General features: G+C 36.5%; 1 protein-coding gene across 1 annotated transcript; it reads right to left on the bottom strand.

Moving 5' to 3' along the window:
* Nucleotides 1-36,781: 36,781 nt before the first annotated feature.
* On the bottom strand, nt 36,782-53,836 carry LOC127680044 (selection and upkeep of intraepithelial T-cells protein 1). Its single transcript, XM_052175613.1, has 7 exons — nt 53,761-53,836; nt 45,759-46,106; nt 43,579-43,860; nt 40,447-40,557; nt 37,901-38,008; nt 37,298-37,420; nt 36,782-36,807 (listed from the first exon to the last, which is right to left on the bottom strand). The coding sequence occupies exons 1-7, from the start codon at nt 53,834-53,836 to the stop codon at nt 36,782-36,784; spliced, it is 1,074 nt and encodes a 357-aa protein (XP_052031573.1).
* Nucleotides 53,837-57,471: the final 3,635 nt, after the last annotated feature.

The following is a 57,471-nucleotide window of genomic DNA, read 5'->3' as shown; positions in this document are numbered from 1 at the left end:
CAGTAAGGAACATCCCTCCATGGCTTCTGCATCAGCCCCTGCTTCCTGACCTGCTTGAGTTCCAGTCCTGACTTCCTTTTCTGATAAACAGCAATGCAGAAGTGTAAGCTGAATAAACCCTTTCCTCCCCAAATTGCTTCTTGGTCATGATGTTTGTGCAGGAATAGAAAGCCTGACTAAGACAAATTGGTAAAAAGACAAATTGGTAAAAGATATCACGGAATCCATTCAGGAAAAAACATGTTCTATAAAATAGTGCTTGGGAAAAGAAAAGATTCAACATATACCTCAAAAATTGAAGTATTTCCATTGAGAGTGGATATAAGCACTAATCTGTGGGTAACAGGTAACTCAATGGTGTCAGATAGTGAAACTTTGAAGAGATTTAGGTGAGAAATCTAGCATTAATATAGATGAGATAAACAATAGATTTAAGCAATATAAGATATAAATACAAGGGAAAGGTCCAAAAAAATCTAAAAGAAAGTTAAAAAAAAGAAGAAAAGTGTAATAAGGAATACTAACATCATGAAATTTGCAGGAAAACAACAAAAGTCTTGAGTGGTGTGACCCAGACCCAGAAGATAAATATGATAGGCATTTGCTTATATGTGAACATTAGCCATCAAATAAATGATAACCAACTTATAATACTTAGATCTGGAGAGGTAAAGTATAGAATAAAGGACATGTTACAAGGTCTCCTTGGGAAGTAAAGAATAGAGCAGATTTTTATGGGTGAACTATGGGCAGGCATGGATGGTAAGAGGAAGATCAGGTGGTGAGAGGGAGAGTAGATGAAGTTGAGGGTTAGAATCCTGGAAGAGAGATCTAAAATTGAGGTGGAGGCATATATTTTTCAAAGCCTACTTTTAATAAAGGTTCAACCTCCCCTCTAGCCCATCACCCACCAGAGGTAGTGGGAAAAATTGTTATTAGGATACAGAGAATGTGGACATGTTTAGAAATAATTCTTTGCAGTGATTTCAATCTTCATTGTTCTCAGTCCAGTCCACTCAGTGGACACCACATAAGAATCAGCAAATACAGTCCAGTTTACTTGGCAGACTCCACACATGAATCAGCAAGGGCAGTTCAACCCAGAAGAAACTGTGATGCTCACCAATTGGCCCCAAGCCCAGTAGGTGGCAAGAAGCCACAGGAATCTCACAAGAAGTTCTTTAATGAGTTTCTCTCTATGAAGTCACCATAAGTGAAATTCAACAATGCAATGAAAGGTGAACCAATACATGTGTGTCATCAGCAAAGAGTAGACAGGCAGAGCAAGGTGAATCAAAGCTTGAGCTCCCACAGTCTATGGGGTCATATTTATATTCCTTTTAAACATTGTTTCATGTGTTTGCTATAGCAAAACATCCTTTGACCTGTGTCTGCTTCAGCAAAACTTTCTTGCATGCGTCTGCTGTAGCAAAATGCTTTCACCTGTCTGCCCCCCCCCCAAAAAAAACATCATTGTAACCTGAGTCTCCAAAGAAACCAGAAATTTTCACTTTCTTGGAGGGCATGTGAGGGGAGATATGGAAACCTAGTGCAGTGGAAACTTTCCAAAATATATGAAGGAAGTCCTAACAAGGTTTCCTTACATTCCTAGTGGGGTGTAAGTGTTAACAGCTTTGAGGGGAAAGTCTGTGAGAAGGGGTTACCCCAATGTAAGTGTTGTAGCTCTGCTATGGGGGAAATGTTTCCCCATTAATATTACATATCTTTTTGGAAATGGGAAGGTTTCCCCAATGGTAGTGCTATAGCATTGGAGGCAAAGGTATTCTGGCAGTTGGGATCCAAGAAATACCACAAAATTACACCTCAAAACAAACCTCATACACAGGATTAATTAGGAGGGAAAAAATCAGGAGAGTGGCTTCCTCTGTTCAGGTGAGACAAAGGAGCGAACTAACCAGAAGACAATAGGAGTTTTTGAGGAGCAGAGCTTTCACCAGTTGAGATTTCCAGGGTGGGAATTGGTGGGCTTTCAAGTCTAGATTTTAGCCACTTTTTTCTGGAGTGTTCTGTAGGTAAAGCCTGGTGGATAGAATTCCTCAGGACAGGGGGCTGTCCACTTGTGTGTCTCAAAGTACATACATGAGGATATGTAGTCCAAACTGGCGATCTCTTGTCATGATAAAAGGCTTTCAGTTGTGAAACTGTTTTACATTTAGTTGAATTGTTGGCCAAGGGGATCCCATGGAAATCTCCAAATAACTGAAGTTGTGAATAAGGCAACAGATTAATCTCTGCAAATTGATAGCAGAGCCCCATTGCTGAGGACACCTGCATAACAGATGAATATGGAAAAGTCAAGCTGATACCTGCATGGAGTTTGCAACTCTGTATTCTAGTGTCTCTGGTGAGAGAAAACATATTACAGGTTACCAGAAGGGAAAAATTAAACACCAACACAGCCATAAAACCTTCCTTCAAGAAATTCTAGAGCACTTATGACAAAGAAGTTATGGGAATAGCTAAGAAATGCCTGATTTGACCTAATTTCCATTCCAAAAGATGGAACCCAAAGCCCACACCGCTTGTGTGACCAAGAAGATAGACCAGAGACCTAGGGTAAATTCAAACACTACTGGTCTAAAAACAAATTGTTCTAATCTAAAAGAACTGCAGAGATAAAATAAAGAAACTGAGGGAAAGAAAGTCCAGTGACCAGCCCAACTTTGGATCTATCTCAAGGGGAGACTCCAATGCCTAACACTATTACTGATGCTATGGTGTCTTTACAGACAGAAGCCTAGCATAGCTGTTCTCTAAGAAGCCCAACAAGCAGCTGACTGAGACAGACACAGATATTTATACTCAATCATTGGCCTGAAGTCAGGAAACCTTGTGGTTGAATTAGGGAAAGGCTGGAAGAGGTTATGGAGGATGGTGACCCCATAGGAAGACCAGTAGTCTCAACAAACCTGGGTCCCTAAGATCTCTCAGACACTAAACCACTAAATCAGGCAACATACATGAGCTGATCTGAGGCACCCAACACATACACAGCAGAGGACTGCCTAGTCTGGCTTTTGAGGCCCCAAAGAGTATGGAGGCCTGGCTGGGGAAGGGGCATCCTCTTGGAGACAGGGGCAGGAGAAATGGAATGAGGAACTGTGGGATGGTAAACAGGGAGGGGGCAACAACCGTATTGTAAGACAATAAAGGTAATTAAAAATGAATTAATAAAGTTACTCTTAATTACATTCTGCTTTTCAGGTACCATTATAGCAATTTCCTCCTAAGGTACATGGCAACAGATGCAGAAAACCACAGCTAGTCTTTGTGTAGAGAGAGAATCCTTGGACCACACCAGCTCTGAATTGGATATCTCCATCATCTCCCTCCTCTTAGAGCTCAGAGAGCATGCAGAAGCAGCATAATGAGTCTAAGAGCCAGAGAGGATGGAGGATACCAGGAGAACAAGGTCCTGTGAATCAACTAAGCAAGGCACAGACTAAAGAAGCAATCACGGAGCCTACAAGGGTCAGCAGCAGTTCCTTGCCATATATATTATAGCTATTAATTTAGCATTTTTATGAGACTCCTGTGTATGAGAATGAGTGGGTTTCTGATTTTTGTGACTGCTCTTAGGACCCTTTTCTTTCTGTTTGTATGCCTTGTCTAGCCTTGATGTGAAAATTTTAATTTTCTTATATTTTATTTCATCATGTTTATACTTATCTCTTTTTTAATTTATTGATATATTTATTTACATTTCAAATGATTTCCCCTTTTCTGGACCCCCACTCCCCAAAAGTCCCATCAGTCCCCTTCCCTCCCCCTGTTTTCCCACCCAACCCTTCCCACTTCCCTGTTCTGATTTTGCTCTATACTGCTTCACTGAGTCTTTTCAGAACAAGGGGCCACTCCTCCGTTCTTCTTGTACCTCATTTGATGTGTGGATTATGTTTTGGGTATTCCAGTTTTCTAGGTTACTATCCACTTATTAGTGAGTGCATACCATGATTCACCTTTTGAGGGTTACCTCACTTAGTATGATGTTCTCTAGCTCCATCCATTTGCCTAAGAATTTCATAAATTCATTGTTTCTAATGGCTGAATAGTACTCCATTGTGTACATACACAACATTTTTTGCATCCACTCTTCTGTTGAGGGATACCTGGGTTCTTTCCAGCATCTGGCAACTATAAATAGGGCTGCTATGAACATAGTAGAGCATGTATCCTTATTACATGGCAGGGAATCCTCTGGATATATGCCCAGGAGTGGTATAGCAGGATCTTCTGGAAGTGAGGTGCCCAGTTTTCAGAGGAACCGCCAGATATACTTATCTCTTAGAATCCTGCTCATTTCTAATGAGAAAGAGAAAGGAAATGGGACTGAAAGGGATGGGAGGTGAGGAGGAGCTTAGAGGAATAGACTACAGAGAAGAAGCTGAATGAGGGCAAGTGGTATGAAAAATTAATCTGTTTCAATAATAAAAAGGGAAAAAGGAAAAGGGAGAGAGAGAGTATAAATGGCACTGTACAGTTTTTCAAGTTAACCATTTTTCTCATTATAATATTTTCCATCTTTAAGTAAGAGAGAAAGATCTTACTGCACTCTTTTTTCTTTTTTTTTCTTTTTCTTTTTTTTCTTTTCTATATTCTTTGTTTACATTCCAAATGCTTTCCCCTTTCCCAGTTCCCCACTCCCCATAAGTCCCATGTGCCCTCTTCCCTCCAACCATTCCCCAATCACACCTTCCCATTTTTCTCTACCCTGTTACTCCCCTACAATGCTGGATCAAGCCTTTCCAGGACCAGGGACCTCTCGTTCCTTCTTCTTGGTAATAATTTGATATGTTAATAGTGTCTTGATTATTCAGAGCTTCTAGGCTAATTAATATGAGCTTTTCAGTGACTGCATTCCATGTGTATTCTTTTGTGATTGGGTTATCTCACTTAGAATGGTATTTTCCAGTTCTAACCATTTGCCTAAAAATTTCATGAATTCGTTGTTTTTAATAGACGAATATTATTCCATTGTGTAAATATACCACATTTTCTGTATTTATTCCTCCATTGAGGGACATCTGGGTTCTTTCCAGCTTCTGGCTATTATAAATAAGGCTGCTATGAACATAGTGGAGCATGTGTCCTTATTGCATGCCAGGGAATCCTATGGGTATATGCCCAGGACTGGTATAACAGTGTCCTCCGGAACCTGCCCAGTTTTCTGAGGAACCGCCAGACTGATTTCCAGAGTGGTTGTACCAGCTTGCAATCCACTTTCTCCACATCCTCGCCAACACCTTAAGATTAAGTTTTAATCTTAGCCATTCTAACTGGTGTGAGGTGAAATCTCAGGGTTGTTTTGACTTACATGAATCATTTACCTAATGATTCATGATGCTGAACATTTCTTAAGGTGCTTCTCAGCCATTCGAAATTCTTCAGGTGAAAATTCTGTTTAGCTCTTACCCCAATTTTAAATAGGATTATTTGACTGTCTGGAGTCTACCCTCTTGAGTTATTTGTATATATTAGATATTAGTGTTCTGTCAGATGTAGGATTGGTGAAGATCTTTTCTCAATTTGTTGGGTGACATTTTGTCCTTTTGACAGTGTCCTTTGCCTTACAGGAACTTTGTAATTTTATGAGGTCCCATTTATCAATTCTTGATCTTAGAGCATAAGCTATTGGTGTTCTGTTCAGGAACTTTTTCCCTGTGCCCATGTGCTCAAGGGCCTTCCACAGTTTCTTTCTATTAGTTTCAGCATGTCTTGTTTTATTGGGAGCTCCCTGATCCACTTGGAGTTGAGCTTAGTACGAGGATATAAGAATGGATCGGTTTGTATTCTTCTGCATACTGACCTCCAGTTGAACCAGCACCATTTGTTGAAAAGTCGTTTCACTGGATGGTTTTGCCTCCTTTGTCGAAGATCAAGTGACCATAGGTGTGTGGGTTCATTTATGGGTCCTCAATTCTATTCCATCGATGTACCTGCCCATCACTGTTCCAAAACCATGCAGTTTTTAACACTATTGCTCTGTAGTATTGCTTGGGGTCCAGGATATTGATTCCCCCAGAAGTTCTTTTACTGTTGAGAATAGCTTTAGCTAACCTTGTTTTTTTTGTTAATGCAGATGATTTTGACAATTGCTCTTCTAACTCTATAATGAACAGAGTTGGGATTTTGATGGGGATTGCATTGAATCTGTATATTGCTTTTGGCAAGGTAGCCATTTTAACTATATTAATCCTGCCAATCCACAAGCATGGAAGATTTATCCATTTTCTGAAGTCTTCTTCAATCTCCTTCTTCAGAGACTGAAGTACTTGTCATACAGATCTTTCACTTGTTTGGTTAGAGTCATACCAAGATATTGTTTGTGGCTATTGTGAAGGGTGTCATTTTCCTAATTTCTTTCTAAGTCCACTTATCCCTTGAGTTTAGGAAAGCCTCTGATTTGCTTGAGTTGATTTTATAACCAGCCACTATGCTGAAGTTGTTTATCAGCTGTCAGAGTTCTCTGGTGGAGGTTTTTGGGTCACTTAAGTATACTATCATATCATCCGTGAATAGTGATAGTTTGACTTCTTCCTTTCCAATTTTTATCCCTTTGACCTCCTTATGTTGTCTAATTGCTCTAGCTAGAACTTCAAGTACTATATTGAAAAGATATGAAGATAGGGGGCAGCCTTGTCTAGTCCCTAATTTTAGTGGGATTTCTTCAAGCTTCTCTCCATTTAGTTTGATGTTGGCTATTGATTTGCTGTATATTGCTTTTACTATGTTTAGGTATGGGACATGAATTCTTGTTCTTTCCAAGACTTTTAGCATGAAAGGATGCTGAATTTTGTCAAAAGCTTTTTCACATCTAATGAAATGAGCATGTGGTTTTTTTTCTTTGAGTTTATGTAGTGTGTTGCATTGATGGATTTCCATATATTGAACCATCCCTGCGTCCTTGGGATGAAGCCTACTTGATCATGGTGAATGATCATTTTGATGTGTTCTTGGATTCCGTTGGCAAAAACTTTATTGAATATTTTTGCATTGATATTCATTAGGGAAATTGGTCTGAAGTTCTCTTTATTTGTTGGATATTTATGTGGTTTTGATCTCAGCGTAATTGTGGCTTCATAAAACAAGGTGGCTAGTGTTCCTTCTGTTTCTATTTTGTGGAATAGATTCAAGAGTATTGATGTTAGGTCTTCTTTGAAGGTTTGATAGAATTCTGTACTAAAACCATCTGGTCTCGTGCTTTTTTTCATTGGAAGACTTTCAATGACCACTTCTATTTCTTTAGGGGTTATGGGACTGCTTAGATAATCTATTTGATCCTGATTTAATTTTGGTATTTAGTATCTGTCTAGCAAATTGTCCGTTTCCTTCAGATTCTCCAGTCGTGTTGAGTATAGGTTTTTGTAGGAGGATCTGATGATTTTTTAATTTCCTCAGTTTCTGTTGTTATATCTCCCTTTTCATTTTTAATTTTGTTAATTTGGATACTGTCTCTGTGCCCTTTGATTAGTCTGGCTAGGGGATTATCTATCTTGTTGATTTTCTCAATGAACCAGCTCCTGGTTTTTTTTTTTTTTGTTGTTGTTGTTGTTGTTTTGTTTTGTTTTGTGTTGTGTTGTTTTTTAGTTTTTTTTTCTTTTTTTGGTTTTTTGGGGTTTTTTTTTTTTGATTCTTTGTATGGTTCTATTTGTTTCCACTTGATTGATTTCAGCCCTGAGTTTGATGATTTCCTGCCTTCTACTCCACTTGGGTGAATTAGCTTCTTTGTGTTCCAGGGCTTTAAGCTGTGCTATTAAGCAGCTAGTATATACTCTCTCCAGTTTCTTTTTGGAGGCACTCAAGACTATGAGATTTCCTCTTGGCAATGCTTTCATTTTGTCCCATAAATTTGGGTATGCTGTGCCCTCATTTTCATTAAATTCTAAAATATCTTTGATTTCTTTCCTTATTTCTTCCTTGACCAAGGTATCATTGAGTACAGTATTGTTCAACTTCCTTGAGTATGTGGGCTTTCTGTTGTTTTAGTTGCTATTGAAGACCACTCTTACTCCATAGTGATCTGATAGGAGTCATGAGATTAGTTCTATTTTCTTATATCTGTTGATGTCTGTCTTGTGACCAATTATATTGGAGAAGGTTGCATGAATTGCAGAGAAATATATATATATATATATACACATATGTGTGTGTGTGTGTGTGTTAAATCCAATTGGTCCAAAGTTTCAATTAGTTTCACTGTGTCCCTGTTTAGTTTCTGTTTTCTTGATTGCTCCATTGAGGAGAATGGAGTGCTGAACTCACCCACAATTATTGTGTTAGGTGCAATATGTGCTTTGAGCTTTAGTAAAATTTCTTTTATGAATGAGGGTGCCCTTGCATTTGGGGCATAGAATTGAGAGTTCTTCTCAGTGGATTTTTCCTTTGACCAGTAAGAAGTGTCCTTCTGTGTCCCTTTTGATGACTTTAGGTTGAAAGTCAATTTTATCTGATATTATCATGGCTACTCCAACATTTTTCTGAGACCATTTGCTTGTAAAATTGTTTTCCAGCCTTTTACTCTGAGGTAGTGTTTGTCTTTGACACTGAGCTATGTTTTCTGTATGCAGCAAAATGTAGAGTTCTGCTTATGAATCCAGTCTGTTATCTATGTCTTTTTATTGGGGAATTGAGTCTATTGATGTTAAGAGATATTAAGGAATAGTTATTATTACTTCCTGTTATTTTTGATGTTATTTTTATGTTTGAGTAGCTATTTTCTTTTGGGTTTGATGAAAGAAGCTTACTGTCTTGCTTTTTCCAGGGTCTAGCTTCCCTCCTTGTATTGGCATTTTCCACCTACTATCCTTTGCAGGGCTGGCTTTGTGGAAAGATATTGTGTAAATTTGGTTTTATCATGGAATATCTTTGTTTCTCCATTATAGTGATTGAGAGTTTTGCCGGGTATAGTAGTCTTGGCTGGCATTTGTGTTCTCTTAGAGTCTGCATGAGATCTGCCCAGGATCTTATCGTTTTCATGGTGTCTGGTGAGAAGTCTGTGTAATTCTGATAGGTCTTCCTTTATATGTTACTTGGCCTTTTCCTCTAACTGCCTTTAATATTCTTTCTTTGTTTAGTACATTTGGGGTTTTGATTATTATGTGATGGGAGGTATTTCTGTTCTGGTCTAGTCTGTTTGGAGTTCTGTAGGCTTCTTGTATATTCATGGGCATCTCTTCTTTAGGTTAGGGAAGTTTTCTTCCATAATTTTGTTGAAGACATTTGCTGGCCCATTAAGTTGTAAATCTGCACTTTCATCTATACCTATAATCCTTAGGTTTGGTCTTCTCATTATGTCCCGGATTTCCTGGATATTTTGGGTTACAAGATTTTTGAAATTTGTATTTTCTTTGACTGTTGAGTCAATGGTTTCTATGGTATCTTCAGCATCTGAGATTCTTTCTTCTATCTCTTGTATTCTGTTGTTGATATTTGCATCTATGACCCCTGATTTCTTCCCAAGGTTTTCTAGCTCCAAAGTTGTGTCCCTTTGTGATTTCTTAGTTGTTTCTACTTTTGTTTTTAGATCCTGGATGGCTTTGCTCAGTTCCTCCACTTGTTTGTTTGTGTTTTCCTGTAATTCCTTAAGAGATTTTTGTGTTTCCTCTTTTATGATTTCTGCCTGTTGACCCAGGTTCTCCTGCATTTCTTTAAGTGATTTTTGCATTTCCTCTTTATTGGCTTCTATCTGTTGGAACCATACTCTCCTGAATTTTTGCTTTTCCCTTTTAAGGGCTTCTAACTTTTGATCCATTTTCTCCTTTATTTCTTTAAGAGATTTATTTATGTCCTTCTTGTGTTCCTCTAACAGCATCATGACCAGTGATTTTAAATCCATATCTTGTTTTTCTGTTGTGTTGGGGTATCCAGGACTTGCTGTTGTCAAAGAAATGGGTTCGGATGTTGCCATGTTACCATGATTTATGTTAGTAATGTTCCTACATTTGCCTTTTTCCATCTGGTTATCTATGGCACTAGTTGGTCCTGTTTTCACTGTCTGGTGCTTGAACCTCCTGTAAGCCTGTAAGGCTATTTCTGCTCCTCTGGATGACTGGGTTTCCCCTCACACAGGTTGCTGATGAGCTGTCCTACTCTTGGGTTTCCTTGGAGACCTGGTGGTGTACCTGGCCCCAAGCAATGGTATACTCAGGGTTGTCTCTGTGTAGCTGGAGCTGCCTGTCATATCTGACTGGGATCAAAGATGGCATTGGGGAGCCCCTCCAAGAGCTGATTACTCTGGAGCTGCCTTTCCTGTCCATCTGGGAGCAAAGATTGCATTCTTTGTTTCTAATCCAGTGAATTATTTACCTTGCAGGGTGTGGCAATGAAGGAATCAGCACGCAGTTGTCAGGCAGTCATACTCATTTGTACATTTGTCCCAGGAATTTCCATTTAGAGGCCTTTTAATTGGAGACTACAACCGAGACCTTTTGCAATTATATCTGATATAGTTAGAATTTATAGAAAACATCTTGTACAAAAGTACTCTACTGCACTCTGACTCAGAATGTTTCCATTCTTAGATCTTCTTGCATAACTTCATGCATAACTCTCTTATTCATGAGATAAGAGAGACCCTTTGTTGTGAGATTTTTCTCACCTAAGCTCATGTGACCGGACTTTTACTCAAGTTTCATTCCACAGAGGTAAAATGAACCAACAGAGTGTCAACACAATACTTCTAAGCCTAACTTGACTTCAGATACTCATAAGGACTTGACAGGTACTATTGCTTTGCTTTTCCTTAATTTAACAGTTCAACACCAGGCAACATTTGGAAGAAAACACAGAGAAAGCTAAGTGTCAATAGACCATTCTTGAGGTATGAAATAAGTGAGCTTAAATAAAAACTGATTTTTCCATATTGATGAAAGAGCTCACAATGATTTTCTATTGTATTTTGGAATAGAAAAAATCAGTAATACATAGTATCCATTGGGCTGAGTAGATCTATACTTTTTAACAGATATCACAAGGGTTGTAGGTATTTTGTAGATCCAAGAATTTTGTATTAAACTATTCTGTTTTGGCTTACTAGTTTTATATCCCCTTTAATTTTCAGTAGAAATGTATATTTTCACAATAAAGTCATGACTTTTATGTTTGGGCATTACTTAGGGAATATTTCAAAGATATGTGGCTTCAGTGGATGAAGGTTCAAGTCTGTTCTTGATCTAGCTACAGTGGTCACTTACATTACATGTATCTTAAACATTGTGTGTGTGTGTGTGTGTGTGTGTGTGTGTGTGTTAAAAATACAAAAATTTCTATATGAAAAATCAAACTATATTACATATTCATAATTTTATCTGTATGCATGTGAACATGTGTTTGGATGCCCATGTGCCATGTCACAGGTATGGGGTTAAGAAGACAAATTTGGGATCCTGTTTTTTCCTTCTATTTTATAGATTTCAGGAACTCAACTCTGACTTGTTAAGTTTGGCAATAAACATCTTTACCTTATGAGTCTTTTGAATTCTCTCAGAGTAGTTTAAGAAATACTTTATTTTTCATGATTATATTTGTATTTGTCTGTGTCTGCTTGTGTGGATGTAACCTGTGTGAGTGCTCAATATAAACAGAACAGGGATCACCTGAAGTTGCAGACATCGGTAGCTGTTAGCCAGCAGAGAGGTAGAGCTAGAATTCAGACTCAGGTTCTCTGGAAGAGTAGCAAGTGTTCCTAACAACTAAACCACAACTACAAACATCAAATAATTTTTAAATGACATTGGGTCACTCTTGTATCCTTTAATATTTATGTTATAAATGTTAAAATGATTATTTAAATTTAATATGGAAAATAGTATTTTATCTCATAATTACTGTAGACTCTAATGATAATAACCCTGTGGTATATTTCACTAATGAATGTTCTCTATTTCCTTAATATAAACTTTTCATTCTCTAAAACTACCTAAAACAGCTTGGCAAAAGGGTGCAGGACTTGCCTAAGAAAAATTTTCTGGTAGAGAATTTCAGTTAGGATTTCTACTGCAAAATGATTATTCACTGAGTACTATAGTAAAATTTAGTAGCATAAACTTTAATTAAAACTAGAATTCAATGTATCCTTAAAAGAATTCTAAAACATTCAAAGATCTGTATAAAGGGAGCAGTGTGAGTATCATAGTAATTAGTTCCCACATTCAGAATTATTTCAGTGTATATCTGTGATGGCTAAAGCAAAAGAAAATATAGAAAATTTACTCCAATTAAATCATTTGTTAAGTTTCCATGGTTGGGGCCAGTGTCCCCTAAAAGTACAGGTATAATAGCTTGATCACCAGCTCTATTGGGAAACAAATCTTTAAAAGAAATACACATCCTCATGAGAGAAAATTAATTTTGTATGTATCCTCAGGGGATTGTGCAAAGTCTATCTCTGTTTCTATTTTGCTTCATGCTTCCCTCCAAGAATGAGCCCATTCCTTTGCCACAGGATCCTGCTGGTATGTGCTACTTTGCCAACAAGCAAAAAAGCAATGTCACCCAATAGCCATGCACTCATCCTTTTAAATGGAACCAAAATAAATCTTTCTCCCAATATGTCAACTAAACTTATGACATTAGATAATGTCAAGTGTAGTAGTGCAGGTGCTTTGTTCTCTATATTATTACATACATAATGGGATTCTCCAAGCCACAGCTGGGATTTAACCCAAATCCGTTACTATATCTGCATGCAGTGAGAAATTACAAATAATATTGTAAAGTTCACTAAAATACCTGAAAGGACAAGCTCTACCATACTACTGATTTTGTTGGATCCTTATTTCTTTTATATATATATATATATATATATATATATATGTGTGTGTGTGTGTGTGTGTGTGTGTGTGTGTGTGTGTGTGTGTGTGTCTGTGTGTGTGTGTGTGTGTGTGTGTGTGTGTGATTTTCTAACTCTGTGTTTGAATATTCCATGTATAGACAGTGCCTACAGAAGCTAGAAGAGAGCACTGAATCTCCCAGATCTGGATTTACAAACAGTTGTGAATCACTTGATATGTGTGCAATGAATCAAACTTGGATCCTCTAGAATATTAATAACTGCTTTTAACCATTTAGCCATCACTGCAGACTAACCCTAAGTTTTAAGCAACTCCATATAAAGCTATACAACCAGGGACCACTCAGAAACTAAATGCATGAGAGCAATTTTTTTCTTTATCTAGGCTTAGTTTTTGATGGAGTTTTCTTAGGTGCAATATAACCAGAAAGTCTATTTATGCTTATGTTTAACGTATCTACTGCAATTTTGTCTTATATCCTTCTATAGTAATAATTATTCCTGAAAGGTGGATATGGGCCCTGTATGGTAAATTTATCTGGCTCATCTAAAAGTCTTTTTGTATAATTTTTGAGAAATTTTTGTCTTTAGAGTATATTTTTTGAGAAAACTTCTGATGTAGGATAATATGAAGCCATGTTGCATTTCAAAGAATGTGTATGTCCTTACTAGTTACAAATACATGTGAAATGCATTGGAATTGATCTCCAGATAGGATCTCTATTCTAGTAAGTAATAGAAGTTCCACTAGGTTGTGACCTGAAAGAAAAAAAAAATGGGTCACCAGGAGTATGTTGGAAAAGGAGATAACTCTTTCCAGGCCATTCCTGTTTCTTTTTGCATTTTTCCATTACAGTGTTAAAAACACCCCATCCACACATACTTATGGAAGCACAATGTTCTTTGCCCAATACATGGGGCCAAAAGACTAGGAACAGAACATACTACAAGTCAAAATAAATACTCTGTTCATGCATTTCCCTCAGATATTGAGTCACAATGTGGAGAAAAGTAATTAAAGCAACACTTTTATGAACTTTTACCACACTATGCTTGTATTGACTTGGGAATATTGTCTGCTAACACATTCATGGAAATAAAGAAAATCAAGTTTAATTTGTTCTGTGAATTATGGGACACACATATTGTTAACAATAAGTAAGTTGTGCCACAAAATGCTGCGTGCTATATTCAAGTATATGTATGAAATGAGAGGATGATAACTATAACTAAATTTTTAGTTTTTACTTTCTTATGAAAATAAAACTGGATTCAGAAACATAAATAGCATATTTAATAATATGTCATTTAACTTGCTACAATTAACATTAATGATATTTTGAATGTTTTTAAAAATATAAACACAAAAGGCCATGTAGGAGCTGGATCTCGATTCCCTACACATTTGTAACAGATGTGCAGTTTGGTCTTCATGTGGGACCCCTAATAATTGGAGTAGCGGCTGTCTCTAACTCAGCTGCAGCTATTGGATCCCCATTCCTTTGCTGGACTGCCTGGATGAGCCTCTGTGGGAGAGAATATGCTTAGTCCTGCTGGAAATAGATGTCCTAGAGTGGGCTGGTACCCAAGAGAGGAAAAGGGAAGGGGATAAAGGGTAGAAGGATTTGTAAAAGCAATACTGAGAGGAGTGGAGAGACGGGGCTGTAATCTGGATATAAAGTGAATAAGAAAAATAAATGCTTGAAAATTTGAAATAAATAAATAAAACATAAAATCAGACACTTGCATTTACTGCAGAGTGAAAATTTTAGACTTACCTCACAAGTGTACTCTCCTACCCCATTTCTTTCTATTTTTCTTTTATCATTCTCTGTCCTATCATAGACAGAGCAATAGCAAAAGACAGCAACATGAAAATGTTACATGAAATGTTCATGAATATTATGTTTAAGAACCATTCTTTCTGCATTTCATATGTAAATTCAATTCTTAGAAATAAAATCTAATAAATATAGACCTTATTCTACATTTGTTCTTGATTCATCTATTTTGCTTTTATAATAAAAGAATTATATTCGTGTCTGCATGAGCAATACTCCACTGTTTATGCCAAAATTTTTATATTCATTTGTCGATGGGTAACTAGACAGATTCCATATCTTCAACATTATGAATAATTGTGCAACAAACAGGATGAGCAAGTGTATCCCTTGGTGTTAAGCAGAAACTCTGGAGCAGAGTGGTAATTATATGCTAATAAGTAACTGAGAATTTTGTAGGGCCTCATTTATAAAGGAGATGAGTCTAGAAATATAGGAAACTTTGGCTTCAGGTGAAGCTCAAAGTCAAATATCTTTAATTCTGACATTTTAAGCTTTAGAAGAGTACAAAAAGACAGACTAAATTCAGTGGCATTGCACATGATAGAAATTAGAAATGGAATAGCACATAGTCACATGAGAACACAAAGGAATGCCAACAGAAGGTTATTTTCCAGTGAGAGACAGAAAGGAGGAGGTCTAGATGAGAAGAACTAAGAAGAGTAGATAGAAGGAAAATTAATCAGGATGTAACATAAGAGTAAAAAAATCTATTTTCCATAAAAATGAAAAATAACATTTTGAGAGATATGGGCTTTACAAGAGGAGGGAAGCAGAGGATGGGTCCATAAATACCCTTGTATCAACTCCTGATCTCTCTGAAGTGCCTTTGTTCCCCCTGGATGTTCACTGAGAGGAAAGGCATGACAATTCAGTCATGTCTTCTTTTGGAGACACTACTTTTTTATTGATTAATTTATTTACTTAAATTTCAAATGCCACATTCCCAGTCTCCCCTCAAAAAACACCCCATTTCATCCCAGTCCACTTTGCCTCTCAGAGGGTACGCTGCCACCAACCTACCCATGCACTCCTGTCTCAACCCTCTAGCATCCTACTTTGCTAGGACAACAAGCCTCCACAAGAACAAGAGCCTCCCCTCACACTGATGCCAGATAAGGTAATCTTTTACTACATATTTAGCCTGAGCAATTGCTCCACTCATATATACTCTTTGATTGGTGATTTAGTCCCTGGGAGCTCAGAAGAGTCTGGTTACATGATATTGTTGTTCTTCCTATGGGGTTGCAGTCCCCTTCAGCTCCTTTAGTCCTTCTAGATCTCTTCCATTGAGGTCCCAGGGCTCAGTCCAATAATTGACTGTGAGTGTCTGCATCTGCCCTGGTCACGTGCTGGTGGAAAATCTCAAAGGACATCCCTGCTAGGCTCCTCTCTGCAAGCAGTTCTGGGCATCAGCAATAGTGTCTGGGCAGTTTCTGCTCCATTTCTTGTCCCTGCATTTCCATGTATATCCTTTCAGGTCTGGGTTATCTCACTCAGAATATTTTCTAGTTCCATCCATTTGCCTGTAAAATTCATGATGCCCTCATTCTTAATACCTGAGTAGTATTCCATTGTGTAAATGTACCACATTGTTCTGTTGAAGGACATCTGGGTTGTTTGTAGCTTCTGGTAATTCTAAAGAAGCCTTCTATGAACATAGTGGAACACATGTCCTTGTTATATATTGGAGCTTCTTTTGGGTATATTCCCAGTAGTGGTATAGATGAGCCTTCAGGTAGAACTAGTTGTAATTTTCTGAGGAACTTCCAAATTACTTTCCAAAGTGGTTGTACCATCTTGTTAACCCACCAGCAGTAAAAGAGTGTTCCTATTTCTCCATATCCTCACGATCAATTGTGGTCATCTGAGTTTTTTATCTTAGTCATTCTGATTGGTGTGAAGAAGAATCTCGGTGTCATTTTGATTTGCATTTCCCTGATAACTAAGGATGTTGAACATTTCTTTAAGTGCTTCTCATCCATTTGAGATTCCTTAGTTGAATATTCTCTGTTTAGCTCTGTACCTTATTTTTTTTAATTGGGTTGTTTGAAGGCTAGATTCTTGAGTTCCTTATATATTTGGATATTAGCCCTCTATCAGATGTGGGGTTGGTGAATATTTTTCCTAATCCGTAGGTTGCCAATTTGTCCTATTGCCTGTGTCTTTTGCCTTACAGAAGCTTTTCAGTTTTATCAGGTCCTATTTGTCAATTGTTGGTCTTCGAGCCTGAGCCACTTAGGTTCTATATAGGAAATGTCCCCTGTGCGAATTAGTTTGAGGCTGTTTCTCACTTTCTCTTCTAATACATTCAGTGCATCTGATTTTATATTGAGGTCCTTGATCTACTTGAACTTGAGCAAGGTGAAAATATGAATCAATCTTCAGTTTTCTACATTCATTACAACCAGTTGGACCAGCACCATTTATTGAAGATGCTTTATTTTTCCCTTTGCATGTCATTGGCTTCTTTATTGAAAATCAAGCGTTCATAAGTGTGTGAGCTTATTTCTGGCTCTTTAATTCTATTCCACTGATTGACATATCTGTCTCTGCACCAATTTCATGTGGTTTTATTACTATTGCTCTGTAGTACAGTTTGAGGTCAAGGATGGTGACTCCCCCTGGACTTTCTTTTACTGCTAAGAATTATTTTCCCTGTCCTGTGTTTTTTGTTATTCCATATGAAACAGAATTGCTCTTTCCATGTCTGTGAAGAACTGTGTTGGAAACATGAGTTGGACCTAAAGATTGCTTTTGGAAAGATGGCCATTTTTACTATTCTAACCCTACCAATCCATGAGCCTGGGAAATCTTTCCATCTTCTGGGGTCTTCTTTGATTTCTTTTTGACAGGATTTAAAGTTCTTGTTTTACAGAGCTTTCACTTGCATGGTATGAGTTATACCAAGATATTTTATACAATTTGTGGTTAATGTGGAGAGTTTTATTTCCCTAATTTCTTTCTCAACCCATTTGGAATTTTTATAAAGAAAAGCTACTGATCAATTTGAATTATTTTATATTCAGCCACTTTGCTGAAGTTGTTTATCAGCTATAGAAGTTCTCTGGTAGAATTTTTGGTGTCGATTATTATGTGCAGTATCATCTGCAGTGATACTTTGACTTCTTTTCCAATTTTATTCCTTTGGTCTTATTGCTCTATCTAGAACTTTGAGTACTATATTAAATAGAGACAGAGAGAATGGGCAGCCTTGTCCAGTTCATGATTTTAGTGGGATTGCTTCAACTATCTCTCCATTGCTTTTATTATGTTTATGTAAGGGCCTTGGACTCCTGTTCTCTCCAAAACTTTGGACATGAAGGGGTGTTATATTTTATCAAATGCTTTTTTTGCTACGTAAGAAGATGATCATGTGATTTTTCCCTTAGAGTTTGTTTATATACTGTATTTTATTAATGGATTTTATATATTGAACCATGCCTGCATCCATGGGATGATACCTACTTGATCATGGTGAATGATGGTTTTGATGTGTTCTTGGATTCATTTCCCAAGAATTTTACTGAGTACTTTTTTATCAATATCCATTAGGGAAATTGGTCTGAAATTCACAATAAATTTTTGTGTGGTTTAGGTAACAGAGTAACTGTGGATTTATAGAATGAATTAGGTAGTGTTCCTTTTGCTTTATTTTATGGAATAATTTGAGGAGTGCCCTGGGATATTTGGGGGGGGGTTGTTTTAAATGACTTCTATTTCCTTAACGAATATAAGACTGTTTAGATAGTTTACCTGCTCTTGATTAAATTTTGTACATGCTATCTGTCTAAAAAGTCATCTATTTCATCTAGGTTTTTCCAGTTTTGTTGAGAAAAGGCTTTTGTAATAGTCTATGACTTTTTGAATTTCAGTTCTTATGTCTCCATTTTTATTTCAAAGTTTATTAATTTGGATACTGTCTCTGTGCTCTTTAGTTAGTTTGGCTAAGAGTTATCTATCTTGTTGATTTTCTCACAGAAACAACTTTTTGTTTTGTTTATTCTTTCTACTGTTCTCTTTGTTTCTAATTTGTTGATTTCAGCCTTAATTTTGACTACTTCCTGCCTTCTACTCCTCTAGGGTTTTAAGGCATGCTATTAAGTTGCTAGGGTAGGATCTCTCATTTCTTTAAGAAGGCACTTAATACTATAAATTTTCCTCTTAGCACTGCTTTCATTGTGTCCCATAAGGTTGGGTACACTATAACCTGTTTTTCATTGAATTCTAGAAAGTTTTTAATTTAATTTCTTTCTTTCTTTTCTCCCTGACCAAGTTATCTTTGAGTGGAGAGTTCCCATCAATGTATGGGTTTTCTGTTAATTTTGTTGTTATTGAAGTTTAGCTTTGGTCCATGATGATCTGATAGAATGCATGGAATTATTTCAATCTTCTTTTCTGGTCCAATCAATTTGGTGTTCTGTAGACTTTTAGTACATTTATGACCATCTCTTTCTTAAAATTGGGCAAGTTTTTGTCTATTATTCTGTTGAAGATCTTTTCTGGCCCTTTGAGCCAGGAATCTTCACTCTCTTCCATTCCTATTATTCATATGTTTGATGTTTTCTTCTCTCCTGGATTTCCTGGATGTTTTATGTTAGGAATTTTTTATGCATTGTATTTTATTCTTGGATCATTGTATCTATATCTTCTATCATATCTTCTATGCTTGAGATTCTGTCTTCTTTCTCTTGTATTCTGTTAGTGATGCTTACATCTGTAACTCCTGACCTCTTTCCTAGGTTTTCCTTTACCAGGGTTGCTTTTATTTGTGATTGGTTTATTGCAACTACTTGCATTTTTATCTTTTGGACTGGTTTGTTCAATTCCTTCACCTGTTTGATTGTGTTTTTCTCTATTTCTTTGAGAGATTTCATTGTTTCTTCTTTAAATGGCTTCTACCTGCTTAACTGTGTTCTCCTGTACTTCTTTAAATGAGTTATTTTATTCTCCTTAAATGTCTCTATTAGCTTCATAAGATAGGATTTTAGGTCAGCATCATGCTTTTCAAGTGTATTTAGGGTATTCTCGACTTGCTGTGACAGGAGAACTGGATCCCAATGATGTCAAACTATATTGGCTTCTGTTGCCTATGATCTTGCACTTGTCTCTCATCATCTCCTTATCTCTGGTGTTAGGGGGTCTGAGTGACCCTGTGTAGAGCCTGCCTCCTGTTTCCCTGGTTGTTCCTGGGAAAATCTGTGGCCCAAGCTGCAGCCAAACTCCTGGGATCCCTGCATACTGTGCAGTGTTGTTAGATAAGGGGAGACTGGCTGATCTGTCCCAAAACAGGTGCATACCTGAGCAGACATGGTTTTTGTGCATAATGGAGAGTAATCCTGCTTCTGCTGAGCACCTGTGGTGGGGTCACAGCTGCTGTGGTTGTTTGGGTGGCTCTCCTACCTATTGCGCTGGCTTCAGCAGATCTCCTGGGAGTCCTGCAGACTGTGCAGCGTTGATAGAGACAGGATAATCTGCCCCTAACATAACACAGACTGCTTATATATAAAGAAATTAGAATTCTAGTCATATTCAACACACAAATATATTTTCAATTATTTCAACTTTATTTAGGTATAGCTAATATATTTGAAATATCAAAAAAGGAACTATTTTAAGGCTACCATAACATCATTATTTCTTGTTATTCATTAAATATGTCAGATAAAAACTAATATAGAAAAGAAAGTAGTACATAAATCATTACAGAAATTCATTAAATATGTCAGATAAAAACTAATATAGAAAAGAAAGTAGTACCTAAATCATTACAGAATGAACAAATGAGTCATTTTTATTGTTCAAAACAATTAGTTTTTGTCATCATCTGTAGAACTAGGGATCCTATAGATCTTTGGTCCAGCCAGAAATGGCTAGAGTCTAAGAGCTCTTAGAAGGCAAGTCTTTGCAGGACAGGTAACTAGGGTCCCAAGTCTTGTCTACTATTGTGGCAGTGCCAATGCCAGCAGCAGGTGCAGTGACAGGTGTCAGCAGGTGACAGCTATTGTGAGAGCAACAGGGAGAGAAGGGTCAGCACAGGCATGAGTCCAGCTGTCCTGGCTGGTCTAAGGCCCAGAAAATGAATGCTTTGGGAGATGTAGCAGGAAATATTAATAAACAATTCATGCTACGACTAGCATGGTACCAACGGGCCTTGTTCTCATATCTGGCGGACTCTCTAACACAGAGCTGTGAAATCTTGCCACCCTACAAAATTCCCACTGGAGGGTTGCTCACACACCAGCCCCAATCATCCAAATTGCCATGGCCCTTTTGGGGTGCACTTCCTAAAAACCTATGCTTACCTTTCTCTCTGAAACCCATTTGAGTCACCACATGAAGGAAAACATCACACAAACTTAGTTCAGAATCAACAAGCAATTCAATTGATGGGTGCACCAACTAGAATCTTAATCTTGTAAGCTATATTAAATATTAATGCTCTGGTGGAGAATCTACCAGGAACTAAACTGAGAGCTACATTTTGTCCTTTCACTCTCCTAGTTCCTAAAACTGTATCTCTCTCCTGCCTCTTCTCTTCCTTCCTCTGACCCAGAAGTCCCACCTACTTGCCCAGTGATTGGCTTCTTTATTCATTAGAAGGGTCACATGAAGTCCTGAGTAGGTGATTCACTCCTTATTCCAGGTAGCCCCTCTTTGGAAAGCTGAATTAGCATCAAAATACAAACAGCATGAGGGCTAGCCACAACAGGGAGAGAAATCTCTTCCCTAAAGTGTTACAACTCAGGAAGATAGCCATTCTCAATTGATTCTCACTCAAATAACTTGTGCACTTTATTCCATGTGCATAGTGACTTCATAAACATTGAGGAGCTGGGTGGAATTCAGGGGTAGATGCTTCCCATTGGCTCAGTTTGAGGTGGTAGTAATGCTCTATTAAATGAGGAAGAGCTTCAGGTATTTTCCCTATATAACTGATTATCATGGTTCTGTCAATGGGATGTCATAGTGGCATGTTCCAGAGTAAGTAGAATTTGGTAGGAGCTGGCCCTAAGCCCACCTTAGTATTCAATTCTGAGTTTCACAGGGTTTGAGTGCACTCAACCTTACCAGTTCTTTTGTCTTCCTGCACACTCCAATCATCCCACAAGTTTTTAGTTTTCAAACATCTTAGTAGATACTTAACATAAGACATGAGTAAAATTTTTTATCAAGTTAAAATGATTGTATACCTAGAAATTTTCAACTGATACAAAAATACAAACTAATAATGATAATCTAAAAATCTAATTAATTTATTAATTAGCTAATTAATTAATGATCCATGAACTTTCTTCATACTTAGAATGTATTGAAAAGAAGTTCTATCAGCATTAAAAACTTAGCAGTATGCATTAAGTATATAAAATAATGGGATTGATTAAATTATTTTTATATTTATACATAATGTATTTTATGCATATTAGCACTCATTTAGTGCTTTCGTAAGATTGTTTATTAAAAATAGATAGAAAGGTTGGTTAGACTTCAGGTCCATGCATGCACCAGCAGTGGTGCCAGAGCAGAGTGTATGGTGCCCCAACTCAAAGCTCTGCTTGCTTCTCAAGATGCCAGCTATAATCCAACACACACAAGAGGTCTACTCAAACCAAGACACACAGCTCCACCTGCCTCCTGGGAGGCCTGCTCCAATGCTCAAGCCATCCAATACCAGAGACAGATAAATGGCAAAAGGCAAACACAAGAATATAAGCAACAGAAAGCAGTATAATATGGCACCACCAGAAGCCAGCTCTCTAATATAGCAAACCTTAGATAGATATCCTAAGAAACCTGAAGAAAAAGTATGTGGCCTTTAATTCCATAAGTCCCTTAAATTCAGAAAAACACAATAAAACATATAGAATCCCTTGAAGAGGAAACAAATAAGTCCCTTAATGAAATACAGAAATGCTAGACTTGGAGACAACTCTCAAGATATAAAACCTAGAGGTACTAGAGAAAGAGAAGAGGTACTACACATACAGGCATCATCAATAAAATACAAGAGATAGAAGGGAGAATCTCAGGAATAGAAGATACCATAGAACAAATGGATACATCAATCAAAGAAAATGCCAAATATAAAAAGTTCCTAACTCAAAACATTCAGGAAAAATGGGACATTATGAAAAGACTAAACTTAATAACAGAAGTAGAAGTGGTTGAAGATTCCCAGTTCAAAGGGCGAGAAAACATCTTCAACAAAATTATAGGAGGAAATTTTACTTAGCTAAAGAAAGAGATGGATATCAACTTACAAAAAGCCTACAGGACACAAAATAGAATGGACCACAAAAGAAAATACTCCTTCCACATAAAAACAAAAACACTAAATATACAGAACAAGTAAAGAATATTAAAAGCAGCAATGGAAAATGGCCAGGTAACATATAATCACAGACCTACCATAATTATACTAGACTCCTCAGCAGAGACCCTAAAAGCCAAAATATCCTGGACAGATGTCTTGCAGGCCCTAAAAGAACACAGATGTCAGCTCAGACTACTAAACCCAGCAAAACTCTCAATTAACATGGATGGAAAACCCAAGATATTATATGATAAAACCAAAATTTAAGAATATCTTTCTACTAATCCAACCCTACAGAAAACACTAGAACAAAAACTCCAACACAAGGAAGATAATTTAAACCAAGAAAACACAAGAAAATTGTCACCTCACAACAAAATCAAAAGAAGAGAATCATACACATACAGCAACACCTCCAACATCAAATAATGGGAACTAACAATCATTGGTAATTAATATATCTCAACATCAATGGACTTACTTCCCCAATAAGAAGACAGAGGCTAACAAACTAAATAGGATCCATCATTCTGCAGCAGGCAGGAAATACACCTCAGCAACAAAGATAAAACCACCTCAGAGTAAAGAGCTAGAAAAAAGATTTCCAAACAAACAGATAAAAGAAACAAGCTAGTACAGACATTATAAAATCTTTTTAAAAAATAGACTTTTAACCAAAAGTTGTTCAAACAGATGGAGAAGGAGACTTCATATTCAACAAAGGAAAAGTCCACAAAGATGACATCTCAATTCTTTTTGTTTGTTTGTTTGTTTTTGTTTTTTTAATTTTTTATTTATTTTCTATATTCTTTGTTATTCTAAACATCTATACCACAAATGCAAGGGCACCCATATACATCAAAGAAACTTTAGAAAACTCAAACTACACATTGAATTCCACACAATAATAGTGCAGGATTTCAACACAGCTCTGTGACCAATGGACAGGTAATCAAAGCAGAAAATAAACAGAGAAACAATGAAACTAACGGATGTTATGAACCAAATGGATTTAACAGATATCTACAGAACTTTTCACCACCAAACAAAAGAATATACATTCTTCTCACCATCTGACAAAATCCTCTCCAAAGTTGAGCATATAATCAGGCACAAAGCAAGCCTCAACAGAGAGAAGATTTTTAAACCTCTCTTCATTCTATCAGATCACCAAAGCTAGACTTCAAAAACAACAAAAACAAATACTCATGGAAATTGAACAGCTCTCTACTCAGTGATAACTTGGTCAGGGAAAAAGAAAGAAAGAAATTAAAGACTTCTTAAAATTCAATGAAAATGAAGACACAATACATCCAAGCTTGTTGAGTAGAGTTGTTCAGTTTCCACAAGTAGGTTTTTTTGTGGTTTCTGTAGTTGAAGTTCAGCAGAGTCTGTGGTGATCTAATAGAATGCAAGGAATTATTTCAGTTTTATTGTATCTGTTGAGGTTTGTTTTGCACCTGATTATATGGTTAATTTTGGAGAAAGTTCCATGAGGTTCTGAGAATAAAGTATATTCTCTAGTTTGTGGGGAGTGGTGAAATGTTCTGCAGATATCTGTTAAATACATTTGGTTCATAACATCTGTTAGTTTCATTATGCCTCCATTTATTTTCTGTTTCAATTACCTGTCCTTTGGTGAGAGTAGGGTGTTGAGGACTTCCACTACTATGTGTGGGGTTCAATGTGTATTTTTTTAACTTTATTAAATTTTCTTTTATAAATGTTGGTGTATTTGCACTTGGGGCATAAATGCTCAAAATTAAAACATTATCTTGATGGATTTTTTTTCTTTGATGATTATGAAGTGTCCTTTCCCAACTCTTTGCATTACTTTTGTTGAAAGTCTATTTTGTTGGATATTACAATGGCTATTCCAGCTTGGTGAGAGGAACTGATAGGATGTCCCATAGACCTGGGATCTGGAAGCTCCCAGGACTCAATGTGAGTGACCTTAGCTGAAATGTCCAACCATGGGGATATGAAACTTGAAAAGACCACTTCCAGTAGTTAAACAGGGCCTCCAGTGGAGGGATGGAGACACCAAACCACCTTCAAAATGAAGGAATGGCTGCCAGTCACCAGCCCAACTTGGAATCCATCCTATGGGCAAGTACCAATCCCTGACATTATTACAGATGCTATGTTGTGCTTGTAGACAGGAACCTAGCATGATTATCCTCTAAGGGGCTCTATCAACAGCTGACTTAGACAGATGCAGACACTTACAGCAAACCATTGGACTTAGGTCAGGGACCACTATGAAAGAGTTAGCAAGATTAAAGGAACTGAGGGGGATGGAAATCCTATAGGAAGGACAAAAGTATCAACTAATGGGTACCCCTGGGAGCTCCCAGAAAGACTGAGCCAACAAGCAAAGAACATACACCAAATGGCTCAAGGTCCTCAGAAAATATGTAGCAGAGGGCTTCCTTGTCTGGCCTCAGAGAGAAAGAATGTGCTTAATCCTATGAAAACATAATGCCCCAAGAAAGAAGAATGCTGGTAGGGGTGAGGTTAGGATGGGTGATCAGGTGGGGATGCACCCTTTCATAGAGGAAGGTAAGGGGTATGGGATGAGGGGGAACCAGGAGTGGGGCCAGCATTTGGAACATAAATCAATCAATTAAATAAATAAATAAATAAGCTGTTCATTCACCAGGAAATAATCAGCTTTACCACAGGGATTTGGGGATGGTTTGATATATGAAAATTCAACAATGTAACCCATTATACAAACAAACTAAGAACAAAGGTCAGATGACCATCTCATTACATATTGAAAAAGTCTTTGACAAAATCCAACATCCCTTCCTGTTAAAATTCTTGGAGAGATCAGTGATTCAAGGCACATCCCTAAAAGTAGTCAAATCAATATATAGTAAGCTAATAGCCAAGGTCAAATTAAATGGAAAGAAACTTAAAGCAATCCCACTAAAATCAGGGACAAGACAAGGTTGCCCATTCAAAATATCTCCCTGTCTATTCAATATAATATTGAAGTTCTAGCCAGAGCAAGAAAATAACAAAAAGAGATCAAAGGAACACAAATTGGAAAATAAAAACTTTAGGTATCACTATTCACAGGTGATATGTTAGTATACATAAGAGATCCCAAACATTCTACCAGAGAACTCCTCCAGCTAATAAGCAACTTCAGAAAAGTGGCTGAATATAAAATTAAATCAAAAAAATTAGTAGTTCCCTTTCATACAAATGATAAATGGACTAAAAAACAAATTAGGGAAACAACACCTGTCACGTCCACCCTCACCAGCAAAGAGGACGCAATACCAGGGAGTTTCTTCCTTCTATGGTTTATTCGGGAAACCTTGAATTAAGCTTATTTCTTCTTTTGGCAGCTACAAACACCCTTCAAAAGAGCCACAAATAATATAAAATATCTTTGTGTGACTCTAACCAAGCAAGTAAAAGATCCATTCAGCATGAACTTCAAGTATCTGAAGAAAGAAACTGAAGAAGATATAAGAAGATGGAAAGATTTCCCATGCTCCTGGATCAGTAGGATTAATATAGTGACATCTTACCAAAAACAATCTACAGATTCAATGCAACCTCCATCATAATTCCAAAACAATTTTTTATAAATTCTCACCTTCATATGAAAAACAAAAAACCTAAGATAGCCAAAACAATCCTGAACAATAAAATAACCTCTAGAGGAATTACTATTCCTGACCTCAAACTCTACTACAGAGCAGTAGAGATTAAAAAAAAAAACTGCATCTTATTGGTTCAGAGGTCAAAGAGAGACTTGATCAATGGAATAGAATCAAAGACACAGAAACAAAACCACACACCTATGGACACATGGTTTTCAATGAAGAAGGCAAAACAATACAATTCCCCAAAAAGCATCTTCAATAAATGATGCTGGTCAAACTGGACATCTACATATATAAAAATGAAAATAAATCCATATTTATTACCCTGCACAAAACTCAAATCCAAATGAATCAAGGACCTTAACATAAAACCCAATACAGTAAACCTAATAGAAGAGAAATTGGGAAATAGCTTTGAATGCATTTATACAGAAGACAATTTCCTGAATAGAACACCAGAGTCTCAGGCTCTAAGATCAACAATTGATAAATAGGACCTCCTGACACTGAAATGCTTCTATAAGTTGAAGGACACTGTCAAAGGGACAATGTATATATATATATATATATATATATATATATATATATATATATATATATATATATATAAAGAAATTAAACTTCAACAAACCAAATAACTCAGTTAAAAAAAATGGGTTATATAACTAAAAAGAATTCTCAACAGGGGAGTCTCAAATGGCAGAGAAGCACTCGAAGAAATGCTCAACATCTACAGTCATCAGGGAAATGCAAATAAGAATGACTGTGAAATTCCACCTCACACCAATCAAAATGGCACATGTTGGCAAGGATGTGCTGAAAGGGAAGAGTCCTCCATTTGTGGTGGGATTTCAAACTTGTACAACCACTCTGAACATCTATCTGTCAGTTTCTAAGAAAATTTGAAATAGTTATACCTGAAGACCCTGTTGTACTGTTCCTTCGCATATACCCAAATGATGCTCTACTATACTATGGATTTGTGCTCCATTATGTCCATAGCAGCCTCATTTGTAATAGCCAGAAACCACAAACAACCCATATGTTCTTCAACTGAAGAATGGATACAGAAAATGGGGTTCATTTACATAATCGAATACTACTGAGCTATTAAGAACAAGGACATCATGATTTTTTTAGGCAAATTGATAGAACTAGAAAATATCATTCTGAGTGACACATATGGTATGTACTTACTGATAATTGGATATCATCCATAAAGTACAGAATAACCATAATATACTCTGCATACCCAAAGAAATTAAACAAGAAGGAAGTTCCAACCAAGGATGCTCCAATCACACTTAGAAGGGGAAAAAAATTTTCATAGAAGACAGAGGAAGAAAGTGATATGGGTGGGAGATTGAAGGAGGAGTGGAATGGGGAGGCAGCATTTGTTTTGTATTGGGGAGGGTAGAGACAGGAAACAGAACCAGAGGACCAGAGGGCCAGGCACTTACCAAGGGTGGAGGGCTGGATATGTGGATCTCTAAAATGTCCCAGAGACCTGATAAAGGGGAGGCCTCCACAACTCAATGTGGGTGACCTTAGCTGGGATACCACCAGTGGAGATATGAAACCTGAAGAGGCCATTACCTGTAGCTAGCCAGGACCCACAGTGAAGGGATATGGACACTAACTCACCCACAAAATTTTTGACTCAAACATTATTCTATCTAAATGAAATGCAGGGATGGAACAGAAACTGAAGGAAAGACCAACCATTAATGATACTCTGTTGTGCATACAGATAGGATCTTAGCATAGCTGTCCTCTGAGAGGCTCTACCCAGCAGTGTACTAATACAGATGCAGATACCCACTGTGAAACATTAGATAGACATATGGGACACTTATGGAAGAGATAAGAGAAGGATTGAAAGCCCTGAAGTAGATAGGAACCCCTCAGGAAGAACAACAGAGCCAACAAACTTCAACCCCTGTAGATCTCAGAGTCTGAGTCACCAACCAAAGAAAATACATGGGCCCCTGGCACATTTGTAGCAGACTGGTAGCCCAATCAGCATGGATGTCTTGTCTGACTTCAGTGGGAGAGGATATGCCTAATCAGACAGAGACTTGATGTTGCAGGGTAGGGAGATGGGATGGATGGGAGTTGCACCCTCTCAGAGTAAAAGGGGAAGTAGCCTGGAGGGAAGGGATTCTGTGAGGGAAAGGGAACAGTGTTTGGGGTGTAAATAAATAAATAAAATAATTCATTAAGAATGGGTAGAAAGGAAATAATAACCAAATAACAACTTAAAAAATAGTTGAGTAGTATTAGACAATATACTAAATAAGAGCAAATATTAGAACTTCAGTAAGTTATAATGTGAATTTCACATTCTTTCCAAATATAAATGAATACAAACAAGCAGTATTCATATGTAAAACGTTTAATGTTGCAGAATATTTGATCACAATGTGAACCCAAAATTGTGTTGTTTACTGGAAAAGCCTGTTTCTATTGGTAGTGTAGCTCAACCATAGCACACACCTTTAATCCCTGGAGCTGAAATAAGGACGTGCTCTTAGTACACCTTTAATCCCAAACAATGAAGTTAAAGTTAGTTTAGAAAAGGAGACAATAGGGAATTGAAAGAAATGTAAATACATAAAAGAATGAAAGATGAAAGGAAGGAAGGACAGAAGGAAGGAAGGAAGGAAGGGAAGGAGGGAGGGAGGAAGGGAGGGAGGGAGGGAGGGAGGGAGGGAGGGAGGGAGGGAGGGAGGAAGGGAGGGAGGGAGGAAGGGAGGGAGGGAGGGAGGAAGGGAGGGAGGGAGGGAGGAAGGGAGGGAGGGAGGGAGATATCCATGAAGAGCACTTGCTTCTTTTGCAGATGTTCCCAGTAAAGGGGATCTGATGCCCTCCTCTTACAGCTGTGAGCAGGCATGTGTTATACACAGACACACATGGAGGAAAAACAATCACACATAGGATGAAATGAATAAATACTATTTAAATAATATTAAATTATGCAAATTATATTCAATATTTCTATTTAATATAACTAATTTAGTATAATTAATTATATATTAAATTTTAAATTATTATAAATGATAATAAATATTTATTATCTGTTGTTTATTACCATAATTTCTTCTTCATTTTCTTGTTTTGCTGCCATTGGTCTATAATACAAACACTTGGGAAGCATTAATAGTTTTAATTTTTTATATTTTAATTACCTTAAAACATAATTCATTCAGTGTCACACTTTCATTCATGTTTAGTTCTGGTTGATTCTTCCATCCCAAATTTCATCCCATCTTTTGTACAGCACATCATCTACACTGTACCCTTCTCAATATTTCTATTTCCCCCTTCCATTTTCATATCAAATTGTACTCTCATATGTAACCCCTTGGTTAAAGCATTACTTTCATTTTTTTATATTCCTATCTTATGGCCTCTATCCACACATGTCCCATCCTAAATGCACATAATAACAAAAGTCAGGAACTGCATAAGAAAGAACACATGGCATTTGCCTTTCAGAGACAGTGTTACTTCACTTAACATACTAGCTTATAGATCCATCACTTCTCTACACATTTCAGTTTCATGTTTTTTATGGCTGAGTAAAATCCATGTTCATATATAGATTACATTTTCATTATGCATTAATGTTTGGGTGAATGCCTAGGCTGACTCCATCACCTTGCTGTTGTGAAAAGAAGAATGATTAACATGAATGTAGCAGGATGTAGGGTACTTTGTGCATATGCTCTGTACTGTTACAACTGGAGCATATGGTACTTACGTTTTCAGTGTGGACATTCTCGGGAAACCACTAACTTTTATTTTTGAAACTTTATTTTGAAATTCTTTTGCTAATATTTTAAGTCTCTTCTAACTAAGCATTATATATATATGTATATATATATATATATATATACATATATATATTTGAGAATAATTTTCTTATTTTATCAAATAACATCTACATATGCTCATTAATTATATTGTAATAAGTCAGTGTCTGTAGGCAAAATGTAATAGGCATTTACACGTTTTCATCCAGTAACAATCTTATGTGCTGAGAAGTTTGGACTCTTCTCTAGTCATGCTAAAATATAACAGAAATATCTCTGCTATCTCTGCACATATAGAGCTTACTATGCAGCTTAACTGAATTTGATACTATCAATATTATAAAGAAAGAAAGAGAAAGAGAGAGAGGAAGGAGGGAGGAAGGAAGGAAGGAAGAAAAGAAACAAACAAACAAACAAACAAACAAAGTACCCAAAGCCTGTAATTTTAGTACTTGAGAAAGGTGGAGACAGGAAGATTCTGTGTTTTTTCTGGGCAGCCAATCTTATTGAATTGGAGAATACCAGTTTTATCAAAAGACCCTATTTGAAAATAAAAGGTAGAAAAGAAAGAAGACATTGACATTTTATATCTATAAATATGTGCATACACATATATAACACATACATGCATAACACACATAACACATATATCATATATAACACACACCACACACATATGCACATATACATAAAACATACATGCACACATAGCACATACATACTTAAGACAAATACATAATACATACAGATGTGTGCACACATGTCTCTCTTTCTCTCTCTCTCTCTCTCTCTCTCTCTCTCTCTCTCTCTCTCTCTCTCTCTCACACACACACACACACACACACACACACAGACACACACACACCACAGCTTGTATCACCAGGAGTTTCCCTCTCCTACTATATCAGGAACAGAGCTAATTCCTTTACAATATCACTGGGCTCTTTGTAAAAATTTGTCTTTAACATCTTCCTTTGTCTTAAATAATCTCTAATGTATTCCGTTCTTCTTGAAGATCTTACCTTTCTCAGAAATATATGCTGAATTTATCTTCTCTTTCTTGCTTGGAAATAGTTTTGTTTTAAAACTTGAAAACTATTATGTTCTTTTACCATGTATTATGTCTAAAAATTATATCTAAAATTCTATATTTCATTACTGACTTAAAACTGTATTTTTAGACAATTATGCCTGTTACCATGTGAATCATTGGCTCCATTTTCATTCCTCCTGTGACTCACTTTCTAACTAGATTTCCACTTTTTTATTTAAATTAAAATGATTTATTTGCTAGACGGTGGGGGTGCACACCTTTAATCCTAGAACTTGGGAGGTAGAGGCAGGCAGATTTCTAAGTTCAAGGCAAGCCTGGTCTACAGAGTGTGTTCCAGGACAGCCAGGGCTACACAGAGAAACCCTGTCTTGAAAATAAAACAAAACATAAAAATAAATAAATAAAAAATAAATAAAATTATTTATTTCCTCAAGACCTAACAATAGAAAGGGAATCTGCCTGCCAAGTGTTTCCTTATCATCTATAATCATCTGAGTGTGTCTAAAATTATACAACCATATTTTCTTTGGGGATCTAGAAACTTCAGTCTCTATAAACACTACTGTATGTAAGAAATAACATACATTTTTAATCCTTTAAATTTGTAGGCAATTAGTCACTGGAAAAATGTTTGTACTAGGTACTGTTAACTCAAGTCTTATAATAAAAGTAGGAATATTTGAGAACATATGTGATTACATACTGAAGTCTTATAAGATGTAAGAGGAATTTTGCAAAAACAAAAATAACTTTTATTTGGATATTAATTAGCATGATTTCCCTGGTTTAAATCAATGAGAGGAAAATACACCTAGGGCAGATTCTGCAAGTAAAACAAGCATCTTAGAAAACAGCCTGATGGGATCTGGTTATTTCTTTTGAAACTGGAATAAACAGTGTATTGAGAAAAAGCGCCAAAAATATTTGCAGTCTTTCCATGTGTCTGCCTCTCTAAATTCTTGAGACTAAGTTAATAATGAACTGCCACAAGCTGTGCTTTACTTAGGAAAAGCTATTAAAAATAAAATTGGTGATTATATGAAAAATATAAGAAATTATTAAGGATGTGTGTGTTTTTTAAATATTTGATAAATTCCCCTTCATATTTTTTAATATTTTTATTTTCTATATTCTTTGTTTACATTCCAAATGATTTCCCCTTTCCTGGATCCCCCCTCCCCATATGTCATCTGGGTTCTTTCCAGCTTCTGGCTATTATAAATAAGGCTGCTATGAACATAATGGAGCATGTGTCTTTATTGAATGCCAGGGAATCCTTTGGGTATATGCCCAGGAGAGGTATAGCAGGGTCCTCTGGAAGTGTCATGTCCAGTTTTCAGAGGAACCACCAGACTGATTTCCAAAGTGGTTGTACCATCTTACAGCCCCACCAGCAGTGGAGGAGTGTTCCTCTTTCTCCACATCCTTGCCAACACCTGCTGTCTCCTGAGTTTTTAACCTTATCCATTCTGACTGGTGTAAGGTGAAATCTCAGGGTTGTTTTGATTTGCATTTCCCTAATGACTAATGATGTTGAGCACTTCTTAAGGTGCCTCTCGGCCATCAGAATTTCTTCAGGTGAAAATTCTTTGTTTAAACCTGTACCCCATTTTAATAGGGTTATTTGGTTCCCTGGGGTCTAACTTCTTGAGTTCTTTGTATATATTGGATATTAGCCCTCTATCAGATATAGGGTTGGTGAATATCCTTTCCCAATTTGATGGCTGCCGTTTTGTCCTTTTAACAGTGTCCTTTTCCTTACAGAAACTTTGTAATTTTATGAGGTCCCATTTGTCAATTCTTGACCTTAGAGCATAAGCTATTGGTGATCTATTCAGGAACTTTTCCCGTGTGCCCATGTCCTCAAGGGTCTTCCCCAGTTTCTTTTCTATTAGTTTCAGTGTGTCTGGTTTTACATGGAGGTCCTTGATCCACTTGGAGTAAAGTTTAGTACATGGAGATAAGAATGGATCAATTCGCATTCTTCTGCATGATGACCTCCAATTGAACCAGCACCATTTGTTGAAAAGGCTATCTTTTTTCCACTTCGTGATTTGGCTCCTTTGTCAAAGATCAAGTGACCATAAGTGTGTGGATTCATTTCTGGATCTTCAATTCTATTCCATTGGTCCACTTGTTTGTCACTGTGCCAATACCATGCAGTTTTTAAAACTATTGCTCTGTAGTATTGCTTGAAGACAGGGAAATACTGATTCCCCCAGAATTTCTTTTATTGCTGAGAATAGTTTTAGCTATCCTGGGTTTTTTGTTATTCCAGGTGAATTTGAGAATTACTTTTTCTAACTCTGTGAAGAACTGAGTTGGGATTTTGATGGGGATTGCGTTGAATCAGTAGATCACTTTTGGCAAGATGGCCATTTTAACTATATTAATCCTGCTGATCCACGAGCATGGCAGATTTTTCCATTTTCTGAGATCTTCTTCGATTTCCTTCTTCAGAGACCTGAAGTTCTTGTCATATAGATCTTTCACTTGTTTGGTTAGAGTCACACCAATATACTTTATATTGTTTGTGGCTATTGTGAAGGGTGTCATTTCCCTAACTTCTTTCTCAGCCTGCTTATCCTTTGAGTATAGGAAGCCAACTGATTTGCTTGAGTTGATTTTATAACCAGTCACTTTGCTGAAGTTGTTTATCAGCTGTAGGAGTTCTCTGGTGGAGGTTTTCAGGTCACTTAAGTAGACTATCATGTCATCTGCAAATAGTGATAATTTGACTTCTTCCTTTCCAATTTGTATCCCCTTGACCTCCTTATGTTGTGTAATTGCTCTAGCTAGTACTTCAAGTACTATATTGAAAAGATAAGGAGAAAGAGGACAGCCTTGTCTAGTCCCTGATTTTAGTGGGATTGCTTCAAGTTTCTCTCCATTTAGTTTGATGTTGGCTACCGGTTTGCTGTATATTGCTTTAACGATGTTTAGGTATGGGCCTTGAATTCCTGTTCTTTCCAAGACTTTTAGCATGAAAGGATGCTGAATTTTGCCAAATGCTTTTTCTGCATCTAATGAGATAATCATATGGTTTTTTTCTTTGAGTTTGTTTATGTAGTGGATAGCATTGATGGATTTCCTTATATTGAACCATCCCTGCATCTCTGGGATGAAGCCTACTTGATCATGGTGGATGATCATTTTGATGTGTTCTTGGATTCAGTTGGCAAGAATTTTATAAAAGAAACTTTATTAAAGCTCAAAGCACACATTGCACCTAACACAATAATTGTGGGTGACTTCAACACTGCACTCTCCTCAATGGACTGATCAGGAAAACAGAAACTAAACAGGGACACAGTGAAACTAATTGAAGCTTTGGACCAATTAGATTTAACAGATTTATATAGAACATTCTATCCTAAAGCAAAAGAATATACCTTTTTCTCAGCACCTCATGGTACCTTCTCCAAAATTGACCTTATAATTGGTCACAGGACAGACCTCAACAAATATAAGAAGATAGAAATAATCCCATGCCTCCTATCAGATCACTATGGAGTAAAAGTGGTCTTCAATAGCAACAAAAACAACAGAAAACCCACATACACGTGAAAACTGAACAATATTCTACTCAATGATTCCTTGGTCAAAGAAGAAATAAAGAAAGAAATTAAAGACTTTTTAGAACTTAATGAAAATGAAGACACAACATACCCGAATCTATGGGACACAATGAAAGCAGTGCTAAGAGGAAAACTCATAGCCCTGAGTGTCTCCAAAAAGAAAATGGAGAGAGCATACACTAACAGCTTAATGACACACCTGAAAGCCCTGGAACAAAAAGAAGCTATTTCACCCAGGAGGAGTAGAAGGCAGGGAATCATCAAACTCAGGGCTGAAATCAATCAAGTAGAAACAAAGAGAACCATACAAAGAATCAACAAAACCAGGAGCTGGTTCTTTGAGAAAATCAACAAGATAGATAAACCCCTTCATATTCTTATATATCCTCTTGATCTGTAACTTCCAAAGTGTAAGCTATAGAATTATAGTATCAACCCTTTAACATAGGAGGAGAAACAAGCTATTTCAGGGAAAAGATAGAGATTTCACCTAAAAACAAAACCTCAGACTATAGCCCAATATTCCAACACAAACTGACAAGCTGAAGTGAATGCTAGATAATTAATTACTTTTCTTGCTAGAAGATTGGTACAGAACGCTAATTTGTGTTACCACATGTATACACTTGTCTATTGCATTCCCAACCCAACTGTTGATTTTGAGTTTTGATAAATACTGCTGAGGGTTGTCAAATATTCTTATTTTGACTTCTCCAACTATACACTAGAAACTTCAACAAAAATCCTATAGAAAACAAAAAACTGTGAAAATAAAGCATATTAATCTTTTGAGTTTAATTTATGGGTCTATTTTGCTTAAAACTTCTCTGGTTAATCCATAAAATTCGCTACATATTTTGTTGTATTGAGAGGAAAGTACACTGGAAATAAAATTACAATGTATTAACACTGTGCACATTTTAATGGAATAACTTAAAATTGTAGGTTATTGGTAGATAAAATAACTTTAAATAAGTTAAAATTTCTGTATTGGCTTACTTTTTTCATATCTCTTTCTGCTTCCCTAAGGGTAACAGGTTGTAAAACAAAAGCAAGGCATTTAGCTTTAGGTGTTAGTTATAGAATGTTTTCAAGATATGAATGTAGGATTGGGAATTTTCTGACCCCATTCCTTATGAAAACTTGCATGTTTCTCATGAAGAAATTATGGCATTGCATTATTGTTTTTAAATTTATTTATTCATTTATTTGTTTGTTTGTTTGTTTCTCCAAACCACACTTTTCCCTACCTCTTCTCATCTCAGTCCCCCCCTACCCACACCACCATCAATTCTTCCTCCAGTCTTCTTCAGAAAAGGGCAGGCCTTCACAGATATCAACCAGACATGAAAATTTCAAGTTATAGTGAGACAGGGACCTTCCTTTCCTATTAAGCCTGGATGAAACAACCCAGTAGGAGGAAAGGGTACTAAAAGCAGGCAAAAGATTCTGAGACATCCTCTGCTCCCACTGTTAAAAGTCTCACCAGAAGACAAAACTACACAACTGTAATGTATTTCAAGAGCACATAGGTCAGTCTTATTCAGGCCCTGGTTGACAGCTCAGTCTCTGTGAGCCTCTATAAGTCCAGATTAGTTGATTCTGTGGGGTTTCTTGTGGTGTCCATGACTTCTTTGGTTCTTATATTCCTTGCCCTGCCTTCTGTAGGATTCCCAGATCTCTGCTTAATATTTGGATGTGGGTCATTGCACCTGTTTCCACCAGCTGCTGGAGAAGTCTCTCTAAGAATGATTATGCTGGGACCAATCTATAAGTACAACAAAGTATTATTAGGCATACTTTCATTGATATTTTTGTCATTTATGTTTGTTTCTATACTAGGTCTCTAGACTATTCAGCCTCTGGGTCCTGGCCTGTAAGGCACTGTCAGGGTGGGCTCCTCCTCATGTCACAGGTGTCAAGCTGAACCAACATAACCATCTTAATATTTGAGATGAAATGGAAAGAAACCTTGCAAGCCTTCATAGAATGGATGAAACATAGTATTCTTTCCACTTTTTCCTGATCCATTTGTCAGAAGTACAATCAGATCTGAGTCTGCCACTAGCATTTGTGGCAGAAAGATCATTATAACTATATTTCCCACAATCCTGAAGGTCTTTATGGAGCACAAACTTTTTCCAGTTTTTCTCTTTTGGACTTAAGATACAGAGATTAGAAATTTTGACTTAAAGACATCTTTATATCATACAAAAACACGCTATGAGTCAAGTCAACACACATCTCATCCCATTTACCTCTCAATCTGAAGTATGTATAGGAAATGAGCATGGTGGCAGAAACCATCAGTGAACACAGGATTACACTTATGTCCTCCACCCACAAAGTATCCAATTCAAAATGTGCATCTGAAACAGGAACTAAAGAGAGTTGTGAAAATTAGGAAGGTTGCAACAGGGATGGTGCAGTTGGACCACAGACCTATGATAGATTTACTTCTCAGGTTGTACTGCTCTATGCTTTCTGGATGAATGAGTGTGGGAGAGAAGGCTAAGATATTGATTTAAGGCAGTGTCCAAATCTCACAAAAGAGAATTAATTAAAAATTAGTGAAAATAAAGCTCAAGCTTGTGAATTATGCTTTGGGCCTTTTGACTGTAATTCAATTGCTTTAGAGAATTACGTCATCTTCATTTTCTTTACCTTCTTTATATAGCTTCTATTACAACTCTAAAATTAAAGAATCTGCAAACAAAATTGTAGGACAGGTAATTGAGGAGTCAACTTATCTTGCAATCAAAGCCACCATCACCCTTCTTTAGCTAAGTGCTTTACCAGTGACAAAACATTTTGGAAAAGAGATATTTGCTTGAAGTTTCCATATATTTGATGGCACTTACCTCTTTGTTTCATATGTAAATACCCCATGGCTGATAAGACAGTCACCACTGAAGATGTCATTATTAATAGCCCTATCACCCAAGGAGCATCCCATGTGAACTTACAACCTGGAGAAACAAAGTTATAATCACTATTTATGGTATAAAGTTTCCTACGGTTTGGAAAGTATATAAAAAAACAGGAGCTATAATCTGACATCATATTTCTTTGGTCATTAGAATATAGTATGACTTAGGATTAAAGCTCAGAGATCTGATGGTGACATGAGAGAGGGGCAAACTTTATAGGATGAAATGAGTGCTAGACTAACAAGCCCACAGAAAGAAGCTCCTCTTGACTTTGCTGCCTCTTTTCAATCAGTCTAGATATAATAATTCTCATTACAAAGTTAATACTTCCCCCTTTTAAATGATCCATTCAACCTTTTGTACACAAAATTAGTACAATGTTAGAGGCTCAAAGTAGTCCAATGAGAAACACTTGAATAACAGGAAGAGAGTTTTATAGTAAAAGTCTATTTAGAATTTATTTTCTCTACTGTAAATCTCTCAAAAGCTTTGGGAAAGCCATGTTTAACCCTTAATACCTGAAAAATGTACACACATTTTCTGTGGACACACAAAAAATATGTTCTACATTTAAATGAATATTTTCTATTTTTTAACATTTTCCATAATATAAGTCTATTTCTCTCTCCCCTTTTCTCCCTCTAAACCTTTCCATATTGCCCAGCCCACAGTGATCTCTTTCAAATTAATGGCCTATTGTGTTTCATTAGTAGTTGAGATTTTATATATATGCATATGGCATGAGGATCCTAAGGGTACAATATTGGCCTGAATGCCCTCATTATGACCTTCTCAACAAGAAGGAATCATGCCTTGTACTGGAGAAATCCTAGATAATCATTCAGGGCTAGCAAAATTATGTATGAAGCAGTATAGGGCAAAACCAGAATGGGGAAGTGAGAAGGGGTGGGTGGGAGGACAGGGGGAGAGAAGGGGACTTATGGGACTTTCAGGGAGTGGGGGGCTAGAAAAGTGGAAACCATTGGAAATGTAAATAAAAAATATATTGAATTAAAAAAAAGGATAACCTACAAATATCATTTTCCTAAGCCTCCATAATTTCTAAGTACATTTTAAATGTTTTTCCTTAAATCTACATTTTAAAGAATGCAAACAGTCTGCAGATATAGCTCAGTTGATAATAACAGTCTCAGATAAACTCAGTTGTGTGCTTAACAATGGTGGCACATGCCTTTAATCCCAGCATTTGAGAGGCAGAAGCAGGCAGATTTCTGAGTTCAAGGCCAGCCTGGTTTACAGAGTGAGTTCCAGGACAGCCAGGGCTGTACAGAGAAACCCTGTCTCAGAACACCCCCCTCCCAAAAAAAAGAAAGAAAAGTGTGTGCTTAGTGTGCACAAAGCCCTGGGATCTATCCCTAGCATTGTGTAAACCATGCTTACAGCACACACCTATAATATTAGTATTAGAGATGTTGAAAAAAACAAAGCAAATTCAAGCTCATTACTGGGGATAGTAAAATTGTGACTAGCATTGGCCACATACTTCCAAGTATTCCTTTATATTCCTTAGATGCAGTAGTAGAAAATAGGAGCTACTTAAGTAGCCTAGCAAGCTCAAACTAAAATAGACCTTTTCAGTGTGGGGAGGAAATTCATGAACTTGTCTGGGGTAATAGCAATGTTCTTAATTGTACATGGTAAAATGATTATACAGAAGTCACTCATCACTGCAACAGGATAATAGAGAACAGTGGCAAGTGTACTAATTGTGACATCGCAAGACTGAACTCCTTAGCTGATGGCCAAATTACACTTGGAAGGAAATCTAGGATGCCTAACTCTGCTCTTCCAAAAGAGTTCTCTATTTGAGGCCCCCAAAATAGAGCAAATCTTCAAATCCAAGATAGTTTTTTTCATTAATTTATTTATTCACTTTATATCCCAATTTCAGTACTCCTCCCTCGTCTCCTCCGAGTCCTAGTTTTTGTTGTTTTGTTTTTGTTTTGCATTTTATACTTTGGGGAAAAATTCTTCTCATGAGCACCATATAGTTGAGAATGTATGCAAACTGTCTCCTATAATAAATTAATAACCTAATGTCATAATTAGCACCCCTTCCACTGTGCTCAGCTCTTCCTTTGCTGTGATGAGTGACCTCTATATAATCATTTTACAATTTTTACCACAGCTGAGAACTTTGCTGCTACCACATATAATGTCACTGGATCCCTGAGGAAGTGAGGTGACAAATGCATTAATTTTTAAAACATTTTCCAGGTTGATTTGTATCTTCAACACAATCAGACAAAAAAAAATGCAACATGACTGAGGTTCTAGGAGCCAAAAGTACTGTGAATAGACCCAGCAGAAAGAGAAGATACATTAGGAACAAGGAATAGATAAAGACAGTTAACTGATAGGACAAAAAACATTAGAGCACTTTAAAACAGAGAGACTTACAAATCAAGGTTTGTGCAGTGTTAGTTCCCTCCCCTTCTCCCACACGGCATACTTACCATTATGTTCACGATGTAGCAGAAAACTAGAAACCAAGATAGAGAGCACCATCACAATTAATATTATACTCAGAATCATTTTCCAAATCCTATTCCATGAAAAAAATGCATCTGTAACAAAGGGTCACAAATCTTAGAATGTAGAAATTAACAAGTCTTTAGACCAATTTCAAATGATGAATTTGAATGATCCTATTCAAGATTTCATATCTCTTGCTGATTAGATGGAGTACATTTTTGAGAGTTTTCATAGACACAATGAAAAGCACAGCATTGTCTGGAGTAAAGCTAAGCCAGACATGAATAAGTGTGAGACTGATGCAAACTTAAATGAGAGCACTTTTCTTATGTATTCTTTCCCATTTCCTCTCAGGAGCTATTTTGGTAAAAGAGGAGAGGCAAAGTTCAGTATTCATTTCCCCTGCCTAAGGCTGAAACACGGGTTTCCAGGAACCATAACAAGGTCATGCCTAACTCCATCTTCCAGCCCTTTCTCTAAGCTCTCATGCTGTGTGCAGTACTGAATTCATAAGAGAATTGTCTTGAACTCCTGATGCTCCTGCCTTTACCTCTCTGGTACTGGGTTTACTAAAGCACACCAGGAAGTGCATGCAGTTTATGTGGTGCTAGGTATTGAAGTCATGACTTTGTACATTCTAGACAAATACTCTACCAATTGTATTATAATTGTAGGCCCCAACACATATGCATCAGAGGACTGCCGAGTCTGGGTTCAGTCAGAGGAGATGCACCTAACCCTCAAGAAACTGGAGGCCCCGTGGAGTTTAGAGATCTGGTCATGGAGGGGGGACATTCTCTGTGGAAACTAGAGGCAGGGAGGAGGTACAGGATGTGGAAAAGTTGGAGGGTGGACCAGAAGGAGAATAGAAATCTGGAGTGTTAATTAATTAATTAATTAAAATAAATTATAGGGGATGCTAAAATGAAAACAAACAGCTTATCTTCTCTAAGTAACTGCTGACTCAAACAATATGCTTTGCATACTTTACTCAAATTGTAAATAGCAAGTATCTCCCTTTTCCTGCTTTTTATATTTGCATAGTTGTAGGTGCATTACGTATGTATCTGTGTGTGTGTTTCTATACACATAGGATTTCACATACATATATATATATATACTCTGTGTGTTGTGTGTGAAAGGGAATGTTTGTAAGTACATTTGTATTTACATACATGTAGTCTATGAATTCTAAAAGCAGGAGAGAATATTTAATTTTTTTTACACCTGGGAATTATTTACATTCCTATTTCTGATGCAACTAAAGTACAAAGATTTACTTTTCCATTGAAGATTTAATTGAATGAGAAAGTACAGTTAACTGAAGAAACCACTTGTCTAAAGTGGTAGGTAAGTTATTCCTATATAATTCTCTTGAGTTCTCAAAATGTTTTCCATGTTCTTAGTCTTACATTGTCATCATGGACACATATAAACAATGACACATGCATGATTATTCAGCACTTTATAAGGCACATTTTAGGCTTTATTTTAATTCAGTTATATGAAGTGGTTTATATAAATATAAGTTGCACACTATGATATGCAATATCTGAAATAGTTTGCAGACATCAGTATATACAACCAACAAAGATTAGACTTTTATATTTTTGATACATAGGTAGGTAAAAGACAATAAATAGAATTAAGTTATACAGTATGTTAAAAAGAAATAATGTTAAAGGAATAAGAAGTGGAAAAGTAACAGAATGCCAGGTGTGTAGGAAGGACAGATGATATGCTTTTAGGTTGTTTTGTATAAGTATTCTTTTATAAGATCACTGACAATTGAGCAAAGAACTGTGAAAGAAACAAGGAAATAAGTAGTATCTATAGCATGTTGAGAGTAAAAGGCATTCAGAATGAAGATCTCACAGCAGGAGTTAGTCTCCACAGATGAGAAGTAGTAGAATACATGTGAATAGATTTGTGTGGGCAATAAAGACCCTTAGAAGATGAGATCAGATAAAGTAATGGACACATACAACACAGAACACTGGGTAGCTAGGGGAGAAAGGACATTAATGGTCCTACCTAGTGCTGAACTCTGCATAATTCAATACTCATGTGTCTGGCAAAATATGCGTACTGGAGCAATGGCACAACAATAAAAAAGTAACTGCATTCTGATTTTGTTTGAGACCTGCTCCACAGGAAGGAATTTCATGCCTGATATTGGAATCCTACTCAAAAGCCCGTGGCACAGAAACTCATAAACACTAGTATTGAACCTGCTGTTGATATTTTTCTCAGTAGTTGTGTATCAAATTATCTTCTAAATAATTATGTTTACACCCATAATCCAAGACTCCTCCCAACTTTGGTCAAAGAAGCTTCCTGAGCAAAAAGCAGTAGTCATAATGGACTGAGGATAAGAAGCATAATACTCTTGACCCCTAAATATGACATATATATTAGTCTCACCACCATTAGGTCTCTGAGAACATTTCTGAAGTAATGACAGAAAGAATATGAAAACCAGAAGACAGGGAGGAGTGCTATAAAATGATGTCTTTTGGATATGGCATGGATTATGCAATCATGAACCCACAAGAGTTGTGCAAAAAAGATCAAGCCAATCAAAATCACAGTACAGAGAGGGATAAGTGATCTCCAGGTCCCATTCTGAACTATTTGCAGGAGATAGTTGCTGAAAGACAGTAATAAATATTCTGTTGAGGTGAAATCACTGGAAGGATTTCAATTATCCAGTGATACCTCCACAACCATATACACAGGGAAAACACTAACTAGACAAAGTAGGTTATCAATAACAAAAAGGACATGGAGCTGGGGGATATGTGTGTTGAAGAAGCTATGAGGTTGGGGAGGTGTTGAAAAGTAGAAAGGGAATAGGTATGATTATATATCAGTATATACATTCATAAAATTTCCCCAAATGAAGGTTTTTTAAATTGCCATCGAATTCCAATATGAATAAGTAAAAGCAAAATAAATAATGTGGAAAATAGAATAATCATGGTAAAAGTAATATGATGAATAAAACCAAAATATAGCTTGAGCAATAAATTAAGAAAGAAAATGAATCATTCTGTTTCGCTTTAAACTATCGTGCAATGGCTGATACTGAAGAACAAATACACATATTTTACCTGATAGGATAACGCTTGCCCTTTCCTCTTGGCCTGTCAGAGGGTTCTGAAGGCAACAAATGACTTTCTGGAAGAGGTTGTCTCTAACTAGAAGGGATATCTTCATATTGAACAGTTTGTCTCCACCCTGTGAATAGGATTTTGATGCAGCTGGAATGACCTCCCCTCTTCTGTCTCTCCATTCCATAAGAGGCCGTGGAAACCAACCTCCAGAATGACACTCCACTACCACACCTTTGGTATTGGGAGGATGCACATGAATCTGTACCCGTAAGTTTATGGCTGGTTGAGAACACAAGAGTAAAACAGTATTTTTAAGTTAATAAAAGAGGAAATAACACAGAAAAATAAAACTCTCTCACCCATTTTAATTGATTATTAAAACCTGAAGAGGCAAGTGCTCTGCTTGCATGAGTTTTCAAAATAGAGAAGTACCTGATAGAAAGTCATAGTCTGTAATGTAAAAAAAAGGATTAAAGAATAAATTCTAAAAAAATAAAATAAAATCTTAGTATACCACTAGCAACACATTGTATATTGTTACTTATCTGTTGGTTCATTCAAAATATTAACTAGTTTTATATGCATTCACTATTGATTCACTCAAAATATTATCTATTTATATGGATTCACTCAAAATATTTACTTATTAATTTGAAACTAGCCTTGGTTCTTGAAATATAATAATAATAAACAAAATAAATATTTATATGCTATAGATTCTGAGATTTAAAATGTTTTCTCCATAGTCAAAACTTAATCACTGTTGAACTCCAATTTTAAATGATAAGTAAACAATATCACAATGTAATTTTGAGTCTTTAATTAAAACTTGAATTGTATATTTTGAGTATACAGCTGATATTTACATACAGTATATTTCATATGAAATAACTAATACATTAGTGTCTTCAAAATACATTACATACTAATTTGGATCAATTTAATATCTTTGAAAATATTAGGACATTATATGGGATAGAAAATTTGCCAAAAATGTGGAGATGGAAAACTATCATTTAGCCCAACCCCAAAACAACTGTCTTACAAATCTCTCTAACAAAATTAGCTTATATTTTTGGATATCTGATACAGTTCTATTTTCTCCATGAGATGGTTAAATGCCTAAACTATGGGAAGTTATATTAAAGAAGAGAATGACAAATTTTAGGTTATAGATAGATAGATAGATAGATAGATAGATAGATAGATAGATAGATAGATATCATACATACATACATATATACATACATATGTACATACATACATATAACTTTACTGTGGTAATCTCTCTCTCTCCCTTTCTTCCTCTCCCCTTCCCCCTCTCCTACTCCCCCTCTCCCTGTCCTTCACTTCCTCTCCCTTCCTTCCCTTCTCTTCTCTCTCTCTCTCTCTCTCTCTCTCTCTCTCTCTCTCTCTCTCTCTCTCTCTCTCATCCTGGCTGGCAAAGAATTCCATTAAACTCATGGAGATCTGCCTACCTCTGACTCATATGTACAGGGAATAAGGAACCTTTCTAATGCACTGGCTTTAAAATATAAAATTATTAACTGTATCATATTCCTTAGGTTAGAGCTTAATTATTGGTTTGGAAAAACATATGATGTTCACAAATATTAACTATCTATGAGCTTAGAGTCCAAAACACCCATTATCAGAGTGCAAATCACTTCCATTTTCCTCAGTTCCTCACTTTCCTGCCATTATTTTCAGATTTGTAAGTTTATAGGTGAGAAGAAAAATGTAAATATGATATATTTCCAGAACTGATGATTCAGGAAAGTTATTCTCACACAAATTATCTAGTGGATTGATTTATGAAAAATTTAGAATAAAAATTACCACGATGAAAACAATTTTAAAATTTAAGTCCCTGGTAAATATCACATTTTATTAACATGTTGTTAAAAATCACTATAAGGATAAAACAAATCCGAAAGTGTTCTGTTGATAAGTTAAAAATCTGGCAATCTGTGTAAACTGAAATCAGAATTTACTCATAGACTTGATTTGTACACAGACACAGTTTTATTTTTGATCTAGGTGAAAAGAAATTCATGATACTGACATTGGTAATAAAAATGTATTTAGATGCAGAAACACTGAAAATCTAAGTTTCAGACCCAGATGAGTTTAAAAAAAATGTTATTCATAGAAACCTCAGAAAGATCCATACCCACCTGTGACCTTGACCTCTGTGATGTGCTCTTCATAGAAATCACCATCTTTGAACACACAGTGGTAAGATCCATCGTCATCAACAGTCACATTAAAGATCCTAAGGGTCACTTTCCCTTCTGCAATCACATCTTTTAGGAGTTCTGTGCGTTCCACATACTTAGAGATAATTCCTCCAAACATGTCTTTACCATTTCTGTACAGGTGCACAGGCTCTGTATAAAGGTTCCGGAACCAGCGAATCTCCATGTGCTGGGCTTCTTGTGGTGGAGACAACTGACAGCTGAGTTCTAAGTTTCCACCCAGTGAAGCGAAGACTGGCCCCTCTAGGCCAGTCACTGTAAATGGCTCTGGGAAGGAACATAAGAATATATGGTAGTAGAGATAGAACATTACTTTTATTTAAATCAGTCTCTCTCCCCTATGCCTCCCTTTTCCCTTCCCCTTCCCTTCCTCATCCCCTTCTCCCTGCCTCTCTCTCTGCACAACACACCACATGAAAAAACACCATTTATTTGTAATCAGTTACTTCATATCAAAGATATCATAATGTACACATTTAACTTATTTTTATATTTGATGTACTTTATGACAAACTGTTGTAAATTGTTTCTTCTTTTTTCTGGTAAAGTTGCACAGAGCTTTGTGAGCTTTGTGAATGTAATCCTTACCATTGTTCATTTCTGATTAATTATTTTTCATTAAATATTTATCACCCTTCTTCATTCAGTATAATCTCTTTTCATGGAACCCTCTATTATCTGTCTTCAGAATCATCAGCAAGATATAACAAACTACCACAATCTACTCCATTAAGTATCCTCTAGTTAAAACATATCTTTATTGTTACTTTTCCTTTTAATAAAAAGTATTAATAGCATATTCTTTTTGGTTGGAGGTTCATAATTCTCAACTTTGACATTGCATTCCTGAATGGAATAAGGATTGGGAGTAGAAGGCATTTTATAGTTTCTTGTTTCTATCCAGTCATACACACTGAATGGAATAAAACAGTTGATTTTCTTAGTATTCTGACTTTCCCAAAAAGAAACTTTCTTAAATTTCAATCACTTCTGTTACTTTTCTGAGTTGATCAAGATTACTGCATCAATTCAAGTTATTCTCATCTTTGGGGCTCAACATTAACAAATATCAATGTGTAACAACAGATAAATTGAGATTTAGGCTAATAAAATTATTTTGCTTAAAAAAATAAAATAGAGCATACTTAATATGTACTCACTTATAATTGTACATTGGCCATAAAATATAAGATACCCATGCTATACTCCACAAGCAAAAAGAAGCTAAACAAGAAGGAAGGATCAAGCTATGATGATTTAATCTCACTTAGAAGGAGAAATAAAATAGTCATAAAAGGCTAATGGAGGGAAGAAACTGGGAGAAAGACGGGATTTGGAAAGAGATAGAAGGATTTAGGATCAGGTATGGAGAGGGACAGGAGAGATGTCCATGAGAATGAATGGTAATCTGTAACTGACACTGGCAGGGAGGTGGGAAGCATCACCAGGATGAGACAGAAACCTGGGATAAAGGAGGCATGCAAGAATCAATAGGGTAACCTTAGCTGTAACTCAGTGCATTGGAGGAATGAAACCTGAAAAGGCCATATCTTGTGGCCAGCAAGAACCCCAGTGCAGTAATAGAGACACCAACATACCCACAAAACTTTCAACCCAAAATTTACCCTGTCTACAAGAAATGTAGGGATGGGGGATGCAACAGAGACTAAGGGGTTAGCTAACCAATAACTGGCCCAACTTGAGACCCGGTCTGTGAGCAATCATCAATACCTAACACTATTAATGATACTCTGTTATGCTTGCAGACAAGAGTCTAGCATAGACTGGTGTCCTCTGAGAGACTCCACCTAGCAGGTGATTCAGACAGATGCAGATACCCACAGCCAAACAGTGGATGGAGCTTGGGGACACCTATGGAAGAATAGGGGGAAAGATTGTGGCCTGAAGGAAATTGGAATATCACTGAAAGACCAAAAAAGACAACTAACTTAGACCCTCAGGGCTCTCAAAGATTGACGCATGAACCAAAGAAGATACACAGGCTGAACACTGTCCTCCCCACACATATGTATCAGGCGAGCAGCTTTATCTTCATGTGGGTCCTGAACAACTGGAGTGAGGTTATTTCAAAAGCTGTTACTTGTCTGTGGGATATTTTCTTCTAGCTGGACTGCCTCGTATGTTCTCAGTGGAAAAAGATATGCCTAGTCTCACAAAGACTTGCTATGTCAGGATTGGGGAGATACCTAGAGGGCCCCCTCCAGTTCAGAAACAAAGGGGAGGGATATGAGGGAAGTATTGTGGGAGGGGATAAATGCAAGGGAAGCAGTGAGCAGTATTTAAAGTGAATAAATAAAATAAAATATTTATTTTAGATAGATAGATAGATAGATAGATAGATAGATAGATAGATGATAGATAGATAGATTATAGATAGATAGATGGATAGATAGATAGATAGATAGATAGATGATAGATAGATTATAGATAGATAGATAGATTATAGATAGATAGATTATAGATAGATAGATAGATTATAGATAGATAGATTATAGATAGATAGATGGATAGATAGATAGATAGATAGATAGATAGATAGATAGATAGATAGATAGATAGAGGATAGATAGATAGATTATAGATAGATAGATAGATAGATAGATAGATAGATAGATAGATAAATAGATAGATAGATAAAATTGGGTCTTGAAGAAGGAAGGAATGAAGGAATGGCCCCTGGTCCTGGAAAGGTTCGATGGATGCAGCAATGTAGGGGGAATACCAGGACAGGGAAGTGGGAAGGGGTGGATGGGGGAACAGGGGGAGGGAAGAGGGCTTATGGGACTTTCGGGGAGGGGGGAACCAGGAAAGGGGAAATCATTTGAAATGTAAATAAAGAAAAATCTAAAAAAATAAAATCTAAAAAAAAAATAAAAACAATTGGGTCTTGAATGTTTATTTTTATGGCCATGTAATAATATGTGTGTGATTATATAACTGAAATCTTTAAAAATGAATTTCTGAGCTTTGCTAAAAATAATTTTATTTTCATAGGAAAATAAATTCTGAAGATTTTGGCTTGGAAACCTCAAATGAAGATAATCTGAGGCACTTATTTTCTATGTCTGGTTTACCTCACTCAATATGATTTTTCTACTTTTATTCATTTTCCTGTGAAGTTCATGATTTCATTTTTCATAACTGAATAAATAGTATAGTGTAATACATAAGTGTCACATTTTCATTGTCAATTCATTACTTGAAGTTCACTTAGCTCGTTTCCATTTTCTAGCCATTGTTAATATAGTAGCAATGAAAACAGATAAGCAAGTATCTGTTGATCAGGATGTTAAGTCCTTTTGCATATGACAGGGAGTTATATAACTGAGTCACAGAGTAGGGTTATTTTTATCTTTTTGAGGATTCTCCACATTGATTTACAGAGTGACTTTTCAGTTTGCAACTTCACCAACAGGGAAGGCTGATTCTCTTTTACAAACACTCCCACTAGAATTTTTGTTGTCCATTGTTTTCTTGATATTAGTTACTCTGAGTTGGGTAAAACTGAATCACAGCCTTGTTCTGATTTGTATTTCCTTAATCACTAAGGATAATGAACACATTTGACATATTTCTTAGCCATTATTTTGCTTCACTTGAAAATTCTTTGTTCAGATTCATAACCCATTTTTATTTTGGCTATTTTTCTTGACTCTTAGCTTTCTCAAGATTAACTATACAATAATCCTCTGATAGATGAATAGTTATCAAGAATCACTACTACTTCCTGGGTTTCATTTTCACTCAGTAGATTGGTTCCTTGTATGTGGAGAAGCTTTCCACGACTACAGCCACTCTTCTAATTCAATATAACTCCTAACTGCATATTAAATATATATTTTTAAACCCAAAGATCAATGTAGCCCTCACCTCTCATCAATGAAGTTTTTTGCAGAAAGTCATAACTTGTCAAAGTACATAGAAAACTGACCTTGGGCCACTTAGCTGAACATATAACCCAACTCACATAAATAAAAGTCAGGGTTTTATTTATATATTTATTTATATATGTTTATTTATTATTTATTTATATGTTTTAATCTGTTGTCAGAAAGATTGTAAGAGTCAGAGGGACCAGGAAATCTACTGTTGAGGTTGTACTTAATAGATAAGACAAGAAAGCCACAGCCATGAAATCTCAACAGTATAAATACCTAAACAAAACTAGAACAACTGCACCAGTTGACATGCCAATATGGACAGGAGAAATCCCACTGGGTTCCACACTTAGAGGAAAACCTACAAGCAATCAATGGCAACTAAGAGAGGAATAACTAATCTTCTCCAAAGAAGAGTCCCCTTTTTGGTAATCTAATTCCAAGTAGTTTAAAAGCATGTACATACAATCAACTCTAAATATATTAAATAGGTTTTATTTATATATTCATGTGTGTGTGTGTGTGTGTGTGTGTTTAACAACAATTTTAGGGAAATAGGCCAAGATTTGAGGGGGAATAATGGAGAGGTACACTAGGATGGGTTGGAGGAAGGAAAGAGGTAAATGGTATAATTACAGTTTAATTAAAATTTTAAAATGTACTTCCATGGAATATATTTTAAACAATTAGATATTAATGACTTAGTTTGTTGCTAGGTAACTTTAGAGTCAATAGATAGTAGTTTAGAAGTAATCAAGTTAGAGGCAATATACAATTCATTAGAACGTGGGAACTATAGAGTATTGCTCCATCAATTAACTCTATTTAAACCTAAATTTTATTAGAAATAATCTGCATATAATTACTTCATTGTAAGAAGTATATCATACTAACTAGAGATGCTAACAATTAGGGAAATTTTATGTATTGGAAGTAGACAGATTTGGACTATTTGGAAACTACGTGTTTTGGGTGAATAATTTTCCTATAAACCCAAAGATGGTCTAGGAAATGAAATTTACAAATCTTTTTAATGATAGAGATCAAAACGAGAGATAATGAAAAGATAGAGAGAACATGAAGTGTGGTGAGAGGGAGGTGCGAAAGAGGAGTTGGCGAAAGAAAGGAATATGATCAAAATATGAAAAAATTTTATCAAATTTTTAAAATTAAATGTTAAAAAAAGAATATGTAACATGATTGAGAGCTAGGGAAACTTTGTAATCAATAAAATTATAAAAAGTCAGAACAAAAATCTTCTATACATGTCAAAAGAGTTTAGCAATTCTTTTGAATTTTGATGAGACTAAAATACTTGGATTATATATATAGGTAAATTGATCTTAATATTAAGAGTTGTTTAAAAGCAAGGAAAAGAAGATTGAAAATGCAAAGGAAATAGGACATAAATGTATTTCAGAGAAAATGGGAGGTTTTGAAATATCATTGACATTATTGATTAATTCAAATACAAAGTATAAGAAGAAACTATTTTCTCATCTATAGATGTCAATAATGACTTTGACACCTGCCAGGCCTACCTGACAAGCTCATACATGGCAACAGTGCAGAATAAAATTTCTGATATCATAGTAAAATAGCAATATACAAATATGCACCAACAGATCTGTTCATAGAAATATGTGTAAAAAATTACCTTTAATATAAATCTTAGCAGTGACTTAATTTGGCTGCTGTGTTTCTTTACCTTATGCTAGTCCCAAATTACCATACAAACAAAACAAAATTTATTTGAAATATACCTCAATAGTTGAGCAGTTAAATGTTCAGCCTTAACCTTCTATGTTAATCTAGCTATACCCCAGACCCAGCCCATAATACTTACATATTATTATTGATCTGGATTTTTGGATTTCAAATGTATTTTCATAATGTCTCTTTGGACCTCTTCTACATGTTCCAATTCCTTCATCCTCCCGGCTGACATGATCACTCTCTCTCTGGGTGTGTGTGTCTATCTCCCTCTCCCTCTCTCAATCTCTCTCTCTCCCTCTCCCTCTCCCTCTGCCTATCCCTCCCCCTCCCTCTTCTCTGTCTGTCTGTCTGTCTCCCTATCTCTCTCTTCTTCCTCTGACTGGTCAACATCCAGTCCTATTCACTATTCTGTCCAGTCATTGGGTGATCTACATTTATTAAAAAGGCCAAGAATAAATGGTAATAATTATTTTACATGAATTTGAGACAGGGAATTCTTGTATAAGCACTACAATGCTGTGTTCCATTTAAAAGAAGATATGAGGCTAGAGAATTGGCATTTGAATAACATGAGTGTGAACGTTATATGGTGTACAAAAGCATTATGCCAGCAAATAAGTTTAAAACCATATTCACTGTTATGTTCAAGACTCTCTGAAGACACATTTGTGGCAACCTAATCAAATGTTAGCCCCAATTAAATAGGCTTCAATAAGAGTTTTATTACTTAACATGCAGCTTTTACTAGAGCATTCCACATTTCTGTGCCATTTACTGCTTCAGACATTTTTTTTGGTACCACTAAAGAATCTATATATCAACTGCACAAATTCCTTTACAAATCATTGATAATAGGACATAAAACCATGCCAGGAAATCTGGTAAGGTAAAGTAGGTCAAGACCCAGAGACTCTGCCGGCACACACCTGAGGCTTAACTGACTCCCAGCTCCATGGCAGACTCCTGACTTGGAATAAGAGCCATGTTTGTCACATAAAAGAGACAAGATCTGTAGTCACAAAGTCCCAAAACAGAATTCTCCATGCTAATAAAGTTCCTAGAGGCCCTGAGGGCTTAACCAATAAGCTTCTCTTCCCAGACATTTCTCCATGCAAAAGAAACTTAATATCAGACCAGCCCTGAGAACTGTTTAAAACCATGGACTGTTTCTTTTCAACAAGATCCACCATTGGGAGCCATGAAGGCCTTCACCTACAGAGCCACAGCCTAATCTCCCAGGGAATGCCTCTCTGTTCTCCCAGCTACAACCACCACCAAGCCTGACCCTTTCCCCACTGGCCCCAGGCTAGACTTTCTCTCCAGCCCATGGACACCCAACTCTATTCTATGTTCTTCCTCAACTCCCAGCAGCACCTGGATGCCCAAGAGTCTGAGAATCCCACTATCTAGCCTCATTGCAGACCCTAGGATTCCTAGCCAGCTCTGGATTTCCCGTGTCTCAGACTGTGCTTCCCATCCCTGGAGTATTGCCACAGAGCTTCCCTTCATCCCAGCACCCATGCCTGTACTGGTGTGGGGTAAGCACAGTCAAACTCCCCATGTTCTGCCTTCCCAAGTGGCCATATCCCAGTGGCAAAGTGGACACTTGTCTACAACCCTACAATTGATCAAGATTTAAAATTTCCTCATCTTATTGTATTGATAACTTCCATGGAATGCCATAGGAATCCATATCTTAGACACTTTTCTTAATATAAAAGTGGTTTATGAGGCAATATACCATATTGCTCAATATGAATACTGAGCTCTGAGGAATAAAAATTGGTGCTCTTCACCCTTGTTTTCTCCCATCAACCTGATACAAATCTAAGAAAACAAGACATTCTGGTTGAGAAGGTCTCATTAATCTTACTCATGTGATTACTGCATCTTAATTAAAGGGGATCCTGGGGCTCATATATTTGAATACTCGGTACACTGTTGATGGAAATGTGTGGGAAAAATTAGGGTGTGTGTTCCTGATAGAAGACATGCGTCACTGGAAATTGGCTTTAGTCCCAGTGAACATTCTGCTCATCAAGATTTGAGTTCTCGGTGGTTCTGTCAACAGGCATTTTCTCCACTGTCATGGACTTTAACACTCCAAAATGCTCAGCCCAATTAAATGCTTTCTTTTCTAGTTTGCCTTGGTTGTGATATTTTATCAGAGGAATAGAAAAGTAGCTAATACAGTTATCTAGGACCTTAGAAATAGCAGTCTTAAAATCCTATCCATTTTATTGCTCCATACTATTCTCAACAAACTTGATATTGCTAAAGCTATATATTGAATGACAGATTTATACCTGAGCTTGCTGTAATCATCTGAAGAAGGAACATGACAACACAGTGTCCATAAAAACATAGTCCTGTGGATCCCATTGCACCTGTTCAAAATAAGGATGCAAGTTACAAAGAGTGAAAACATTAAGAATTTGCAGGAGTGATATACAGACTGAAGGGAGAAAAGTAAACAGATTGGTTACTATAAGAAAAGATATTTGTAAAATTTGGACATTATTCACCATTTCCAAGAGACCTAGAAAATTAGTGTAAGAAATAGGTGTTTCTCTGGACTCTAACTTCTTGAGTTCTTTGTATGTATTAGATATTTGCACTCTATCAGATGTAGGATTAGTAAAGATATTTTTCCAATCTGTTGGTTGCCATTTTGTCCTATTGAGAGTGTCCTTTGCCTTACAGAAACTTTGCAATTTTATGAGGTCCCATTTGTCAATTCTTGATCATAGGGCATAAGCTATAAATGTTCTATTTAGGAAATTTCCCCTGTGCCCATGTGCTCCAGGTTCTTCAACAATTTCTCTTCTATTAGATTCAGTATATCTTGTTTTATGTGGAGGTCCTTGATCCACTTGGACTTGAGCTTTGTACAGGGAGATAAGAATAAATAACCCTATTAAAAATGTGCTACAGAGCTAAACAAAGAATTCTCAAATGAGAAATACCAGATGACAAAGAAACACTAATGAAATGTTCAACATCCTTAATCAACAGGGAAATGCAAACCAAAGAAACCTTGGGATTCCATCTCACACCAGTCAGAAATGGCCAAAATCAAAATCTCAGAGGACAGTGAATGCTGGAGAGGATGTAGAGAAAGAGGAACATTCCTCCATTGCTGGTAGGATTGGAAACTGGTAAAACTACTCTGTAAATCAGTTTGGTGGTTCCTCAGAAAACTGGACATAGCACTACATGAAGAACCAGCTATACCACTCCTGGGAATATAGCCAGAAGATGCTCCAACATGTAATAAGGTCACATGTTCCACTATATTGATAGCAGCCTTATTCATAATAGCTAGAAGTTGGAAAGAATCCAGATGTCCCTCAACAGAGGAATGGATAGAGAAAATGTGGTACATTTACACAATGGCATACTACTCAGCTATTAAAAACAATGAATTCATGAAGTACTTAGGCAAATGGATGGAGCTAGAAAGCATCATCCTGAGTGAGGTAACCCAATCACAAAAGAACACAAATGGTATACATTCAGTGGCAAGTGGATATTAGCCCCAAATCAAGGAATACCCAAGATAGAACTAACAGACCACATGAATCTCAAGAAGAAGGAAGACCAAAGTGTGGATACTTTGATCCTTATTGGAACATGGATCAAAATACCCTTGCTTCACAGCCAACCAATACAATGAGCATAGGATCCCCTATGGAGCAGCTAGAGATAGGACCCAAGGAGCTGAAGAGGTTTGCAGCCCTGCAGGGGGAACAATAATATGTACCAACCAGTAACCCCAGAGCTCCCAGGGACTAAACCACTAACCAAAAAGTACACATGGATGAACCCATGGCTCTAGCTACATATGTAGCAGAAGATGACCATGTCAGACGTAAATGAAAGGAGAGGCCATTGGTCCTGTGAAGGTTCAATTCCCCAGAATAGGCAAAGGCAAGTCAGGAAATTGGAGGAGGGGGTAACCAGGGGGAGGGAGGATGGGATAGGGTTTTTTGGAGGGGTAATGTGGGAAGGGGATACCATTTGAAATGTAAATAAAGCAAATATCTAATAAAAGGGTTTTCAAATTAAAAAAACAGAATGAAAAAAAAAAAAGAGAAATAGGGGGTTTTCAAATGTTCAACAAATTATTCCAGAAGACTTTTGGAGAATTAAGTGGTCTCTATCTTAGCTTTAGAGAAATCCCCCATCTCCTCTGTTTTTATAAGAGCTATTAATAAGAGTCAAGTTCAGGTTCTGATTTTAAAAGATGCAGAGTTGGAACAACATTGAATTTAAATATTCAGTTGCTAAATCTTAATCTAATTAAGAACACTGAAAGGTAGCCTGAAATTCATAAACCTGGTGTAAGGAAAATTTTGCCCAAAATTTAGTCTAGCAGGGATAACTAGCATGTATTTCTTGACAGAACAATTCATTTCTATCTAAGAACACTCATAGTTATCTGGTAGCATCTACCATAGATGTATAATACAATTTCCTCATTTACCAAATACCTAAAAATGATCAAATTAATGGAGTAAATTTTTTTTGCCTTACATTTTAAGAAGTGATACAGTACATCATATTTGGAAATACATAGTGGCCAGTGTGTAAAGCAACATTGAACCTGCAATCAGGAAGCAAAGAGAGAATAGAAGCAAGGCCAGCTACCAAACCACAAGGCTACCAAATCAGAGCTCCACCTCTTATGTCCCAAAACTTTCCAAAACAAATCTACCATCTGAGAACAAAGCATTCAGACCTGCAGTCCTATGGAGATTGTGATTGTAAATATTGATGGCCAACTTGAACGTATATAACATCACCTAGGAGATAGCTCTGGGGGCACATGTGACAAAAATTCTATAACATGATATTTGTGGTGGGAAGATCCAGCCTAACTGTGTAGCAGTATTCCATGGAGTGTGATCCTAGAATAAATATAAAGAAGAAAGTCAAATGAATAATGACCTTCACCTCTGTTTCTATACCATGACCAGCTAGCTGCCTCATGTTTATGCCAACATTATTTTTCATGCCATGATTGGCTGAAACTTTTTCTTTGGCTATTAAGCTGAAATAAACCCAACCTCTCTTAAGTTGCTTTCTTTTTTTAATATTTTTATTTTCTATATTCTTTGTTTACATTCTAAATGATTTCCCCTTTCCCAGATCCCCCCTCCCCATATGTCCCATAAACTTTCTTGTCTCCACCCATTCTTCAATCACCTCTCTCCTTTTCCTCTATTCTTATATTCCCCTCCAATGCTAGATCAATCCTTTCCAGGATCAGGACCTTCTCCATACTTTTTCATGGGAGTCATTTGGGTATTCAGGGCTTCTGGGCTAATTAATATCCACTTATCAGAGATTGCAATCCATGTGTATTCTTTTGTGATTGGGTTACCTCACTTAGGATGATATTTTCCAGATAAAACCATTTGCCTAAAAATTTTGTGAATTCATTGTTTCTAATTGCTGAGTAGTATTCCATTGTGTAAATATACCACATTTTCTGTAGCCATTCCTCCTTTGAAGGGCATCTGGGTTCGTTCCAGCTTCTGGCTATTATAAATAAGGCTACTATGAACATAATGGAGCATGTGTCTTTATTGCATGTTGGGGAATCCTTTGGGTATATGCCCAGGAGAGGTATAGCAGGGTCCTCAGGAAGTGTCATGTCCAGTTTTCTGAGGAACCGCCAGTCTGATTTCCAAAGTGGTTGTACCATCTTATGGCCCCACCAGCAGTGGAGGAGTGTTCCTCTTTCTCCATATCCTCGCCAACATCTGCTGTCTCATGAGTTTTTGACCTTAGCCATTCTGACTGGTGTAAGGTGAAATCTCAGGGTTGTTCTCTTATCTAGCATTTTGTGGCAAGAATAAAGAGAACAGCATTTCAGATTCAGATTGTATCATACACTCTTGTACTCATAGGCTCATATTCATCTTATAATGGCAATGCATTTGTTCCAAATCTAGAAATTAACACAGTCTCTTATGATCTTAACATTGTTAAAAACTTGAAAGTTCTGAGTC

The sequence above is a fragment of the Apodemus sylvaticus genome, chromosome 3, assembly GCF_947179515.1.
Source record: "Apodemus sylvaticus chromosome 3, mApoSyl1.1, whole genome shotgun sequence".
Lineage (NCBI taxonomy): Eukaryota > Metazoa > Chordata > Mammalia > Rodentia > Muridae > Apodemus > Apodemus sylvaticus.
This window is presented reverse-complemented; position numbering and strand designations above follow the sequence as displayed.

Coding starts and splice junctions, on each gene's coding strand:
- LOC127680044 (XM_052175613.1), bottom strand. CDS start 53,836: ATGGGATCCACAGGACTATGTTTTTATGGACACTGTGTTGTCATGTTC. Junction 46,107..53,760: donor GATGATTACAGCAAGCTCAG/GTATAAATCTGT, acceptor GTTCCTTCCCAG/AGCCATTTACAGTGACTGGC. Junction 40,558..43,578: donor GGCAAGCGTTATCCTATCAG/GTAAAATATGTG, acceptor CCTTTGTTACAG/ATGCATTTTTTTCATGGAAT.